The sequence below is a fragment of the Artibeus jamaicensis genome, unplaced genomic scaffold (assembly GCF_021234435.1).
Source record: "Artibeus jamaicensis isolate MK-2021 breed Jamaican fruit bat unplaced genomic scaffold, CSHL_Jam_final contig_252, whole genome shotgun sequence".
Lineage (NCBI taxonomy): Eukaryota > Metazoa > Chordata > Mammalia > Chiroptera > Phyllostomidae > Artibeus > Artibeus jamaicensis.
Window position 1 is genome coordinate 421,226 of NW_026521538.1, and position 72,089 is coordinate 493,314.

Below are 72,089 nucleotides of genomic sequence, written 5' to 3' on the forward strand. Positions count from 1 at the left end.
TGATTATTTAACCACTGCTATCCACCTGAAACTAATATAAAATAATGAAAATAAACTGTAATTGAAAAGCATTCTTTAAAAAGACAGGCTCTGAATGTTAAATACATCAGTAAAAAAGGGAAGTTACTTATAAATAAAGAACATTCTTACGTAACAATAAACAGGGAGGTTCTTGCTGGAGAGCAATTATTTTTCTTCAAAACATAGTTGTATTTTCTGATTATAAAATTCAGAAATTTATTATTTTTTTAAGCCCTAATTTTGACATGTTAGCCTTTCGGGCTTTTTGTTTACCTAGGTGCACCTGTATAAATAGTTTTTGCTTCACAAAAATAGGACTGCCAAGTATATGCATTATTTTGTAGTCTGTTTTATTCACAAAAACAGAGATTACGAATGCTTTCCAATGGCAATAAAGGCAGGTCTACTCAATTTCAGTGGTTGTACAACGTTCCAATCTATGCATATAATTTAATTCATCTCCTATTGTTGGACAGTTTTTCCTCTTGGATGATGTTTAATTAAAGTCAACTTGTTGGGTCGAAGTTCATAAACATTTTAAAGGCTTTGATACGTATTATTAAATAGCTACTTGCCCTTCTTTCAGTCTGATGAAAAGTGTTTGAGAATACCGGTTTCTCCACATCTGCAATGAGCTGGCTGAGATTTCATTTTCATTCTCTCCAAATTGTTGTACATACCCCCTTATAGTAAAACTTGCTCCTTAAATACATGATTACAATAGAGACCTTCTGTGTAGTAAGTCAAATAACTGGTAACTCATTTGTATAGGTAAAGGGAGGGAACTAAGAGGACTGCGTTGTATAGATTCTTTAAAAAATGTTTTAGCCCTGGCTGGTGTAGCTCACCCCTCCTTCTCTCATTCCCTTCCTCTCTAAAGATAAATAAATAAAATAAAATATTAAAAAAAATGTTTTAAAGGTCTGTTACAAGGGGAGTGATGGAAGTAAGATGACCCAGTGTGTTTGAATCAGTCTTCTTTCTACATAGTTGGGAACTAGGCTTAAAGCTCATCAAACTACTAGAGGGGTAGAGAGGAAAAGAACACTTGAGGTATTTCTGCCTTGGAAGAGCAGATGTGCGGATTTCTGGTGGAAGATCTCATATACTACAGTTTAGAAAGGTGTGGTAACTTACCTCATCCCTAGCTCAGTATCTTCTATATACATTTTCCTTCTCTGTCTCTTAATCTCTCATGCATGTGGGGTCTCTGACCCTCCCATGTATGAAGGGCTTCCATACATATGCATACCTTAAATTTAGTTATTCTCTCCTGCTAGTCCATCCCATGTCTACTTGATTAGATTAGCCAAAAGAACCTTGAGAGTAGAGGAAACTTTCTTCCTCCCCTAGTTGGTGCTGAGCAGGACAGACTCGCTGGCTGGAACCCTGCACTTCCCACGTGGCTGCTGCAGATGAGATCTTGGAGCAGTCAACACACACTGGCACAAGGTCAGTGTTCTTACCATGTCAGCACACCCCCCGATCTCTGTCTTCAGCATCATGGGTTTTTTTTGTAGGGCGATGAAAATGTTCCAGAATTAGTGGTGATGGCTGCATAATACACTAAAAACCACTAAAAGGGTGAATTTTATGGCATGTGAATTACAGTTGTGCTTTTTTTTTTTGTAAAGGCATAGAATGGGTTTCATAGCACTTGGGCATAGAAATAAACAATTGAATAAAGGAGTTGAGGGACCAGATATTGAAAAGGACGCTAAGCTGTTGGGAGTGGATTGGATGTGGACTAGATGTCCTTCACAACCTAGGGTGACTTGTCACATAAGTGTATTTCCCTTTAAGAAGCCCAAATTGGAGAACTATAGCTTTAATAGTTTTCTGGTCTAGTCTAGTCATCTCCTTGGAGGCAGGGTTGCTGAATTAAATAACACACATGCGTAATGAACTCTGGTGGGACCCATGCCATCAGCTTCCCAGATCCCCTTGTGTAGAATCTGCTTGGTACAGAAGCACTTCCTCCTAGGTTAGTATTAACCGTACAAGAACTTTGCCACCTTCTTCCAGGAAAGTAATTTACTTTCAAGGTACTTTGGAATAATGCTTACAGTTAGCTTTTTTCTGAAGTAGGATGTATGAACTAATGTATGTCTTATTGAACGGCAATTTTAGAGTCAGACCATTAACATGCTGTGGAAAAAAAGTAGACTGTCTCCAAATTTCTCTGCCTGGCTTTTAAGTGCCCATATGAGTACCCACCTTATATACCCCATCTTAGTGCCTATTTTTGCCAATCATTTCAGCTCCCCAACCCTCTGATCCACAGGAGGCATCACTCAGGTTGGCCTTGGCTCCAGGGATCACCTCGTCTCCCAGTCCTTCCACCTCCTCAAAGCTTGTCCCTCACTAGTCTAGCTCACATTGATCATTTCTCAGAACAAACGCATCTCCTGTGTCACATGTCAGTTTCCCCCTACTACATTGTCAGCTCACTGAGGGGCTGGGCTGTATCTTACAGTTCTATTTCAGAGTAGGCACTCAATACTATTTTCACTATCACGTCCTGTTATTTACACTCTATGTTTTATAAAAGGGATTTAAAAGTTTAAGACAAGTAGGTAAAATGACGTCTTCCATCAAAATTTTATCTTAATTACAAGGATAAAATAATTATGCTCTAGTCCCAAACATTTTAATGCTTCCTACTTTCCAAGTTTTCTTTTTCTCCACTCAGAAATTATAATAGGAAATTACCTTTTTAAGTAGTTTTCTCTACAACCCAGAATCTCTGAGTTGATCATGCAGGTATGGCCCAACCACGCGCACATGCACTGCCCTTTGTAAGCTGCGGTTGTCTTACGTTAAAGAAAAATTGATGTCGTGTGGAATTCACTACTAATGGCAGGGCCCCACAACTGGGGTCTTTGGAGAGTGTATTTCCCAGGAAAAGAACCCAAGTTCCTTGATTTAAATGATATGCAATCCAAGATAGCAGAGGATTAGGTAGAAGCTACACTAACCTCCTGTAATTGAAACCATAGTTTGGCAGCGTGCTTCAGCAAAAGCCAAACGAAAGCCAGAGACAGATGCTGGTGTAAAAAGGAAAGGTTTTATTCACATGCAAGCAACCTGGAAGAAGGGGGACTCTCATCTCAAAGCCCATCTTAACATTTCAGTGCAGGCAGGGGTTTTTATAAAGAGGGAAAGGGACAAGGAGAACAAAGAGATCAGGGGAGAGGCTGCGGACATGTGTCTTTGGTGGTCTTGATATGAATCTTTAATGTCAACGTCCTGGAAGTGGTCAGTGCCACCCAAATTCCTGCAGTTCGGCAATCTGTGTCACCCAAAGTTGTGATCCAGGACATTTCTTGTACAAGTAGAAACTGGAACTGCTGGCATGTGCAATATGCTTACAAAGAAACTGTCAGTATGTGAGTTATTTTATCAGCCTATTAGTACACCCTATTCTATTTCATGGTAAGTCAGAGTGGTATAAAGTTTTCATTCCATGTTACAATTCCCCACTGTCAATTCTGCCTCCATATCTTTGGAGCTATTGATGTCCTCAGAATCTTCTGGGGGAATAAACAACCTAAGCCTGTTATAAAGCAAAATCTTGTGAGTTAAAAGCCAGTATATTCCTTTAGAGGTGCCTGTTGAGCAGATACAATTTTTCTGGTGTGGGAAAAACTAGTCGTAAGGAAGTTTAAAACAATAAAAACAAGCATTATAAAGAAAAGAATGGTTAAACTTAAATTCCTCGTAATATGGACCTGAGTCCCTGTGGTGTCCATGAAAATAGCTAAAGGCTGGAGGAAGTCTTTGTTGTTATTTGTCCTGTTATCCCTGTGACCAAGACTGCTGTGGAGTTTTTAGTCAATTTGATGTCAGTACAGAATACATGGCTTCGGTGTCTATTAAAAAGTGAATGAGCTTGTTTGCCACTGTCAATTGTACCAGGGCTCCTGTGGGAAAATAATAATAATGGACTGGGAGGTGTCCAGAGGAGCCCCTGGGCCTCTTCACTTATTGTTTAAATAATCATTTTGTTTTACCATCTGCCTATGTGTCTTTTTAAAAATTTGTTTTCTTCTTCCTATGCCCATTGCTAGGCACCCAAGGCTTTCTGCCTTAGTGTCCTTCTGTACCTGGCCTATCGTAGTTGCTCTGATTTTGTCTAACTGCCTACTGTATTTCCCCCTCAAGGATCCTGGTTCTGAATCCTTTCAGGGAAAAGGAGTGCAGGATCCTTTCTGTAACTTCTTCCTGCTGAAAGGGGCCATCATTTTCCTTCAGAGCCAAGAGATCCTTGCACTGTCAGAAGGGTGATGAGGCCTGGGCACAGAAGGTGGTAATGGTGCCTAGAGGTAGTATTCCCTGAGTAGGAGCAGAGCTTGGAATCTGGTGGAGACAAATTATTTTACAGTTCTCAATATTATTGGGGCAAAAGCTAGAAAAATTCAGGACCTAGTTCTGTTCATAAGTGAAAAATAAAACTTTGAAGACAATGAACTGAGCCAGAGTTTAATGTCCATAACTCTGTATTATAGAGTCTATTAAAACACAATTTCCCCTCTTAAAATCACCATTATTTTTATCAAAGAGCTGGTGAAATGACAACCACTTCATTTATTGCATTAGGTCCAATTTCAAATTCAGCCTGATTATTTGCATAAACATAACAGGAATCACAGAGGACTATATAGGCTTTCTTTAAAATGCTTTGCTGGAATCTTATAAGATTCCACATTGAGCTTTAATTAGCCCCAGAGGGCAGAGAAGGCAAGCCACTCAGTTGCCATCAAGCTTTACCTGCAATCCTATAACTTTGGGTGAGTCCCACAAGTTCTTGACAGTCTTCTTGCCATTTCCCAGGAAAGCAGCATTCACTCTCTACTTGAAAAGACCACCATGAACCTTATGAATAAGCAATGTACCAGGCCATCTCTCCAAGGGGCCTGAATTGGCTTCAAAGTCAGTCTTCATTCTTTAAAGCTTTTGCTGACATCCAAAGCCTAGGCATGTCTCTCTAATACATGATATTCCAGTCAAAGTCTTGGTTAATAAAATAATTGGAAACTGGCTACGTTTCCTCTTAGGAAGAAATCAGATTCCTATTGAATCTATGCAAACAAATATATTGTTATGGAAATAATACTACCCACTCATTAAGAGTTGCCAAATTCCAGAGGGATCAGGTAGGGAAAAAATATAAATGCCTCAGTATTGCTCATGAAAGTAAAATTTACAAAATTGCTTTAAGAAAAAATAAGTTCCTTTATGTCTGAAAAACAAAAGGATTAAAAATTAGCAATGTTTTTAACAAAAAGTTACAAAGACTACAATCATCTTCAGTTTACTATCTCATAATCAATTTTCGTTTATGCTGATTATTTGCCAATAATTCTATAAATCCAGTTATTCCACAGAATTCTAGTAATCTTCATCCAGTTAAAAAATATGACCTGAAAATTTTCATTAATACGTAATTTAGAGTAAGTCGGAGACCTTTCCATGGATCTTTCTGAAGATGTAACATACTTGTAAATGCATTGGGGTAAAACAATGACTGTCTTTAAATGCCAGAAAATTTTCAAATGACATGGTTACAGAAATGATTATAATACAGTTGACAAAGGAATTTGCTTTCCTGTAACAACATTTTAAGATAACAATTAGAATTACAAATTAAAGTATATCAGCCCTGGCTGGTGTAGCTCAGTGGATTGAGCGTGGGCCTGTGAACCAAACAACCACAGTTTGATTCCCAGTCAGGGCACATGCCTGGGTTGCAGGCCAGTTCCCAGCAGGGGACTCATGAGGGGCAACCATATATTGATATTTCTCTCCTTCTTTCCTTCCCTTCCCCTCTAAAGATAAATTAATAAAATATTTTTTAAAAAAGTATATCAGAACCTTGTAGACTTGTTACTGAACCCAACCAGTGGTTGGGGTTTGGGGTTCTACCACTTGTCACCTACCAGGCAAATCTCCAAAGACTGAGATAGGTGGAAAAGAAAGGAATATTTTATTTAACAGCAAATTTCTGCTTAAAATATCTGGGTAACAAAAGGGGAAAGAAAGTCAGAGTATAACATCAAAAAATAGTCTTATTACAACTACTACTTAGGTTTGAGAAATGAAAATTTAACACAAGGACAAAAATCTGTTCACAGTGCTGACTATTATCACCAAGGTCTTTGGAAATAATGGCAAGCTTCTGCTTAACGACTGTTCTTTCTTGAGACACTCAACGAAAAATCACCCTGTCACTCTGCCAGCTCAGTTCAAGGTTACACTTGGAACCTCCTCTCCCACCCAAATGTATCATAAACAGGTGGCTTAGCTGGTCTCCAGTCGCTGTCCAGTGTCAGGAATCTTTCAGAGTCTGTGCCCCTAGGCTTCTGCTCACAGGCCCCCACTGGCCACTGTTGGCAGGCCTGCTGGTGACCACAGACATGTTGTTGAGATCTGGGAAATTGAGAACATAGCCTGACCACAGCAAAACAGGAACAAGGAACAGCATGCAAACAAAGGCTGAGCAGACATCCTGCAGTACGTGAGTGCCCTACTTAGAGCAAGATAGGCAGATTGTAATCTGTTTAGTTTTGAATTTTGAAACCCCACCCTGTTCCCGCGCGCAGTCTCTGTCAGCAAATAGCTAACTGCCATGTCTGCTTCTGTTCAACGCTTGCTTGCTTGTCCCTATATAAGGACTTAGCTGTAAGCGCTCGGCGCGGCTCTCGTCTGCAGCCCTCGTCTGCAGCCCTCTGGGCACCGTGTCTCAGGACACTCCGAGAGTTCGCCCCTGCGCAGGTTCCAATAAAGTAAGATCAAAACCCTGAAAGGTCTTGGAAAATTATTCTCGAGTCCGGTGGATATAACAATGTCCCCTGCCCAGGGGAGGGGGAAGAACCAACTGAGTTTTTGCTTCCTGGCACACCCCATTTCAAATGTCCTCTCCCAGAATTTCATGCACACTGAAAGCCAGTGGGAGTGTTAGCCTTCCAACCAATGCGGGACAGTGCCAGCCATGTTTGCCTTTGCCCCTCTTCTGGCCACTATGTTTAGCAAGAGGGCAAAGTCTCCAGTCACACATGATCAGCTCAAACCTCTTCCCAATTTCTAGGGGTGTGTGTCCCCCATTACAGACTCTTGGAGATTTTTATATAGTTTCTAGAACTTCCACTTTAAAAATTAAAATATGTGCATACAAATAGAACATAGTTACTATTTCTTTATTTGTCAAAGCTTTTTATGTACTTTCAGCATATCAAATAGGTTTAATTAGTTCAAAATTTCTTCCTCATAAAGAGAAAAAAACAAATCCTCAAGGCATTCCAGGGACCCACAGGAATGACCTAAAGCCAATACTAAATCAAGAAAAAGTCTCTTAGAACTTAAGCCCTGGGAAGGTTGTCAAACATAATTAACCAAAAGATTATATATCATTATGAAACAATATTAAATTATTTATTTACTCAAAGTGACAATAAACATCAAACATAAATTCAGGCTAGCAAAACTTTAGTTCTTATGATAAAGTTCTTATGGGTTTTAAGGTAATCAAGTACCTGATTAACACAATATAACACATAACTATTTTTAAAGATATAGAATCTTTGCTTTCTAGGCAGATGCAGGAACAATTTTTTCCCTTTTAACAGACTAAAAAAGAACCAAACAAATTCTTTAATAGTTTATTTTTGATATTTAGGTTCATTTACCTAATTAAATTCATTATTCAGCTAAACTATATAATTTCCTCTCGATATCCTCTTTATAAACCTTCTTCGACTTGCACAAGACTTTGTGTGAAATACACAATCTTTCTGCAATTTATAGTTCCTTTTAGTTCGCTGCTTCTTAACTCATTCAGAAATAACCAGCTTTAGAACAAATGATTTTTTTCCTTGAAAAAGTGTTTTCATACTTTACACTTTCTATTACCAAACCATAGTTTCATTCTAACTAAATTAGAATTCTTAATTCTTAGAAACTTTGATTTTTAGTGATAACTAAAAGTAAGTAATTAGCATTGTTAGAATGATACTTTTAAGAATACATTTCATAACTTTCAGAAATAGCCTCCCATTGGCAAATACACTCACATTTTCAACAGACATACTTCAAATGAAGTATAATACATATTCATTAACAGATCCAAATTCATTTTCTAGCTTCCCTACAATAAAAAGCCAAAGTAGGCTAGCTCAGATCAATGAATAGTTCAGTATTCTGTTATTTCAGAATATCTAGGTATTTGATGATTTTTACCATTTAACCCAGAAAAACTCTAAAGTTCCAAGTCACCAAAGACTTTCAAAAATTATGTTTACATTTATTTGTAATGATTACTGAAAAGCCTTATAAAAACTTTGCATTTTAATTACATCTATTTACTCTTTACAACTTTATAAGATTTTAAAGTCAGTTATTACTCAAGTCATTTTCTTGACAAATTCTGTAAGAGATAACATGAACTTATTGCTGCAAACACAGGCAAAACATTTTATGCTAATAACTTTTAAAGATATCAATTAAATTAAAACCAGCCTTAACATCAAATATTTTTCTATATGATCCTGAGAAAATATTTGAGATATAGTTTTTATTTTTTTCCATACACATAACAGAAGACAAGATTTTCTTTTTTTATTTTTGTATATGTCCTTGACAACTTTAAGGAACCTGGAGATATCAGGCTTGGCTTGCTTTAGCCACTTGAATTATTTTTAAAAGTTCCCATTTTTTTTTCACATTGAGGTGGCATAGTTGCCCCTACTCCGGCAGCCTGCTCTGGGTTTGGCATTAATTTCCCTATTGTTTCCAGGACTGCAGCAAATCCGGGACCTCCAGGAGGAGGATTTAGAGTGTGTATAAAACTTATCTCCTCATTTTTTTCTACTTTCTGAGTTTTACAGTCTGAGAGGGGAATGAGATCTTTTCCCCTCTTTGTACTATCAATTTAAATTCTGAGTAGAATCCTTGTAGCATAACAATATGAAAGTCTGCACATAAGAAATTCTATTTACCAAAACTTTGGCAAACGATTCTAATTAGTCATTGACATAGCATAAGTTGACCAGTCAGCTTAATGGACCTAATGGATTCTCTGATGGCATCGAGACTGAGCTGCCCATTTCAAAACAGAAACAAAAACATCTAAAGCAAAGATCTCAAAGGAATGAGTATTCTCCAACTAAAGCTTCTAAAACACAGGTGGCAAATATAAGGCCCACTGGCCAAATCCGGTCTCCACCTGATTTTATCTGGCCCAGCACCTTGTTTGTACCCAGCGCTGAGCTCCTTGCCCCTAGTTAAGGAGTAATTAGATTTATACAGTCCTAAAATTACATTCGGCCCTTTGAAGGCAACCACGAGGCTGATGTGGCCCCTGGTGAAAATGAGTTTGACACCCATGTTCTAAAAGGAAGGACTGGGACACTATTGCAAATGACTTTCACAAGGTCAAAATGGCAAAGTCCAAATGGTAGGGACAGAGGATTCACTGTATGCACAAAACAGCAAAGAGCAAGCCAAGTCCTTACAGGATAAGAAAGCAAGCAAAGAACAACTGAAACCAAAGTTTCATTGCAGACAGACAAGAGTTCTCAGAGAGCCCCTAAACAGAACAGATGAGAGCTCTCAGAAAAAAATATTCAAAACTGAGAAATCCATAAATCAAAACACCAAGTGTGCTCCGAATCCCACACTGGGAGAACTGAAGTTTTCTTAGTCACTGAGCCGTACCTACCACCGAAGAGCACCTAGTGATTTCTACAGAATCCCGGACAGTCGGGCACCCTGCCTCACCCGAAGTCGTGGTAAAGGCCGTTTCTTGTATAGCCAGGAATTGGAACTGTTGGTGCTTGCAATATGCTTATAAACTGTCAGTATGTGAGTTCTTTTTATCAGTTTATTAGTATACCTTATTCTAACTCCATTTCATGGTAAGTGAGAGGGGTACAAATTATTTATTCCTTGTTACATTCCCAGGATCAAACTGGATTTACAATTAAATTATAGAAACATAATCCTGAGTGATGAACTGAAGACTAGCTGGAGAGAAGCCTCATAACCAAGGACTTACAGAAGAAGCCACATTGAGACTGAGACATGGGAATAACACAAGTGTCAAAACAGTTGAGAGCATCCTCATGATGACTCTTGCACTAGAAAAGCTGTCGTCTACTTTTTTTGGAAGCAGTATGGCCAAAGAGAAGAATGTCTCTCAAATTCCAGCTTTGAGGAGGAGTTCAGATTGCCAGAACTGGACTAGAACTTCTGAATTTCTGGGGGTGTGAGGCCCTGTGGCTTCCTTGGGAAGCTGTGCACCAACCCTCAAGCCTCACCTTCATTAGCACCGCCCCCCCAATCCCACCAACTCTGGGCTGCTGGAGTCTGGGGCCACTCAGGTGTGCAGCTTAAATCCTGCCTCACTGTGAGGAGGGAGAGGAGCACCAGCAAGAGGTAGTTGTCCGCTCTGCAGGGGAAAAGGACTGCTTGGTCCCTGGTGATGCTGGGAAAAAGGCTTGCTCTTCTGTAGTTACTCTCAACCGAAGACTAATAAATGTTGCCTAAATAAAGGTTGGAACCTAAGGTGGGGGAGGGGTGCTTTGTTGCTAAGGTGTGCATGCATGACACAGCTGCCAATTGTGACACATCTGCCAATTGTTGGCTCTCACTCAGCATGTGGGGCCAGCATCCCACTTGCTTGGGTCACTTGCTGTGCCTTGGACCTCTGCCTGTCACGTCCAGGCTGCACCTCTGGGCCCCATGGCTCCTTTTCACATGGCAGCTGTTGTGGCTGCTGGTCCAGACACCTCAGTCTCCAGTCTCCGGAGTTAGCCCTAGACCCTGTCCTGGTGACCTCCGTTTCCCTGTGGGCTCACCAAGCCCTGGTCTGGATTAGCAAAACCTCGCATTTGAGCCTTCATATATCTCTGGAAATGCTGAACCCTTATCATTCCAACAGGAAGCCTCAGTTCTGCCTACAGAGTCCTCTGGGGAAATAGAACCTTCTTCAACCCATCAGAAGGCCCCAGCTCACCAACCAGAAACCCCTAATTCAGGAGAATCATCTTCAGTCCAGGAGAAGACGTAGCTCAGCCTGCTGTGTCCCCTGAGTTGTTGAAATCTTCGTTAGTTTATCAAGAAGTTTTAGATCAGCATCGAACCCCCCACCACTCTAAAGACATTGAAGCTTTAATTCAGCCAAAGTGCTCAACTCTCTCAGTTGCCAGTACAACCTTCTCCAGTCCAGCAGAAGGATTCAGTTCAACCTCCAAAATCCTCTACACATGGTGTAGCTCAACATTCAATGCATCATGAGATGATAGTCTAAACTCTAGGTATGGGTGAAGCTCAGCATTCAGTGTTGCCTAGTCAAATGTTATTAAGTGTGGATCCTGGGGTTTTGAAAACATCAGAGCACCCTAAAGGGATTAAGCCATCTGTAATTGAAAAGAGGTCTCAGCTCACCCTGCAAAATCAACTAAAGTGGGAAAACCTCCAACCAAGCAGGGTGTCCCTCCAAAGAACATTGAAGAGATAAAAAACATCTCTATCACAGGAAAAGACATCAGCTCAGCCTATATTGGAAGCTGAAACTATAACCCTGCAGGAGACTACAGACCCAACAAAACACTTTGAAGTGGTATTTCCACATCCAGAGCCTTTTCAGACTCACCTGAATGAAGGCTCCACCGCAACCTTGCCTGAATTCGCAGTTCAATCTTTGGAAAGGAAGCAACCCATAACACCATAATCTGTGGGGGAGGAGGAACATCTAACAGTGTTGTAGCAGAGTACCGCTCCACCAAAACCCTGAGGTACACTTCTACCTCCAGAAGTGTACCTCAGAAGTGTATGTCAGGTTCAGCAGCCTACCTTGCCTGAAATCACAGTTCAATCTTTGGACCTGGAGTTCACCGTAATACCAGAACCATCTGTGGAAGCAGAACATCCTATAACCATGCAGGAGACCACAGCTTCTTCAAAACACTGTGAGTTGACACTTCCACATGCACACACTGGGCAGACTAAGTAGCAAACCCTGTCTGATCACAGGTCAAGCATAGGACCTGGTGCTCATCATAACACCATTACCTGTTGTGGTGGCTGAACATCCTACAGTCCTTCAGCAGACTACAGCCCCTCAAAGCACTCTGTAGTGACATTCCCACATGCAGAACCTGTTCAAGCTCAGCAGCTTAACTTGTGTGAAGTCACAGTTCATCCTTCAGACATGGATCTCACCATAACGGCAGAATCCACAGTGGAGGTTGAACATCCCACAAGCCTGCAACAGACTACAGCTCCTCCAAAGCATCCTGAGGTGATACTTCCACATACCCAGACTGTTCAGGCTCAACAGCTTGTGTGTGTGAAATCACAGTTCAGCCTTTGCACTGGAAACTCCCTATAAACCCCAAACGTACTGTGGAGGCTGAATACAGTGCTGCAGCAGACTACAGGTTCTTTAAAACACCATGAGTGATACTCCCACACTGACAGGCTGTCAGGCTCAGCAGCCTACCTCATCTAAAGCCACAGTTCAACCTTTGGACCTGGAGTTCATAGCACCAGAACGTACTGAGAAGGCTGAAATCCTATAACCTTTCAATAGACTACAGCTTCTCAAAACACTGAGGTGACACTTTCACATGCACAGGCTCTACTGGCTCATCGGCCAGCCTTGTCTGAATCACAGTGAAACATTCGTACTTGGAGCTCACCATAAACATAACCTACTTGGATGCTGGACATTCTATAACCCTTGAGCAGACCACAATTACTTCAAAACACTGAGAGGTAATACTTCCACATTGAAAGTCTGTTAAGACTAAGCAGCAAACCTTGTCTGAAGTCCCAGTTCAGCCTCAGGACCTGGAGCTCACCGTAACACCAGTACCTATTGTGGAGGCTGCACAAGCCCTGGGACCCATGCAGGCGTGCAGGTTCTCCAAAGTGTCACCCTGAAGTGACACTTCCACATCCACACACTGTTCAGTCTCAGCAGCCAACCTGGTATAAAATCACGGGTCAACTTTTAGACTTGGAGCCACCATAAACCCAGAACCTACTGTGGAGACTGAATGTCCTACAGTCCTGCAGCAGAGTACGGCTTCTCCAAAACCTGGGGGGGGGGACACTTTCAGATTTGGAGCCTATTCAGGCTCACTAGCTAACAATGAATTCATAGTTCAACCTTGGACATGGAGCTCACTATGACACCGGAACCTACAGGGGAGGTTCAACATCTTACAGCCCAGTGGCAGAATACAATGCTCCAAAGAACCCTGAGGTGACACTTTGACATTTAGAGCCTGTCTTGCTCAGTAGCTAAACATGTGTGAAGTCATAGTTCATTCCTTGGACCTGGAACTCACCATAACACCAGAGTCTCCTATGGTGGCTGAACATCCTACAGTCCTGCAGCACAGTACATCTTCAAAACCCGGAGGTGACACTTTCACATTTAGAGCCTGTTCAGGCTCAGAACTTAACATTGTGTGAATTCATAGTTCAGTTTGGACCTGCAGTTCACCATGACATGACACCAGCACCTACTGTGGATGCCCAACATCCTACAGCCTTAAAGCAGAGTGCAGTTCCTCCATAGCAGGAGGTGACACTTTTCATATCCCAAGTTGTTCAGGCTCAGCAGCAAATCCTGTGTCAAGTCACAGTTCAACATTTGGATCTGGAGCTCACCATGACACCAGAGCCTGCTTTGGAGGCTGAACATCCCTGCATTGGAGTACAGCTTCTTTAAAGCACTCTTAGGTGACACTTCCACATCCACAGCCTGCTCAGGCTCGGCAGCCGACCTTGTGTAAAATCACAGTTCAACTCTGGACTTCAAGCTCAACATACACCCAGAACCTACTGTGGAGGCTGTACATACTACCACCCAGCAACAGACTAGAGACCCTTCAAAGCACTCTGAGGTGATGCTTTCACATACACCAACCTTCAGGCTCAGGAGCCAACCCTGTCTCAAGTCACAGTTCTACCTTTGGACCTGAAGCTCACCATGACACCAGAGCCCAAGTGCAGGCTAAACTTCCTATAGCCCTGCAACGGAGTACAGATCCTTCAAAGCACGCAGCGGTGACACTTCTACCTCAAGAACATGTTTTGGCTCAGCAGCCAACATATCTGAAGTCACAGTTCAACCTGAGGGCCTAGTGTTCATCAGAACACCAATACCTATTGTGAACGTTGAATATCCTACAGCCCTGCAGCAGAATATAGCTTCCCCAAAAGACTCTGAGGTGACGCTTGCACATTAGAGCCTGTTCAGCCTTAGTAGCCAACCCTTTGTGGTTTCCCAGTTCATCCTTTGGACGTGGAGCTCAGCATAACACCAGAACCTACTGGTGGTGGCTGAACACCCCATAGCCTTGCAGCAGAGTACACCTTCTTCAACAAACCCTGAGGTGAAACGTTCATGATTAGAGCCTGTTCAGGCTTAGCAGCCAATCTTGTCTGAAATCAGTTCAGACATTTGGACCTGGAGGTCACCGTAACACCAGAATCTATTGTGGAAGCTGAAATACCCTATATCCCCACAGCAGACTACATGAAAGTTCCTCATCCAGAGCCTGTTCATGTTCAGCGGTCATCCTTGTCTGAATTCAGTTAAACCTTTGGACCTGGAATTTATCAGAACTCAGCAGCCAGAGTCATCGAGCAGGTCCTCCAACAACTGAACAGAATGCCAACATGAACATATGTGAGCTCTGTACCAGCGATAGTGAGACTCTGTCATGTTTTGGTCTTGACCCAAAGCAGAAGCTCCACAAAGTGTCTGTACCAGAGTCCAACTCCTACAATGGCACCTTCATTATCTTAAATGCAAGGAAACTCTATTTGTTACAGTAATAAAGATACTTGGAAGTCATACTGTTGGGCTGGAAACTAATCCTCGGTGAAAATAATTTGAGAGAATTACGTAAGAATTCAACTGAAGGCCTGTATCTCTCAAGTATTTAATTTTCAATTGTAATTCTGATGACTCTTGAAGATTTGTATCTTTTTAAGTTGCCAGCATTAAAATATTGAGACATAGGAACAACACAAGTATCACAACAGTTGAGAGAATCTTCACAATGAGCCTTGAACTGGAAAAACTGATTCTACCTCGCCACTTGGCTTGCTGTCTAGGCTAATTTAAAAATGAGGCAAGATAGTCAGACTGCATTGTGATAATGAATGTCTGACACCCATTGTGATGAACAACTATACTTAGAAAATACAGAAAGCTCTTTCATGGAAATATTACGAGGCTGAAAGAAGAAGAACAGCACTGAGCTAATGGCTGAGCCAGTGAGGGCATCCTCAGGCAAAAGAAGGCGACAGCTTGTCAGTCTTTATGATGAAGCTTCTCAGTGAGCAACGAGAAGTAAGGTTTCTAAGCCACAGTGGGATACAGAGCAATGGAAAAATAAGAGGACAGAAGCCCAGGGAGAACAGGAAGAGCAGGAGTCACGTGAGCTCACCAGAGTGCCAGGGTATGGGTATAAGCAGTCTGGTCGGGGCGGTGCCTCTGACTGTAGCAGCAATGATTTTTATTGTAACTGCCTGTCTCACTGTAATCTGTGATGGAACAGCATCAAAGGAAGGTAAAGAAGGAAGCTTTTTCTTAGTTCTCCAGCACAAGATGCTCATCAAAACATAAGATGGAGGGTGTTTTCTGGAAAAGGTTTAGGATATGTATGGACCTCACAACACCATATGCAAGAAAAATGTGGCCCAGAAGCTACATGACAAGGATTCATCTGATGAGGATGAGCTTTTTGTCAAAATGGTGAAGGCTGAAGCATCCACCTTAACAGCCTGAAGGAGCACTGCTAAGAGACAGGTGAAGAAAGTGAAACACGACACCATCACCCAGTGAACCCCATCCTCGGGCCACCTGCAAATTATATCTGGAAATGTTGGCTCAGCATTGCTGACAAAATACATATTTTCCTATTAAAACGTATAAATTCATAACCAACTTAGAAAATCTGGAATTTGTTATAAATTGTATTCTCATGTTTAAACTTCAGTCATCTTTCAAAGTACTCTCCACCTGATACAACACTCTTATCCAGGCGTTTCTTTCCACTGCACAAAAGGTCTTTGAACTCAATTGATTCTGATGCCTTTCAGTGCATCTGTAGTTTTTTTTGTTTCTCCTCTTCCACATTAGCAAAACATTTCCCTCTGAGGACATTTGTCATTCAGGGAAACAAACAAACAAAAAATTTGCTCAGGGCAAGACCAGAAGAATAGAGGGGGGCACAGGTTTTTGTCGAAAACTGCTCAATAGTCAGCATGGTGTGGGTTGGTGCACTGGTAGATCACCCATTGTGAAATGGGCAACTGTGTTGAAAGTTAAAAAAAAATTCACTGAAGTCGAACGCACCCCACACCAGCTGGTGCACTGATACAGAAGAGTTCCTAGAACATTCACCTAGCAGGGGAAGCCTGTACTGTACTACAAGGGCCTGCACTCCAGAAGATAATTCTGTTTTTTTTTGGATTCCCCTGATAATAATAAATGCTATTATTCTATAAAGATTTTTCTTTTTTTTTTTTTAAAAAAAGAACCCCTCATATATATAGAAAAATAATCATGAGGCAAACTACCTATCAGTTAACTTCTGTGTGCTGCTAGAATTAGTATAACTGAGCTCTCAATCTGGTTTATTTCTCTACCACCATGGAGGGAAAGGAGAAAAATGAATGGTAAAATCATTTGTTCGTAGGAAAGAAGGCTGGGATTCCACATTCATTTTGAAAACTTTTCATGGAAAGAATTGCCATCCTCACTCAGGCATGGGAGGATTGTGACCCAGTGGAGTAGGAAAGAGTCAGATAAAATATATAGTTAGTAGTTTTCTATTCTGAACAGTCAGCCCCTTTCAAGCCCATGGGGCAGCACTTTCCAAGTTCATGTGGGGAACAGTAGGAAAGTTGCCCAAATGTGCCTGTGAGCAGATGGATGAAGACCTTGCAAACCTTTCATCAGGCATAACACTCTTCTGGAGGAACAGCTCTTTGTGTTCTTTCCTGCTTGAGAAGTATAGAGCTTAAGGTGTATCTGATGTTCTGTAGGTTATATATTGAGTTTTTTGGAGCAACTCATTTGCAATTGACATTACTGAAGCATGTTCTAAGTTCTAAGCAGAGAGCTAGGATGAATAAATTGTCTTTATTACTTTCCACATGTACAAAGATTCCTTCAGTTAGGTCCTCTATTATCCTAAATGCCTTCTGGTCATTAGCCAACATAAGTAGGCTGCCGTAGGACTTCCCATAGGGAAAATTAAAACGTGATTTTCTCCTTTTGTTATTTAGTCTCTAGGCTGAGAACTCTGAGTAGTAAGAAACACAGGATAAGGATGGGACAGACTGAGCCTTTGTGAGAGTGCACTCCTTTGCTGAATGCCACTTTGAATGGAAAGAAGAAATCAAATGGCAATTTCCAGTCGATTCTGGGTTGGCCCCGTGGAGGCTCTGGCTTCTGGGTTATGTCCACAAAGGTCACAATAGTTGTCAAAGACATTTCTGTTACTTTGGAATCCTGCAGGAAAGAAGTCCATGACAGGTCAGCACTTGGTACCAGTTCAAATAGCCCTCCACTTGACAACCTATTACTTCCCCCAAAAAGACCAAAACCAAATTGCTGTTAAGCAAGATATTACCTTTTTCTCATATTGATCCTACCGAGTTTTCTATGAGATACAGAAAGTGAATTTCTTAGCAGCAGTCCTTGACACCAGCACTGGGAACAGTTAACAGCTACCTAAAGACTGACTCTAGCTTCCCCCAACTGGGAGCTGCCTGGTATCAGAGAGGCCAGATGGCAGAACTATCTATGACATGCTTAGCTGCTCCACCTTCCAGGTCCAAGAAGCTTCCAAGCTCTGACACAGTACACATGTACTAGCGGAAGTAGGAGTGGCAATTCCACTCTTTACTCAGTTGTAGGAAGAAACTAGAAACTTCCAGTTTCTAGTGGAAGAAGCAAAGAACACAGAAATGGAGATTAAAAAAAATTAGGTTCACAGCATCTCAGGATTAGAAAGGATCCTCCCAACCACCCGCCAGTTCAAGTCAAACAAAACAGATGCTCCCAGGAGAAGCGGCCTTGCCAAGCCGACGGAGGGTCTCGTCTAACAGCCGCTTTCGGTAGATGTGGCTGCAGCCTGATGGAACTGCCAGATACAGACACGTGGGAGAAACTTCTCACATTAAAGAAAAAACTACCGAGTGAGCACGATAAGTAAGCTCAGAGGAAACAGACAAGGAAAGATGAAGATAAAATGTTAATAACTTAAAAGATATATAAGGATATAACAAAGCAGAGAAAAATGAAGGAACTCTTCGATATTAAAAATATAATGCCAAAATAAAAAATTCGGTAAGAAGGTTAACAGACAAAGTTGAAGAACTCTTCTAGAAAAAACAAAAAGTTAAAGAGATAGATAATATGAGAGACAAGAAGAGTAGAAAATCAATTAGTGACCCTGTAACAGATTAACAGGAGTTCCAAAAAGAGAGAACAAAGAAAATAGTAAGGAAGAAATTAAACGTGTAATACTAGTAATTTTTCAGAATTGAGTTTTCAGAGTAAAAAAACTCCACAGATTGTTCGATATGATAAATGAAGAAAAAAACCTACTTGAGGCATAATATGTTAGAAGCTTCAGACTACTAGGAGTAAACTGGAAATCTTAAAATCAAGCACCAATCTTAAAATGGTGCTTGAACAGCAGTATTAAAAACTAAAAGACAATGGAAGGATGCCTTCAAAATTGTGAGTGAAAATCATTTTCAATCTAGAATTGTTACCTACCCAAATGATCAATTATGAATCATGATAATGATGATGATGGTGGTTGAATGAAGTTGTCTTCAGACATGTGAACTAAAGGAAAAAATGTAGTTTACATGTGCCTGTTTTCAAAGATGTTATTAGAATTTGAAGTCCACCAAAATGAGAGTAAATTGAGAAAAAGAAAAAAATAGTGTTCAGTAAACAATGAATCTAACACAAATATGAAGCAAGAGGAATTCCCAGGATGACAGTAAAGAAAAGTTGACTAACAACTGCTGGGCAGTAAACAGTCCACATTACATCAGGTTATGCAGGTCTCCATAAAGAAAATACAAAGGTCCAAAAGAACCTATGCACCTCAATGTTCATAGCAGCACAATTTACAATAGCCAAGAGTTGGAAGCAGCCTAGGTGCCCATCAGTAAATGAATGGATCAAAAACTATAGTACATTTACACAATGGAATTCTCTGCAGCAGAAAGAAAGAAGGAGCTCCTAGCCTTTGCAACAGCATGGATGGAACTGGAAAGCATTATGCTGAGTGAAATAAGCCAGGTGGTGAAAGATAAATACCATATGATCTCACCTTCAACAGGAACCTAAACAACAAAATAAATAAGCAAGCAAAATATAACCAAAGACACTGAAATAGAGAACAGGGGGACAGCGACTAGAGGGGAGAGGGGAGGGAATTTCAGGGGAAAAGGGGAAAGGTTTACAGGAATGAGTATAAAGGACACATGGACAATAACAAGGAGGGGTATAGAAATGGGAGGGAGGTGGGGAGGGCTAGGGGGTAGGCTGGGATGGGGGAAAAAGGCAGAAAACTGTACCTGAACAACAATTAAAATTAAAAAAATATGTAGGAAAGGTAGAGCTGATAACATTACATGGAGAGTTTAAGTGTTTGAAAAACTGCAGTGAGAAGTTTTACAGAGCTGTTGGATAGTGTGAGAAGTCTTAGCCATCAGCTAAAAGAAAACTAAAGAAATGAAATATGAGGTAATTACTAATTTCAGGAAGAATGAAAGATCTCACAAAAATTTAATTTCTTGACTCAACATATTTATATAATCATAATATTGAAACACTCTATTTATTTAATAAAACATTTTGAGGTAACTACCTTGGGACAGTAATGGAAGGGTAAGAGAGACTAACAGATCTCAACTCACCTGCCAAAATGGGAAGTCAATAGATTATCTATAAACTCCTGATTCAAGAGATAACTGAATAAAATATTGTCTAGAAATTGAGGTAAATACCAGAAGAAAAGAGTAAAAGAGTCTAACAGATAATTTTTGAAGATCAGGATGGTAAGGAGGATTATGAGACTTTTTTTTATAAGAGATCCTCTTCTGGCATTTTTTGCCTTTAAAAATATATATATGCTATTTTGATAAATTATACAACTATTAATTTGAGAAATTATACCATTACTTAGCATTAGCCTCATCTGCGAGGGAACTCGGAAATACAAGGTAGGCTTCACAGCCCCAGCACCTTGTGTTGTCCCCACCCAAGGAAAGGGAGTGGGGCTTTCTATGCCTTTGCCCGTAAGTCACAGGTTAAGGGCCGTCTAGGAAATGTGTATTTCCAGGCCCTCCACATGGGTTCCGGTAGTTGGAGGACATCTTTGCAAAACAAACGAAACACAAGAGGGGGAAAACATCAGGAGAAAAAAGTGGGGGAGGGAAGCCAGGGGTGCAAAATACAAGGGTTACTGCAGAAAGAAAAATTATACTTGGTAATCAACAGGGTATCATATATAAGACATAAAAGAACTCAATGAAATGCCCCAACTAAAAATGTATCCACCATCTTTGACTCATTCTTCCTCAATCTCCACATCCAAGCAGTCATGTTCTATCTGTGACACCCCCGAATCTTCTGAACTCTGTCTGCTTTCTGCAGCCCTCACAGCCCCCACCTGGGCCCAGGCGTCCTCAACATCTCCTGGTGAATTTTGGCAACAGTGCTCTAAACTTCCCCTCGGTGTTGCCCCTCACCTTCTGAAACAGCAAGGGCAATGTCTACTTTGCTTATCATGCTATACCTAGCACCAAGCCTGGTACTTGGCACAGAGTAAGCACTCAATGAAGATTTCATTTTTGACAAATGAGCAGAGGTATTTTTGGAGACACAGAATAGAAATTAACAAGAAATAAATCACAGGGTAGAAAGTATGCTATAGCTTAAGAGTCAATAATTACAGATCACTTTGTAACCTTAACCTTACCTCCAACACTGTAATTACGATTCCTGAAGGCTGTGCTTCATTTATTCATGTATTTACTTATTAACTAACATTTCAAATGAAATGCTTATTCTTCATATATTAAACAAAATTGCCTCTGCTCTGGCCACATGGCTTAGTTGTTGGGAGTGTCTTCCGTATGCCAAAAGGTTGTAGGTTTGGTCCATGGTTGGGCACACGAGGCAACTGATCAATGTTTCTCTCTCTGTCTCCATCCCTCCCACTTCCTCTCTCTCTAAAATTAATAATTAAAAAAATATATCAAGTGAGAAGAAAAAGTATATATGTGTGTGTTCTTTCATGCCTCTTTCAAGTCTATTTCCTGTCCCTTTCACAGGCAACCACCTTCTGACTTTTGTCACTAATGATCAATTTTGTCTATTCTTGTATTTCATAAAAATGGAATCTTACAGTGTACTTTTAAATGTGTTTGGCTTTTTTCACTTCAAATGTTCTTATGATTTATTGCTGTTGTTTTGCATACCAGTAATTCATTGTTTTATTACTGAGTAGTATGGGAATATACAACAATTTGCTCAGTCTCTTGATGATGACTATTTGAGATGTTTCTAGTATTGTGCTGTCATTGATAAGGCTGCTATGAACATTCTGGTACACGTTTTGTTTTGGACATGTGTATTCATTTCTTTTGGTTAAATATGCAGGAGTAAAATTGCTGGGTCATAGGGAAGACAAATTTGTAAAGATCAAGAGGTTGTACCATTTTCATTCCTCCCAGCGGTCTATGAGAATTGTAGTTATTCCACGTTCCCGCACTGTTTCGTGTTAGCACTCTATTTTAGCTATTCTTGTGAATATGCTGGTGATATTCTAGTGAGTGGTGTCTTGTGGCTTTAATTTTGTATGTCCCTAAGGACTAATGATACTCAACACCTTTCATGCTTATTGGTCATTTGTGTATCATTCAAATCTTTTGTCCATTAAGATTTTTCTGTCTTCACATTACTCATTTGTAGATATTTTAAATTCTGACATGGATTTTGTTGCCAGATAATGTGTTAATGAATATTTTTCCAAAATTATAGCCTGCCTTTTCCTTTTCATGATGGTATCTTTTCATGAGCAGAGATTGAACGATATTTGTTTCCTGTCCAAGAAATATATGCCTGCTTCAAATCTGCAATGATACTGTCCTGTGTTTCTTTTAGAAGTTTTGTGACTATGGATTTAGGGTCTATATATAGGTCTACAACCCAGACACACGTACTTTTTGCATATGGAACTAATTAATTTTCCCCACTATGTTTATCCAGTAGTTCCAGTTTTATCCAGTTGTTCCAAAACCAATTATTTTTTAAAAAAATGTCTCCTTCCCATTGAATCGATTTGTGGATCTATTTTTAGACTCTATTCTGTATCGTTGGTCTATTTGTCTAGCCTATGCCACTACTGCACTGAGAGTTACAGTAAATCTTGAAATCAGTAGAGAAAGTCCTCCAAATTTGTTGTTCTTTTTCAAAATTGTTTTGGGTTTTTAAGTCCTTTATATTTTTATGTAAATTTTTGAATCAGCTCACCTATTTCCACAAAAATGCCAGGTAGGAATTTTCTGTGGGGTTTGCATTGAATCCACAGATCCATTTGGGGATATCTTAATTTTGACTCTTCTACGTCATGGTATATTTCTCAATAATTTATTTAGGTCCCCTATGATGTCTCTCAGAAATGCTTTATAGTGAAGAAGTCTACCCCTTTTGCTAAATTGGTTCCTAAGTATTTCACGTTTTTTAATGCTAGTGTAAATGAAATGGAATAAATTCACTTTTATAACATCTAGTTATTTTTAGATGTGTTCCTAGTGACGTTTTCCCCTAGTGACTTTTTTTTCCCTATTGACTTTAAGAAAGTTTATTACAAAAGTGGTAAATTATATTGTGAAGAGTTAAAGAATTTAGATAAGTGAAAATAAGAAAAACACTCTATTTCCATCACTAAGAATACCACTATTAACATCTAGCTCTTTATACACAAAAACATCCATATATGCATTGTTCACCAAAAGGTATCATAGCAGATAGGCTGTTTCATAATTTGCTTTAAAAAAAAGTTAACCTCTACCTTTTCATGTTAGTAATATTTCTATCTAAAATATAGTCTGTACTCAAAGTTTTCCCAACTATCCCAAAATGTGCTTTATGATTGTTGAAATCAGAATCCCAGTCCAAAAACATGAACTGTATCTGTCTGTTATGATAATTTAAAAGAAATTAACCTATACTATACTCTGGGTTCAGGATATAAAAGAAAAAAACTGAGGAAAAAGGATATAGATGTATCCATCATGACAGCATGCTATTTCAGTAAGCAGGCAGGGAGGATCAAGATGAAAGTTAACTGTGTCTGCTCACTCTAACCAAACATTGGCTGGTAGCATTAATTGGCTCTCAGAAGTCAAAAATTATATGGTCATGAAATGGTTGATGAGACAATGTAGGCTTTGCAAGGATTAGTGAACCTTTATGAGTCATGACTTACCTTTACGGACTGACACTGGTACAAGAAGCGTGCTCCTGATATATGAGCTTGTGGGTTGGACTGGAGGCCTATATATGCCCACAATACCTGGATCTCCAGGGAAACTGGCAGGACACAGCAGGATGCACAATGTATAGCCTGCAGAAGAGTAAAGAAGCGTCTGCTTGAATTGCAGATGGTTGCCTATAATCAGTCACCATGCATTAAGTACCCTCGTTTCTTTCTTTTTTTTTAATTTTATTTTTTAATTAAAATTTTTTTATTTATTTATCTTTAGAGGGGAAGGGAAGGAGAGAGGGAGAGAAATATCAATGTATGGTTGCCTCTCATGTGTCCCCTGCTGGGAACTGATCTGCAACCCAGGCATGTGCCCTGACTGGGAATCGAACCATGATACTCTGGTTCACAGGCCCGCGCTCAATCCACTGAGCTACACCAGCCAGGTCGTTTCTTAAACACTGTACAATAACAGAGAAGGCAGTGCGGCTTAGAGAACGCAAAAGTTCACCATAAGTCATGTTATGTCCTTGATTTTAGGAAGATTAATATTCTGAAATGGAAACTACTAATACAGAGATTATAAAATGTGAGCCCATTTACACTGTTTATGAGAAGTGCTCAGTGAGTGGTGCACAGTCAGTATTGTGGAACACCAGAGGACAGAACTGAGATGAGTAATCTGTGACTGGAGAAAGTGGCAATTAAAGGAAAATTCAGGTGGAGAGATGGCATATAAAAAAGTACACAACTAGAAAAGCACATTATGCCACGGAGGGACATTCACTGATTAATGTGAATAGTAGTTACTGAGTACCTCCTCTGTGCTTGGCGTGTACCAGACAATGGCCTTGAGCAGACACTTGACTGGAGCAAAGGACTTGAACACAGGAGCAGTGAAGGTTAAGAAAGAAGACATATCAGGGACTTCCGCCAAGATGGAGGCATAGGTGGAGATGCCATGCTTTCTCACACAACCAAGTTTAGAGACAACAAAATATTAGCAACAGAAAACACAGTCAGAACACAGAAAATTGAACTTTTCGGAAGTCTGATAACAACAAATGCTTCAGCCTGACAGGTAAGAGGGGTGAAACCAGCAGCTGGCGGAGCGGGATAGCACAGGAAAACTCGGTCAGACAGACTCAGGCGCGTGGATCCCAGGTATGGGGTTGCAAAGGGCAGATCCAGTGAACAACCCAGTGAGTGACCCACGGACCCTGCGAGGGCACAGGGCGGCACAGGTTGACTGTAGTGGCGCATTCCTGCGCAGATAGACCAGCAAGGGAGTGGGCAGTGAGACGGGACCCAGCAATCCTGCCCTGGAGGCCCTGCCCCGCCCCTAAGGCTCCACTCCTCATACTTAATGGGCGTGAACAGACCAAAAATGGCTCAGGAAGATCTCAAAGCCCCAGAGCCCATAACTCTAAGCGACGAAGAAATAGCAAAACTTTCAGATGCACAGTTCAAAACACTGGTGATCAGGATGCTCACAGAACTGGTTGATTTTAGTCACAAATTAGAGGAACATATGAAGGCTAAACTAATTGAAATGAAGGGAATTGCACAGGAAACCAATAGTGATGAAAAGGAAACTGGGACTCAAATCAAGGGAGTGAAGCAGAAGGAAGAAAAAAATGACCAAACAGGAAAATATGAAGAAACAAGAATTCAAAAAAATGAGGAGAGACTTAGGAACCTCCAGGACATCTTTAAACGCTCCAACATCCGAATTATAGGGATACCAGAAGGGGGAAAGGAACAGCCACCAGTAGAAAACTTATTTGAACAAATAATAAAGGAGAATTTCCCCAATCTGGCAAAGGCAATAGACTTCCAGGAAATCCAGGAAGCTCAGAGAGTCCCAAAGAAGTTGGACCCAAGAAGGAACACACCAAGGCACATCATAATTATATTAGCCAAGATTAAAATGAAAGAGAATCCTAGAAGCAGCAAGAGCTAAGGGGACAGTCACCTACAAAGGAGTCCCCATCAGACTGTCAGCGGATTTCTCAAAAGAGACCTTACAGGCAAGAAGGGGCTGGAAAGAGGTATTCCAAGTCATGAAATCCAAAGACCTACAACCAAGATTGCTCTATCCAGCAAAACTTTCATTTAGAATGGAAGGACAGATAAAGTGCTTCTCAGATAAGATCAAATTCAAGGAGTTCATCATCACCAAGCCCTTATTATATGAAATGTTAAAGGGACTTATGTAAGAAAAAGAAGATAAAAAAGATGAACAGTGAAAGGACAGCAAACTCACAGTTATCAACAACCACACCTAAAACAAAAACAAACTAAAAGGACAGCTAGATCAGGAGTGGAAACACAGAAATGAAGATCTCATGGAGGGTTAGCAACAGGGGAGTGGGAGGAGGAGAAGGGGGGAGAAGGTACAGAAAATAAGTAGCATAGACGGTAGGTAGAAAATAGATAGGGGGAGGGCAAGAATAGTATGGGAAATATAGAATCCAAAGAACTTGAGACACATGATCATAAACTAAAGGGGGGGAATGGTAGGGGTGGGGGAGTGCAAGGTGGAGGGGAATGAAGGAGGGGGAACAGAACAACTGTAATGGCATAATCAATAAAATTAAAATTTAAAAAAAAAGAAGATATATCAGTATTACATTTTGAAGTCCAACCAAGCAGTCTGACCGTGGGAGGATTAATTCCATAATGTGGGAAGGACTGATGGAAGTGAGGACTTTAATCAGAAGGTTACTGTAACTTAGCACATACAAACTATCCTCAGATATGCTCTGTGCTTCTCTAGCTTCATACATTTTTATAGTAAGGCTCAGATACAGGCAGAAATGTGTATAAACTAGGAACAGGAGAAGACACACGATGTTTATGTTTTTACCAAGGAAACTGTTTTCCAAGTGGCTCACCATTTTGCTGTCCCACAACAGTGTCTGAGGGTTCCGGTGTCACCACCTCCTTGCCAACACATGCTATCCAACTTTTTAATTATAGCCAACCCCGTGGATGTGAAGTGGTGTTGCATTGTGGTTTTGCAGTTCTTTAATGGCTAACAATGTTGAACGTCTTTTCTTGAGTTTGTTCTCAGTACTTTTAAACAGTTTTCTTTTCTTCTAAAGATTTTTTTATTTTTTATTTATTTATCTTTAGAGGGTAAGGGAAGGGGAGAAGGAGAGAAATATCAATGTATGGTTGCCCCTCATGAGTCCCCTGCTGGGAACTGGCCTGGAACCCAGGCATGGGCCCTGTCTGGGAATCGAACTGCAATCATGTGGTTCGCAGACCCACGCTCAATCCACTGAGCTACACCAGCCAGGGCTAAACAGTTTTCTTTTCATTTAATCTACATTTGTAGATTTAGATTTATAATATAAAATGTAGATTTTTCCATGTTGTCAAATGTCCTTGAAAATGTCATTTAAAAATGTAAAGTGAGAATAACAAAGAGATTATAGTTCCACTATAATCTCAATACAGCTCCTTCCGATATTCAGCCATGTAGCGCCCAAAATCCACAGTCCCTCGGATGGCTTTGAAGTTTAAGCAACTCCATTTGACTTCAGTTGTCTAAAGGCTGGATCAAGAACATGTGTTTACTTATCCCCCAAATCTCTTTAAAAGGAAAGAAGTCATAATAGTGCCAAGAAAGGGAAAATGGCGCTTTAAAAATTATCTCTAAGGGGAAAGGTATTTCAAAGTCTGAACTAAAATTCCAAGGTAAAAAAAAAGTTGATAAATTTCACAATATAAAAATCAACTTCTGCATGACAAAAAAACACCATAAACAAAGTCCAAAGACAAACTGGGAAAAATACCTGCAAATTATACCACTGAAAAGAGTTGATTTCTCAAATGCACAAAGATTTCCTATATGTCATAAGACCAGTGATTCAATAAAAATGGGCAAGGGATATAAACAGATTATAATGAAGAAAGTACAAATTGTTCAACCATACGTCAAGATAGTCCACCTTATTCAAAGAGAAAAATGAAACTACACTAGGATGCTATTTTTCACTTCTCTGATGACCAAAGAGAAAAAATCTGAAAGCACAGCACTGACGAAGGTGCGGGGCAACAAGCAGTCTCTTCGATGGATGGCAGGACTGCAACTTGGTACAGCCTGCGTAGACAATGAATTGGCAACACTTAGTAAAATTTTAAGTGTATATACCCTTTGATCTCGAAATTCTACTTCTAGGATTTACCGAATAGGTTTATCCTCCCATGTATGAAACGGTACCTGAATGGAGGTTATAAAATGCCACACTGTGTATAACAGGAAAAGACCGAAAACAACCTGAGTGTCCACAAATAAAATGGGTGAAATTTATGGTTCATCTGTATAATAATGGAATATTATACAACCATACAATGCAAAGAATGGGGGGGCTTACTATGTAACAAGTTAAAAAAGGCGACGTACAGAACAGTGTTCATGATGTACCATTTGGATAAAAAAAAGAATGCGAGCATTCACCTACGTGAGCATGCATTATCTATAGAAGGAAAGAAATGAGTGACTTTGAGTGTCTCTAAGGAAGGGAAGAGCTGCCTGGGCGAGAGATTTTTACTTTGCACTTTTTGAATTTCAGACCAAGTATATCTATTTGTGTAGAGAAAAATAAATCATTTAATTTTTTAAATAAAAACAAGTAAAGTTAAAGGTACAGCTGATTAAGGTGAGGAGGTGGAGGGCGGGCACCAGGGAAAGCAGCACAGCTGACCTCACTTCCGCTGCAGGTGAGAGGCCGGCCTGCTGCGCGTGGGCCTGCCGGGCATCCGCAAAGAGCAGGGACAGAAGCGGCTGGATGAGGCTGCTTACGGGGCAGCGGGTGCTGAGGTTTTCACTTTCTCTCTAATACCCTTCTACATGGTTTGAATTTTTGACCCGGTAATGTATTGTCATTAAACATAAATGTAAAAACATAAATTTTTATAACAACAGAAAGAACACAATTTCAACCTCAAAGAATCTGGGCTGACTAAACATTCAAGATTATAAGAGAATATTTGAAATATAGATGAAATATATTTAATTTAGTTTTCTCTTACTATGAGTAAGGTTGATTTCGAACTGCAGAGTAATCTCTACATTTTCTACATTCAAATTGTTCTCCTCCTAAGGAAAATAAGTTAGGTATAAACCTAACCTCAAATAATGACATCAAATGGACATGACTTCTTATATTCTTATGACAACCACATTATCCTCCTTCTACAAGAACCACATTATCTATGGAAATAGGGCTGGTTTTGATTTCAGTATTCACAACAAAAGGGGAAGGGAGTGTTGGTCAGGATGGGTTTTCTCTCCTCACCGACACACTGCAGTTCCTGCGGAGGATCCTGGCCCACTGTCCCTTCTGGGCTGGGTCGGCATTGCCAAAGACGGCAACGTGCTCTGGTCTGGGCCCTCCGTGAAGAGTCTGGTACATCTCTTGCTGCAAGTGGCTGCAGCCCATCTTTTCCAGCCTGAAATTAAACACCATGCAGTCTGGAGTCCAATGCTAAGATAATAATGTGACCATATTAGTGTATTAATCTAAATATTAGAAATAATAGTATCAAATAAAGTGGACAGTAAAATAATCCTCAGGAGGTTTAGAGGAGTGTCAGAAAACTCTTAGCAACATTACTATTATTTAGATTATAAGACAATTTCTAATTAGCAATCTCTGAACTCTCAAAATATAAAAGTTGCCATATCAACATAATCTTTAGATAGAGACAAAATTGTGGGAAATGATGTAGAAGCAATGAATTACCTGAGCTTGCATCCAGACATTGCATTCACTCCAAACTGTACTTCATGTCTCCTAACAGAGCAAGTTCCATCACCCTGGCTTTGCAAAAGGGTCATCTGAGGTGAAAAGTGATGGTCAAGGAGATCATAACAGAAAAAGAGGCAGATTGGAAAATTTATGCTTTCATTGTTTCTTTAACACTGTATTTTATTAATACCATGGTACAGTTCGAGTCACAATTTGGTTCCTTCATCTAATAATTAAAAAACACAGAGATGGCCCTGGCTGGTGGGGCTCAGCGGAATGAGTGCCGGCCTGTGAACCACAGGGTCACCGGATCCATTTCCAGTCAGGGCACAAGCTTGGATTGCAGGTCAGGTCCCCAGTAGGGGGCGCGCAAGAGGCAATCACACATTCCTCTTTCTCTTGCTCTCTCCTTCCCTTCCCCTCTCTAAAAATAAATAAAATCTTAAAAAAAAAACACAAAAACCCACACACAGAGTTCTGTTTTTCCAAAAGTGGTTAACTACACACTAGCATATAAATACCTCATTAAAGCAAAAATCAGTTACAATCTTCACTTTTGGCCAGTCTAACATAAGTTTTAGAGCCTTTGGTCACATCAACATTTGAGAACATAGTCTATGAATGGCCTGGTTAAGGAAGTCCTGGATACCTAAAAAACAGGGGAACCGCAGAACAGGATAATCCAGATCAGCAGCTGCAGCTTTTCTCATTAGGCTGCAACAGGCCAGTCAGCTCTGAAAAGGATACTGATTGACTTACGTCACCAGTTAGAGCCAGGAGTGGCTTCCCAACAATATAGCCAGGATTCCCACTTCTAGGAGCAGGAAGAGAAGCAGCTGTGCTCTGAGAAGCCTGCAGAAAGAATAAAAGAACGTCAAGTATGGAGAGAAGCATGCTCCCCCACCTTCCTCCCTTCCTTAAGGCACCGCAGTAAGTTGGCTACTCTGGACCATCTGGCTTCCTTTGCAAAAATTTCTAGTCCAATGACTTTTCCTCCCCCCCCCCCCCGCAAAGTAAATCCTGAATGATCTACATACTGAAATTCACTATATGCTACTCTACCAAGAGTTACAAATAAGGATCTATCAGCCATTTCTCAAAAACTGCTATAAATTTAGGGCTATGTTCACCATGGATGAAATGAGAGGAATTTATGTGTAATTTATAAATATATTTTAATTAACTATAGATGTTCCAGAAATGAACTCTGAGAGACATGAGACTTGGTTGGTCACTGGAAGGCAGAGTTGGGAAGAAATCCGATTCAACAAGATTTTAAAATGCAGCAGCAGCAGAAGCCAAAGGCGTTGATGGAGACCGGAAGTGTGGGCCCAATGGGGTGAACACTACACTGAGTGCCACCACCCTGTGTTTTTGCCAATATTCAGAGGTGTGTACAGGCAGAAATTCATGCTCATTGTAGGCACACAAGCTCAAATAATATGCTAAATGTCCAGAAATATGAGAAAAGCCAAAGAACTTCTGTGGGGTGATGGCTGAGTTTATGATTCAAAGTGATTATTGAAAAAGGGAGTTTGGGTCTGAGATTGAAATCCTGCTATGCTGGGGACCAGACAGAGAATCAGAGAAAATGTTACTAAGTAAACACTGTTGAATCCGGAACCTTAAATGCCCAGGCCTCTTGCACAGTGAACATCCAAGTGTGCTGTAGAGTTCCCTTGGCTCTGACTTCGTGCTAGAGCAATGTCTGTTCTTTTCCTCTGCAGTGAAAGGGCTATTTATCTTTTTAAATGAATTCAGAAAGTCAGCACATTACTTAAAAAACATGTTGGGCCTCAACTGATGGACTGAACTAGGCCTTCATAGCTCCTTCTGTGTCCCAGCTGTCACAGAGGAAGTGTCCCCACCCCAGTATCTCTTCCCTCCGTCACCCCCACAGAAGAAGGGCCCTAACCCTGAAGCGAATGATGAAGTGTTGCTGTAGGGAAGCACCTGGCTCCACGGTCAGGTTGGCTTGTCCGAAACTGACAGAGACTTTCTGGATCCCAAACGTTCCATTGGTCTCTATCTCATAGGTGACCTGAAATGCAAAAGTACAGTCAACTTACAACAATAACTTAGTGGGCCACTTATGTTTAATTTAAATTTTCTGTCTTTGAGGATTTTATTATAAGTAAATGAGGGTACAGTTAACAATACTATATATTTGAAAATGATAAAAGAGTAGGTCTTCAAAGTTTGCACTGCAAGAAAAACCTTGTGACTGTGTGGTAATGGTGGTTAAAGAAACTAACTGTGGTGATCATTCTGCAGTATATACAGGGGTGGTCAAAACTCGGGTTACAGCCCTGGCTGGGCGGCTAAGTTGGTTGGAGTGTCATCCCACACGCTAAAAGGTTGCAGGTTTGATTCCCAGCCAGAGTATATACCTAGGCTGAGGGTTCAATCCCCAATCAGAGCATATACAGGAGGCAACCGATGGATGTTTCTCTCCAACATTGATGTTTTTCTCTGTCTCTCTCCCATCCACCCCCACTTCCTCTCTCTCTAAGGTCCATGAACATATCCTTGGGTGAGGATTTAAAAAAAAATAAGTTTTACAGTTGTGAATATGCTAAACAGTTTATTATTACATTATTTATTATTATTTATTTGTATTATAACTGTAAACCTACTTTTGCTCACCTTGTACACATATCAAATCATATTGTACATCTAAAACTAATACAATGTTATATATCAATTGTATCTTAATTAAAGATATAGCTGAATGAGGGAGAATAAACAAGCAGTCTTAAAAATGCCAAATACAAGTATCATGAAAAGATAAAATTGATTTCATCTTATACATACAAACGAAAAAAAGAGACTGGATGGGGCTCTTTGAAAAGATTCGTGGGAGAGGTGAGTTTAGAGTAAGAATCGGAAAGGAGGAAAAATAGCTTTTGACTGTGTGCAGGGGAAGGCAGAAGCACAGGCAGGTGAGCTGGCGTGGAGACCGTGCAGACTCGGCTCTCCCCATGTCCGAGGGTGAGTGAGGAGAGTAGCTGGTGATGAAGTTATCAACGGAAGGTGTCCTTCGATTTCTGAAAAATTACGCTTTAAGATAATTCTTACTTCTGTAGGTTGATTAGAGGAGACAGAATAGAGGGAAAGTTGATGAATCTGTTTCAGATTTTCAGACTTTCAGATGATACTGACTTCAACAGAAGAAAATGTGGTCAGTAAGAACCCTAACAGATGCATGTAAGCAAAGAAAAGAGGAGTCAGAAATACTCTTTAATGTTCTTAAATGCAATACTGGAGGACAATAGCATTGCAAACAAGTGAAACATGGTAGGGAGGAAGGGGCAGGGCTCACTTCTTGACGTGCTTTCAGGTAATGCACAAAAATTCACATGGGTTGGTGTGGCACTTGACAGAAGCAGGGGCACCTCTGGGAATGGTGATCGACATACTTCAATCTAGAACCTGAGGTCGGCATCCCTACCTGGGAAACAACATTCTGACAAGCGTTTCCAGCCAACAAAGGAGAGCCAGCCTGTGAGACAGGTGTTACAGGAACCTGCAACTAGCAAGGGGAAGAGGCAAATCAACGGAAATTGAAAGCAGCGTTGTCTCTTCTAGCTACAGCTCATGCTGAAATGAGTGTTTTTCATTCCGAGTACCAACTCTCTCTCTCCTTCCATCGCCAGCCTACAGCTTAGTCATTCCAGGTCTGCGTACCTCAACACTTATTTCTCAGATCATTAATTCTATTACATATAAAATTAAGGTTCCATGCTCAAATAGGTTTTAGAAATACTATATTTGACACCTACCTCTTAGAGATTAACAAGGCCCTCAAGCATATCAAAGATTCCAAAAAGTCTGCCCTAAATATAGTGTTTAACCTTCACTCAATATTTCCTAAACTTACCTAACATCTTTTGAACTTTTAAAATCCACATGATGCTTATTAATCACATAGAACACACACAGAAAACATTGTTTTAGATCCACATTTAACATTTAGATACATCACAAATACATTTTCTTTCACCATTACAATCTAGACTAAAATTGCCTCAGGTGCAAAGAGACCGAATAGTCTCTTTACTTTTTCCAGATAAAGAGCATCATACCTTCATATTCTGCAGGTCAGTCATATCTCCTGGAACCTAAGGAAGAGAAAAGCAAGAAAATGCATATGCATATACCTTAGTGAAAATCTCCAGAAGCTTGTGGTTTCACGTACAGGGGTAGGAAGAATCGACGCATTAGAATAATTTGCTTCCTGTCTTCTACCTGACTCTCCTTCAAACTAAAACGCCAGGAGTAAAGCTGAGGGGAGGTTAAGTGAGTCCAACTGCAATGCCCACCTACTCTGAACAAGGCTCTACTGAATAGCAAAAGCAAGAAGCTTTAGTGAAATATTGAGATGTCAGCCCTCCCACCCTCCCAAGCCAATCCCATTAGCCGGGAGGTTGAAAACCTCTTAGCATGACCACATAGCCCTAATGTTTAACCTTTCTTCAGACCACAGCGTTTCTAAGCCCTCTGCCTTTTACACAGCTCTTGGGCATTCGGACTTCCAGTTCAGTGCTTTTCCCACAACCCAGCAGTGGGAAGCGTGCTGACTTCAAACCCACAGTGGTGCCAGTGGGGAGAGAAGGGACACCCACCTTCAAGACTGTGAAGTTGTAGTAAGAGGCAGCATTGAGGGCTGGATCCAAGGTGCAGCTCTTTGCCGGGTTCTTGAAAAAACGAGTGCAGGTGATACTTTTACTTTCCAAGAAACCTTAGAACACAAAGAATTAAGAAGGTGGTCAGTGAGAAAGCCTATTTTAACTTGAACCAAAAGGCTGGCACTTGTGCTCTAGACTCACTTGCAGGATTGTTCTCGGTACAGAGTCCTCCAGCTCCGAGCCCTGCAGGCTGCTTCAGTAAGCTTACTAGAGACCACTCGGAGAAGTAAGTCAGAATGGGGTCCCCAGCCTGAACAAAGTATAGCAGGAATATGTTCACAACAAGATTGGAATGAGCCCACCAGAAAATGAAAAAAAAAGAAACAAAAATTTACTGAACAGCTTATTAATGTGGACAACACTGGCCTCCAAAAGAACTGACAATGGTTTGCCTGACGGCAGCCAGACACCTCAGAGATACCCACTCAGTCAACTGTCAGTTATGAGGGAAAAATCAAGCCAAACAATCCCATCCCCCTCTCCAGGCTCACCCTGTAAAAAGGTGGTGGTGACTCGGTTTGGAATGTCGAAGTGAATGATTTGCCTCCAAACTCTGTGGCCAGCGCCTGGAAGTTGGATGCATTGACTTTTTGGAGCTCTTGGAAATAGTTTAATTTTGCTAAAATGTTTTTAAAAAGGAAAGGGGATTAGATAAAAGAAAAACATTTATTTCTAAATTTAGTGCATGCCAAGAAGTAATATTTTTATTGAGGCATAGTAAATACACAGTAAGGCTAAGTATACAAATGCAAAATGCACTCATCTTAAGCATAAACTCAAAAGAATTTTTACAAATTTACATTATTTTATTGCTACTACTCAGATTAAGTTATAGGACATTTTCCCAGAAAGTTTCCAATCAATATTCCACATTCAGAGATAACAATTCTGATTTCTATCACATTCTAATTCATTTGTAATCTGTTAAATGAATTATTGCTTTAGCATCAAGATCTGAGATAAGAATCTGGCCAATACTATGGAAAACAGTACAGCGGTTCCTCAAAAAAAATTAAGAATTCAGCTAGTGCATGGGCCAGCAACCCTTCTTCCAGGTTTCTGTGCAAAAATGTTGAAACCATGTATTTGTAGAGACACATGCATCCACATGTTCATCGAAGCATTATTCACAGTGGCCGAGACATGGGAACAACCAAAGTTCTGTCAGCGGAAGGTTGGATAAGGCTGTGGTATACAGACACACAATGGAACACTACTCAGACATAAGGAAAGGGGAAATACCTTTTCATTTCATGGGTCCATCATGCTGCCATTTGTGACAACATGGATGGACCCTGAGAATTTTGTGCTAAGCAAAGTCAGTCAGAAAAAGTCAAGAACCACATGATTTCACTCATACGTGGGATATAAAACTGAAAGCAACGAATGAACAAACAAGACAAAAAAACCAAAAACGTATAGACACGGACAACAGTGTGTGGTTACCAGAGGGAAAAGGAGGCAGCGGGGTAATGAATGTAAAGGGTCAAATACATGGGGCCAGGAGATCTGACTGAGTGGTGAACGCACAGTGCACTACACAGATGGTTATCTTTCGAATTGTACACTCGAAACCTATATGATTTTATTAATCGGTGTACATTTGAAACCTATAATAATTTTATTAAACCCCAGTTAAGTACGTTTTTTAAATGATGTAAATATTCACCTAGCTATTGTATCTACATAATTAAAAATCTTGAAAACAAGAAAAAAAAGAATATGGCCAATGAATTCCAGTTAGTTCCATGTCTCTGATGCCAGGAATGTGTATGATCAGCAATTTGTGATGAAAACAAGAGGCTCAATAAAGTGAACATTTAGCCCGCAGTAGATGAGTCTCTAGTACAACAAAATGGTACTGTTTCCATAGGAACATGGCAAAGTTGGAGACAATATCTGATTCGTCCTCAAATCTTCCTGTTCCCTCTAAACTTTAACTGGCCTGATAGGACCTTCAACAGTCCTAATAAGAATGTTTTCATCTCTCGAGTATATGGATTTGTCATGTTTTATTCTTTTCACCTTGTAATTTCTACATTCAAAATTTCAGACACTCTGAAGGGGTGCTTTCTCTAACAATTCTAAAATCTATATCACAGCAATGCACACATCTGCCCAAACTCCTGCAGCCGTCTCCTTACTCAGAGAACAGGAGAGAGATGTAGGAAGAGGCCTCTGGCATTGTCTCCCGCCCAGAGGTTGGCTGGTAATGAATAAATTTCTGTTTTACCACCCAAGTCTTCTGTTAACTTGAAAAAGAAACATGGCGGAAACTTGCCCCATGATAAATCCTTTAATTCTTCATGTAATTATGGTCATTTGGACAGATTCAAAAAGGTATCAAGACCTTCATCACTGAAAGCTAATGAGGAATCCACATACAAAAGCTTGACCTTTATCCTCTACAATCAGTCTTAATTATTTGACTTTTCAGCTTTCTGATACAGCAACAAACAAGCACAATTCTCAATTCGGAGGACTTCCAGACTATTCACCCTCTCTTTACCTCCCAGATCCTTGCTACTCAAAGTGCGGTGCACAGACTAGCAGCCCCAGCATCACCTGGAAGTTTGCCAGAAACTCAGAATCTTAAGCCACTCCCCAGACATGGTCAGAATCTGCATGTGAACAAGCTCTCCAACTGATGCTGATGCTGATGGTTTGCAGACCACCTCCTCGACCCCTGACCTGAATCTTCAAACTTTAAAATTTCCAGGAGCTGTTTAACATTTCTCTCAGAACTCACACCCCAGAAACCACATGGAAGAAATACCTCATAAAATGCAGTTATTTCTGCCCTTATAAATGAAAGAAAAGTTAAGGTTAAGCTAAGAAAGAAGATAAGCTGAGATTAAATATCTACCTGGCTATTTTTTCATGGCTTAAAAGAATAAGAGAAAGTTAACATTTTACATCTCCCGTTAGTGCAGGGATACTGGTGGCAAGAAGGGACGATGTAGGTAAGAAACACAGGCTAAAGATAGTAAGTAGAGATTTTGTCTAAAACTCTAAAACGTTTGCCTAAAAATGTCTCCCATCATACATGGTATGCATTACACTGAACAGAGCTTAAAGGTATTTAGATTGCTACAATTCCAGATGTGGAAGAAAGCCTAGAAATGCCTGGCCCTATCCCATAAGGAAATTTGGATCCTGAGGTAAATGAGTTGCAGAAGGCCGCAAAGACATCTGGCAGAGGCGGGACTGAAGCACAGGTCTCCTGATACCTGGTCTCCTTTCTCCCACTCCATCGTGCTGCACAGACGTTGACTAAGAACATCCATTCCTAATGATCACTGTCAGCAAATATAAAGTCTTTTGAGCAAACAGAGACCTGATCTATCCTTTCTGGGTACAGATAATTTACCTTGGGAGACACAATGTTTATATACATTGAGCAATTCAAAGTGCCCTATAGTTTCCAAGGGAATGAACTTCATGTGTTGTAGGAGAAAGAAAGTTCAAAACCACTGCTCCAGAAGCAGTGGCAGGATGGTACAGGAGGCAGGAGGGGAGATTAAAAGCAAGGAGAACCAGTTGGATGCTACTGCAATAGCTCTGGAGCTCAATCATAAGGCTGGAACTAGAAGTCAGTGGGAGATTTGGAAAGGATGGGGCAGCCGCAGACTTATAGTGGTCCCAGCCCTGGCAGGGCAGCTTGTTTTGTTAGAGCATCGTCTGTCCCAATACACCAAGGCTGCAGATTCGATCCCAGTTGGGGTACGTACAAGAAACAACCAATGAATGCATCCATAAGAACGACAAATCAATCTTTCTCTCTCAAATCAATAAATTTAAAAAAATAGTAAGTTCCCCCAAACCAAATACTGGTTATTTTCTAAAACAAATCTAGTTTTTCCTATTTCTTTTTAAACTGAAATCAGGATCAGTTAACTTTCAGGTGTAAGGAACATTTAACTCTGTTTTGTATGAGATCAGTAAACGGCAAGGCTGAGATCCGACCCTAATGCTCTTTCCCTTACACTGTTGCTTCATGAAACAAAAACAAGGTTGGTATATACTCATTTTTCAAAGACATTCATTCAAGTATTTCCGGTGCCTCCTGTGTATCACTTATGGCAGAGTCCGTGAGTGCCTTCATGGAGAGTGTATCAAGTGGGGAAATAGACTCTATCTGTAATTATCTGGGCTAACAGGAATGATTACAATTAAAATTCTGGCCTAGGCTGGTTAAGTGTCATCCTGCAAAGCTAAAGGTCACCAGTTCAATTCTGGGTCAGGGCACATGCCTAGGTTTTGGGTTCGGTCCCCAGTTGAGATGCACGTGAGGGGCAACCAATCAATCAGTATTTCTCTCTCTCTTCCCCTCCTCATCCTCTCTCTAAAAATAAATACACAAAAATATTAAACAAAATTAAAGTTCTGTATGGGAGAAGAAATTGCAAATATTCACTAATAAAAGAGAGGGGGCGGGTGGAGAGGCAGGATAACAGGAATTCAAAGGACAAAAAATAATAATTTTTTAAAAAGGACAGAGACAAAGCCAGCTTTTTGTAAATATTAGGCAATAAAAACACCCAAAATATTTCTACTCACAGTTGTTCACATGGACACAAAACTGCCTAATTCCATTTAAATCCACAAAAACCCTTGAAGGAAATGGGGAATTACTCCTGAAGATAAGAGAGTTGTCCACACACGCCCAACTTGAAGACCTATGAGGAAACAGGATAAATAATAGATATATTTAGAAGTGCAGAGTTGGGTCCAAAGAAGGTTGCCCCATGGATGTCAGTCAGATGCCAAAGAGAAAGCTCCCTGGGCAGCCACGGGACAGGACAGCACGAAGTGCTCGTCTACTGGGCAGCCCTGCCGTCCAATAAAGAATCTGAAGAGGAACATCACTCCTGGGAAAAACCAAGGTAACTCCACTTACAGAATTGGAAATGGGGGAGGAAGGCAGATAGAGTAACTCTTCCAACTTCCAAATATTACCTATTCTAGGGCCCCAATTCCCTTTAGGACTCAACCTGCGCAACACGGCTCACCTCACGCTGCCTGGAAGGCAGAAGGAGAAAACTGTTCTGGGATGGATTAGATAGCAGTCTCTGTCGCAGCAGCAATTTATATCGCAGGTACCAGGAGTCAAGTCGCAGATACAGATCGGTAAGGCTATGAAGGTACGACATAAAGTAGAGAGAAAGGGATGAGGATCTCTAAATCCTTCCAAGTGAGAATTCCCCGCTTCTGACAGCCCGGTCTCCACTGCAGCAATTCACTTTGTTCACAGAATTTTAGATCTAAGTCTGTAGCTTCCATCCCCGCACCTCCTTCCCTCACCTGGGAAGAGGTCCATGGTCCTATTTTCAGGCGTTGAAGGGGTCACGACAGTAGGGCCCACCGCAGAGATCCCAGGCACGGCCCTAGGTGTTCCAGTCCCCTCCGAAGAGTATTCAAGGGTCCCGCCCTGTACTCCTGGGCCCAAGTCCGAAGAGGTGGACGATGCCCCTGACGGGGAGGAAGACGGCTGAGGACGGACGCCCTCGGGGACCATCAGGAAGAACACCTGCAGTAGCATGAGCGAGGAGGGGCACATGAGGCAGTCGAGACCCCCAAGAGTTTAAAATGGGATTTCGGCGGTCGCCAGACGCGTCGCTAGAAAATTGAGGTTAGGGGGAGGAGTCGCATAGAGTCAACGTCACCGTTTGCATTGGTTCATTGGTTCATGGAGAGGGCTGAGAACTCTTCTGCCAATAGAAAGTGGCGTTATTACAGCACTTTCAGCAAGGTTTAGTCTGCGCCCTCCTCATTAATTCGGGACACTGCCTCCGTCGCTTGGCAACCGCCAAACTGGCGAGGAAGCCCGTGCCCCCCCTTTCCGCTAGGTGGCAGTACAAGTTCAGCCGGAGGCGGCGCAGACTTCTCTAGGCCTGGTGGACTGAGCCCATCTTTTTTGATGGAGGGAAACCCCAGTCTGGAACTAGAATCGCATTATCCTTTCCATCCGGATTCTAAACAAAGATAATCCCAGGGGAAAAAATACACCAAAGATTACATACCTAAAAAAAAGTTTCAGCTAAATATTGTATGCGGGGGGAGAGAATATTAGAAAGATTCAGTTCCTTAAATTTCAACTTTGAGAAATTACAAAAATATTTTAACCTCAGTAAACTTATGAAATCTCTAAATATGGACCACATATCTGTTACTACAGAAAATAGTGAGAGGAGGGGGGTGAGAAATGGAGTAGGGAAAATGTGAAAAGATAGAAAACTTTGGAAAAGACAGATATTTTCTAGAAGATGAAGAGAAAATAAGATTCAGGGATGGAAATAGCCAAGAGAAGAAAAATTATTATTATTTTTTTTGCTATGATAAACCACCACTTTTTGTAGCCCTCTTTGGGAAAGTTTGGGTTTTCCCAGGAGCGGCGTGTCTCTTCCGATTTTCTAGAGCAGCACTGTCCAGGGGGACTTCCTGCAGGGTGGGAAATGTTCTATAACTGCACTTCCAGTACAGCAGCCACAGGCCATGGGTGGCTTCTGCACACTTGCAATGTGGCTAAGCTAAGAAGCTGAATTAAAAAATTTTAATTCGAAGTTAAATAACTACTCGTGACTAGTAGCCACCATATTGGATTATTTTTATTGCTTGGTTTGGGGATATAGATTAAGCTCTGGTAAGAGTTATCTTAAATCTGGTACACTTACAGCCATCGCTGAGGAGGAGGTCTAAGTACGACATGTCCCCGCCAACCAATGAGGCAGAGCGGCCTGTGGTGCTGTTTCTCCGAGTCCAGGCGGCCGGCTGCGAAGGAGGGTTGGCGGAGGTTGCCCTCGCTTTGGTGGCCGCCAAGCTGGGGCCCCGGGTGGTTGAGGGAGCCGCTGTGGCGCTTCTGTCACATCTGCTGCTGTTGCCACCCCCGTTCTGCGCCCCCGGGGCGCTGTGCGTTTGGCTTGGTAGGAGCCGAGCTGCCGGAGACCATTCTTTGGGCGCCAACGCCGGTGGCAAAGCGCAAGTGGACGTGCGCAGGATCCGCTTCCGCAAGGGCCCCTGGGAAGGCCGGTTGGCAGAGCCTCTGACTGTGGCCTGAAACTGCCAATCCTTTCCAACCCCGAGGACCAGATCCTGTATCAAAACAGAGCGGTACAATGACGAGGCCTTTGACTACCAAGTGCCCAGTAAGGAGGAGAGGGACTATGTGCTGGTGTTGAAATTTGCTGAGATCTACTTTGCAAAGTCCCAGCCGAAGGTATTCGATGTGCGATTGAATGACCATGTCGTGAAGAAGGACTTGGGTATCTTTGATCGTGTTGGGCATAGCACAGTCCATGATGAAATCATCCTATGAGCATCAGAAAAGGGAAGCTGAATGTCCAGGGAGAGGTGTCCACCTTCGCAGGGAAACTGGACATCGAATTTGTCAAGGGGTACTGTGACAATCCCAAAGCCTGTGCACTCTACATCATATCTGGGACAGTAGATGATGTCCTGAAGCTGCATCCTAATCCAGGATTGGAGAAGAAAGAAGAGTAAGAAGAAGAAAACAATGAAGGATCTAATTGGAAAAGACATTCCAATAAGAACCAGGCCCAACCCCATACCTCGGACAATAGCAGCCTCTTGTTTCCCTCCTGGCACCCGTCAGAGTCTTCATTCCAACCCGCTTCTGCCTCTGCCGGTTGTGAGAACAAATTTACCATCCTATATAGGACGAAGGAGTATAGGAAAGGAACTTCAGAAGTATTAGTTTGGTTTTTCATTTTTCCATGATGATTAAAACAAAGAAGATACAAAGAGGCAGAGTGAGCGGAGAGCAGCCCTCCTTCACCACCTGGTCCCAAACCTGCTTCAGTCCTGGTCCTCTCTTTGCGGCTGGCCCCCAGCCATCCCCCTTCTCTCTAGGGGATCTGTGGTCAACTGGGTCCTACCTGTCCCAGGATCCTCATCTGTGGACCTAGTGGAAAGGACTCTGAACTTGGAGCAGACCCCCTTTTTTAGGTTTGAAACTAACAGCAGGGAAAAGGGCATCTTATTACCTGAGAGACCAGTGCTGGGAGTTGGGTATGTCCTGAAGTTATGTCCAGATGCATTTCCAGATGTCCTGGGATTGAGAGTATGTGGTGTGTGTGTGTGCGTGTGTGTCCATGGACGAAGATATATAATTTGTATAAAGATGAAAACAGGAGGGGGTTTTTTAACAAGAGAAAGAAGATACTTTCTTACTTGGAAGCCTTTCAGGCTTTAGCCCACTGGTGGTACCACCTTGCTATTTGAGCTTTATTGTCACCTATCTCCCTGACGTGGGCCAGTTAGAGGACTGTCTGGCATCCAAGACGGTTAGTTTATGTCGGGTCCTCAAATTGCTTCTGACTTATTACCACAACAAGTCATTTTGATTTCGGTTCCTATTGGGAACTTGATTTCTTCTCTCTCTTTTTATTTCTTCATCTGGCTCATCTGAGTGCTCTCTCAATCATCTCACTAAATTATTCCCAAGAAGGAAAGACGATATGAGGACTTGGGATTCCCTTTGCCTGAATGTCTTATCATCTACCACTTCACCTTGATGGTACCTCCCTCTCCGAATCTCTGAGTCAGCCACCTGGGAGCACCCGGTTCAGCAGTTCTTTTACTGGCCCCTTTGCGGGGTCTTGCTGCCAGGTGACAAAGATGCTTTCCAGCCTGCAGCAACAGAACACTTGACCTTAAGAGTCTCTTCTGCTCTTATGGATTAGAAAAGGCTTACGTTAGCATCATGTAGGAGCAACCTCAGAGACTTGAGCCCTACTAAGTGACTGACCACTGTTTAGAGTGTCTAGTATCTGATGTTCATTTATTCCCATGTCCTTTTATGTCACAGGTCAACCAGTTTAGAGTTATGTCTAGAGATGCCCCAAGGAACTGGACTGATGGTCTCTACCTGGCCCAGGGACACTGCTCACCGATCATAATAGTATGTTCCACTGTCCTTTCATTTTCTTATCCAAGTAGCAGTCAGGTTCTTGGTGTGACAGGGCTGAAAGATTTCCAATCAGCCATAGTCCTGGCAGCTCTGAAGCCAACCTTAGCATCTAAGTGTCTGTCTTGAATTCCCTGGAATAATTTCTGCAGGAAATAAAGCTTCCCTGTTTCCTTCCGTTGGTCACTGTCATCTTTTTCCAGCTACAAGTAGTTTTGTGGATGGAAGGCAGCAGGATTGACTTCTGCTTGGGCTGCCGCAGCAAAGAATCTCAGGCCAGGGCAATTTTTAAAAGAGCATGTTTAATTTTGAGTTTGTCTTTTTTAGGTATGTTTTTAAAGAGCTGCATCTATTTGACCACTTATTATGTGACAAAGTAAGTAGCCCTTGGGCTCATGTCCTGGGTTTTGGCTTTAAAAAAAAGATATTATTTATTTATTTTTAGAGAAGGGAAGAGAAAGAGAAAGAGGGGGAGAGAAACATCAATGTGTGGTTGCCTCTGGCGCTTCCCCTACTGGGGACCTGGCCTGCAAACCAGGCATGTGCCCTGACTGGGAATCAAACTGGCATCCATTTGGTTCTCAGGCTGGCACTCAATCTACTGAGCCACAGCATCCAGGGTGGTTTTGGGTTTTAATGAGTGACTCCAGGCCAGCATTTCATCCTTTTACGGTTGTAGCCCTTTATTGTACCTGTGACTTCGGCCTCACTATTAGGGCATTGAGTCGAGCAGCTGGGTGGTTGTGTCCTAAGGCTGCAGTTGGGAATTTGTAGTGCTTCACAAAGCTCCCTGCTTTAAAGGATGACATTCTGTAGCCTTGATCCTGGGACCACTTGCCTGGGGCAGTGGACACCCTGACTATTATTAATTGGGCTTCTGACAGCGGCTTTGGTTACCATTCCATCACAACTCCTCAAAGCTGTAGACAAGAGCCAGTAGAGCTGATAAGAGGAGGAAGACTTGTTGCCTTTATTCTGCCTTGTCAGTTTGCCTGGGTCACACTGAGGAAGGAGAGGTCTCTGCCTCTTCGCCTCAACACATCCCTTCAGTGACTCAGAGTCTCAGAAGGAAACCCTGGCTCCTGGGGCCACTTCCTCGTGGCACTGTAAGCCAGGCAGCTCTGCTCTGCCTGTTTCCAAGCCCACCCTTTCCCCCTGAACTTGGGGATAGGGACGGGCACTTTTTAGTTGTGTCTGAAAGGAAGGAACGTCTTCCTATGGCTGACAAAAACAAAGGGGAAATGAGGTAATAGGAAGAAATGGTGAGGGCTGGACTGGAGTCCCCTGGGCCAAGGGCTGATCACACCTGACTGATGCCGAACTTGAAAGCTTTCTTTTTTTCTCCTCCAAGATGATATAGGTACATGAAGTTTAGGTTAAAGGGATGGATGGGATAGGGCACTCTTCATTTTTGTTTTTGTATTGTACGGGTCCAAAATTACTTTGAAGTAATTTTGCTTTTTTAAAAATTTTCCTTTTTGTGCTGTTTGTTCCCATGCCCATATTTTGAGCTAGGAGTGAGACCTGCACTGCAGGGATCTGACTGGGGTTGCCGGGGGATGAGTGATGCCAGATGGGGGTGGGGAACGGGAGGCCTGGGCTCTTCTACGGGATCCACACTCCGTCCTAAGCTTTTTAGGAGAAGCTTTTTAGGGGTCTCCCCCTGGAGACCGGCTTGCTAGAGCTAAGAGCAGACAGCCCAGGTAGAACTCCTTTTGCCAGAGTGTGGTTTCCATTGCTTTGGGCGGCCCAGGCAGAGAGGTCTGCTGAAGATGGCCTAGAGGCGGCTGTGTCGCTCTGATTTGGGCCAGGGGCCTGCCCGCCTCTGTGAGGCTGTTCTGGGCTTCACTCACGCTGGAACACTGTGCTGGGAAGCAACCTGTGGGACCCATGTCCCCTAAACTAGATCCATTTTTGGAAAGATTTTCACTATTAAAAGATACCTTGAGTTCTGGTGACTTGAAAGATGGTCATTTTCAAGTGTCAGTGATGTTAGACTCCCAGGAGGACCACAGGGCCTGCAGGGCCACCTGTTGGTTTGAGAGTGTGATTTTACTCTCTTGCTCTGATTGTTTGCCTTAAAGATAGTGGCCTGAAATTGGGGATCACATAAGAAGTCGTTTAGGCTTAAGAGATGGTATGAAGTTTGAGTTAAGTTTACCTGGGAACTGTAAAATCCAGCTTCAGAATTGTGATTTGACTTCTTTATCTTTTTTGGAGAAACTTCCATTTTAAGGAATTTTTCTTCTTATCCTGCCTCTACCCTGGCCTGGGAAGACCTGGCCATGGCTTCTAGAATCTCAGTTGAAAGTAGGAAAACAGCAGCAGTATATATTCTCTCTTGTAGCACTTATGTACCTTTCCCTAGAAAATGACTCACTTTGAGAAGCACAGAGAAAGAAGCCACAGGCTCTCTACCCTCCCTTGGGGCGGGGGAAGGACCCACCCGGCTCAGCATCAGGCCTTGTCCTCTGCTGCTCTGAGCCAGGGTGGGCATCTCCTCTAGATTCAGGTCTGGGCAGGGGTCTTTCAGTCCCTGCCATGGGGCCGCTTCCCCATCCCTGTTCTCCCCTCCCCTTTGTTGGCCAGCTCTGACCTAATTCAAGTGTCTTCTTGCCCTGAGGAGCCTTAATGGCATCAAGTGGTAACATGTAATATTGTCCTCTGTGCCTCTCTAAAAGGACCAAGGAGAGCAGGTGAGCTTTCCAGAGTGAGAGACTTACAGATGCTTCTTTTTAAAACAGGGCAGGGGATATGCTTTGGTCTTTCTTCTGCTATGACTCGAGGGGCAGAAGCCTGGGCTATGGCTTAGTGATATGACAGTGCAGAAGCAGAGAACCAATAATATCTAGGATCTTTTCAGAAATCTTTGAAGAAATCTGCTTCTCTTCTATGGAAAGATATAATGAGGGATCCAAGAGCTCTAAGAAAATTGCAAAGAAGCCTTAATATTCAAGCTTCAGAGAGCTTGGAGTAAAGCTTCCCGTTCGGTCTGAGCTGGCACTCTCTCTGTATTAAGACCTCTCCTGGAGCAAAAGGGCTAGACATTCTCATTTTGTTACAAGACTAGATGGGCACCAACAGGTCAGCTGTCTAGTGAGGGTGGGTTTCTTCTCTGCACTTGGGTGGCTTGCTGCCAATCTCCTTTGTCCTTTCCCAGCTGCCTTTTGTCTACCCTACTTTAGGTTGCTAAATTTTTTTGATAAGAGCAGATAATCTGGGGGCCGGCTGGGTGGGCAGGAAAAGAGCAGGATAGATCTCTTGGGATTGGCTCCCCCCGGGGAGTATACAATCAAGGAGCTAGGACTGTGCCCGCAGCCAGGGAGGCAGTGGTGCCCGGCAGACTGGGCAGAGAGGGCCTCAGCACCTCTCGTATCCATGCCGTCCTGCAAGGCGGGGGCACGTACCACCAGGCCAAGAAGAACTCCATTCTCCCCTCTGTTTTGAGCTTCAGTGCTGTACTTCGGTATGAGAAAAAAACAATAACAAACTGAAGTGCACTTTCCATCTTTTCAAAAAGACAACTATTGGGAAAGGAGGGCTGAGTTTCCAGCAGGGTGGGGGAATTGGCAGGGAGAGACAGTCTGATCAAACCAGGAATGAGACATTCTTGTCCTCTTCCCCGATGTGTCACGGTCCAGGGAATGAAAAGAAATTTGACCCTGGAATAGTTTCCTCCTTGGGTTTTTCCTCCACCAAGTTCTCCCAGGCCGGGACCAGCTGCCTGTTGTGAGCCCAGGGCAGCCTCTTCAGCCATTAACCTGGCTGGTCTGGAAGCCCGCCCTGCCCCTCCGGATTGGTCCTGGCTGCTCTGTTCTGCACCAAGTACTGGAGAATAGTGTCAGGTTCACTTCAGTAGGCCTTTGTAGTTCCTACTCTAGATTCCCATCCTCTCTCTGTGGAGGCAAAACCAACTTTGTCTGTAGCCTCAAAGCACGTCTATAGCAGCACAGTGGGATGTGACTGAGGGGCTTTGGCCTGGCTGGCCCCGGAAAGCAGTAGAGGTGGATGGGACAGTCTTCCCTTCTGGGCTGTCTCCACCCGTCCCTACCCCTTTCCATACCCGACCCGACTCCCACCAAAAAGAAAAAAAACAAGATGTTTTTCACTGTCCATTGCTTTGTGTTTTCATGAACAATTTGTGGTGAAAAGAAAAAAAATCTAGTACGCTGACCTAAAATGTAGCCAATATCTCCTTTTCCAAGTTAATCACTTTAGGCACATAAATTATAAAACACTTGACCTCGTTTACATTTTCTGACAAGATATTGATATTCTAATGTATTGAAGTCAGTACCTAAATGTATCTCTGTTATGAATGTTCTCAAACATATTCTCATACGATTGTGTAATGCTGAGGAGATATCTGTATTTGTGTTTGGGCACAACACATTTATCTACTTTGTTAGTGTTTTCAGTAGGAAAAGGCCAAGTTCAGATTATTCAAATTATGTGTATTTACTAGAATATGAGCCCCACAAAACAGGGGGTTTTATCTGTTTTGTTCACTGATGTATTAGATGCCTAGAACAATGCCCAGGGCATGTTATATGTGTACTAAATATTTTGTAAAAGACTGTTTTGTTGAACTCTCAGATTTAACTCTTATGAGTATTTGTATAATGGTTTATATTATTTCAGGATTGCATTTCTTTATGTAAAATTTCCATTGTACAACCAACTAGACACTATTTTAGATTTCAAAGTTTGGAATTTACATCATAATTTTCAACCAATGGTAAGTCAATGATAAATTATTCCTGAATATATTAACATTGGCAAAAGAATCTGTTGATTGAAGTAATTTCAGAGTTGAGTATAGGGAAATTACACTTCAGGATCTGAGTTGCATTTTCTAATTTTTGAATTTTAGCACTTTACAATTTTTTTTTAGAATAGTTGCTTTTTTCTCTTTTTGTTATAGTTGGACAAAAATATTTGTACCGTTGCCATTATATGCATGTAGGAATATTTGTAATACAGAACTTGCCATTCTTTTGAAATATAATATTGAAATCTGAAAGACAGTTTTGAGGAAGGAGACTTAAATTTGTTCACATGTGTCATGCAGATGCTAGTTTCAACATGGGGACCAAATCTTCAACTGAAATAGCTTCATATGACATCACCTTGTAAACAGAGGTTTCCAAATTAAATCATGTGATACTAGCAGCTGTCTGTGTTTGGTATTGAAAAGTTCAATGTGTGCTCAGAAATTTAGCCAAGATATTGAATCAACATGGCTATAGTGAACAAGTTCTGTCCTCTCATGACTCTTCCTCTTTTTTCAAAACCTCTAAAAGTTACCGAAAAGTTACATGGAAATGCATAGCCATATTCATCCATGCACATACCTTGATACTGAGAAACATGAAGGGGTGCTCTCATTGGACCAGCTATTATGAGAACCCTTGAAATATAGAAGGCAGATGGGATTCGATTGAAGGTGGACAAATAAAAGTTGCATAACAGAGGCTTAATACAGAAGTGGAATGGCTCTTGGGAATGTTCTGGGCATACGGTAATAAGCTATGGGTATCTATCAGTAAGGCCCTTGGACAATGTGTGAGTTATTGATTGAAGTACCACTGTAGGAAGAGTTAGGCAGGGCAGCCTCTTAACCTTATTATTACTTGTGCATGCAGTGGGTAGCAGAAGAACCTGCTCCTAAAGAGCGCAGGGGCAGTCTATGTAGGCACTTTTGCTGAAAAGACAGGATGGTGCCTTGGATCGCTTTTGACATCTGGGAGGAAGAGAGAAATCTCACATCTTGAAGACTGGTACTAGCTCACGCTATCAAGCTGCACATCCAACATTCCCTCCTCCACAAATCCTAAAAGCAGATTTCAAAGAGAAAAGCTACACAAGAAAGGTTTAAAAGACACTATTTTCAAAAGATCGATAATAAGACTGACTCTTGACCTTTTAACAGAAGTAACAGAAACCATAAGAAGTGGAATAATGTCTTAAAGGAGCTAACCTAGAATTCTATATCCAGCAAAATATCCTTCAAAAATGAAGATAAGAGAAAAATGTGCTTAGAAAACAAACAAACAAAATCACCACCAACAGACCCACACAAAGAATTGCTAAAGGAAGTTATTCAGGCTAAAGGGAAAATGATTCCAGACAGAAGCACAGAAATACAGGAATAAATTAAGAGCAATAGAAAGAATACATACCAGGTCAAAATGTAAAATTCAATTGTATTCCTACGTTATCGCAATAATAAATGAGAAAATAAAAATCTTAGGTGATAAAGTTTATGATAACATAAAAAGTAAATACCTAGGAATAAGTCTAAAATAATGCAAGATGTCTACAAATCAAACTATATATTAGTTTTGAGAAATTTTAGAAAACCTAACTAAGTGGGCAGCTATACCAAATTTCTGGCTAGGAACACTTATTAATAAAAACACAACAGTTCTTCCCAAATAGATATATAGGTTCAAGGCAGTTTCAGTAATACTTCTAGCATTTTTGGTAAAAACTGACAAGCTGATTTTAAATTTATTTGTATGTAATAGCAAAATGCTAAGGTTAGCCTAGAAGATCTTGAAGAACAAAGTTAGAAAGACTATATCTACTATATACCATAAGTATTTATTTATTTTTAGAGAGAGGGGAAGAGAGAGAGAGAAAGGGAGGGTGAGAAACATTGGTGTAAGAGAGAAACATCGACCGGCGGCCTCTTGGCCTGAACCCCAATCGGGGTCCGTGCCCACACCCTGGGCATGCGCCCTGAATGGGAATCCAACTGGTAACATTTTGCTTTGTGGGATGAAGCCCAACCAACTGAGTCACACAGTCAGAGCACCACCTCTTACTCTTAAGATAAAATAATTATTAGGATATAATTTATGGCTTCGGCTTCAAGGTAGACAAATAGATAAATAGAAAAGAGTAGAGTCCAGAAACAGACCTACGCATATGTAGTCACTTGATATATGATAAAAGTGATACTGCAATGCCATGAGGAAAGTATAATCTTGTCTATATATTGTGCTGGGCCGACTGGATAGTCATGATATTCAAATGGACAACAGTGTATCTCGACTCCTAGCTACACACACCCAAACATCAGTTTTATATAGATGTAGGCTGGGATAAAGCAATAAAGCTACTGAAGGTAACATGAGAGAGTATCCTCAGGATCTTGGGGCAGGCAAATGTTTCTTAAATTGGACAGAAAGGTCATTGATCATGACAAAAAAGATTGATAAATTGTATCTCATTAAAATCCAGAACTTCTCTTAAGAAAAAGATACCATGAAAGACTAAAAAGGCAAAATTGTCATTTTATTTTTTAAAGTAAAATATGAATATATGTTGAATCATTTTCTTCAACTGATACTTTTTAAATTAAAATTTTAATTTTGTGATATGTAGATTTATTATAGAAAATAATAAATTGTAGAAAATAATAGAGATCCTGTGCATCAGTTTAAAGGTAACACTTTGCAAAACTATGGTACACACAACCAGAATATTGGCATTGATATAATCTACCCATCTTCTTCTGATTTTCCCAGTTTTATTCTTTTTTGGGGGAGGGATTTTTAAAAAGATTTTATTCATTTATCTTTAGAGGGGAGGGGAAGGAGAGAGGGAGAGAAACATCAATGTATGGTTGCCTCTCATGCGTCCCCTACTGGGAACTGGCCTGCGACCCAGGCATGTGCCCTGACTGGGAATCGAACTGACATCCCTTAGTTCACAGGCCCACGCTCAGTCCACTGAGCCACAGCAGCCAGGGCCCAGTTTTATTCTTGCATGTGTATGCACACATGTGTGAATGCATTTAGTTCTATGCAATTTTATCATGTACATGGTTTCATGTATCCACCTCCACAATAAAGATAGAGAAGTTCTATTATCAAAAAGATCTCTCCTATTGTCCTTTCGTAACCATTTCCACCTCCCTCCTCTTCCTCCTTTTCTCCAGGATGCATCATTAATTTTTGTAATAACCATGATTAAGATAACTATGTGATTTAAATGGTGGCTCACAAGCATTTATCCAGGTAAGTCAAATAAATGCTGTCTACATGTTTAACAGAAAAATGAAAGTTTAGTGGCTCTGAAAGAATTAATTCCCTTGCTTATTAAGAGATTAATAAACAATGAATACATTATAGAGGGACAATGTGTTTTCACTTGGGAATCTGTTTAAATTTTTTCTTTAGCTGTTAGTTCTTTCTAGCCATTAATATGAAGAACTATATTAACAACACACCATCTACCATTCTTAAATTAAAATCCATTTATGATATTTTCTTTTCCCTCAGTGTAAGAGGGGGGTATCTGCTTCTTCTCTTTTCCTTTCTTTTTTGCTTTACTTTATTTCATCCTTTGGAAAGTGTCCATGGTTCCATTTCTTTCTCCAGTCTGAATGTGGGTAAATTTCACTCTGTGGTAGAGACTGCTAGTCACTGACCACATTCACATTCTCCCTTCTTTCTCATATAAACAGAACCCCAATTTTTTACTGAGCACAGTGTAACCACAAGATGACATTTTCCAGCCTCCTTGGCAGCTAGTTAGGGCTATGCATGTAGCTTTGACCAGTGAGTTATATGTTAAATATTAATGGGGCTTTGGGGAAATCACTTGAGAAATTAAAGCTGTTTTCCCTTTTCACTTCCTTCTCTATTATGCTTCTTAAATTTTGAGTGAGCCGGCTGGAGCTTGAGTAGTCATTTTGGAAAGTGGAAAGACATGCTAAGCAAAGGTAAGCAGTAAATGGAAGAAACCTGGATCCCTGGAAACCATGGAAAATTCACGCCTGCCCGAGACTTCCTACCCCTGGGCTTCTTGTGTATACGAGAGAAATAAATTTACAAAAGACACCAGCTATTAAGTCATAAAATATTTTAGTGGCTTACCCATACTTACGTAATAATTAGAACTCTCAAAGACCAATTCATATGATTACTTTAAATATATTTACATATTCAAGCTAGAGTTTCTTTTAGAAAGTAAACTAAAATTTAAACTAGAATCTCTGTGTGGACATTCATTGTCCTTTTTCAGATTGGGGTTGTGAACTTTTGGGCACAAACCTGTACATTTGGGGTACTATATTATGAGAGTGTACCTTATGTAAAGATACTGCTCTGGCAGGGGAAGGGGGACGCTGCCCCATAGCGTCCAGGTGGCAGTAGAAGTCCACTCCCTCGCCTGGCCTCTGTTGACCCCAGAGGGAGTGGCACTGCTTGTTGCTGCTGCTGGTAGGAGTGGCAGCCAGCTTTCTCCCAGTCTACTGTGCTCTACTGGCAAATATTTCACTATTCAAAAATTTGTTCCAGTCATGGTATTTGAGAGAAAAGGTATGATGAGCTATTTTTTCTTGCCTAATTATTTCTCCAGTTTGAATCCTCCTCTTAGTGTGAAACCATGTCCCTTCCTCCTATCGGCAGTGCCATAGACCTCAATGCTTCACTGGACACAGTCCTGTTTTCTGTCATGGACATGGCAAAGCGTTGTCCATGTCCATGTGGCCGAGATGTTTCTCTGGGGCTTGAATGGTGTGAATCACAGTAGCAGATGTGTGGGGTTTGTGAGTTGCCCAGTGTGATTGTTACCAAATTCATCTTTGGTGGGTTTCTGGTTTATGGGTCCCTCTAGCAAGACTAGGGCAGGGGTCCCCTGCCTGGGTTTGAAGGCGGTGCCACTTCTCTGGACCATAAACTTCCCAACTTGGTCCAGACTTCTCTGGTTATGCTCATTGCTCTAGTACAGAATTTTTAATCCAGGGAGCTCCCAAGGAAATGAAGTTCCTCCAACAGAGGTTCCACAGAAAATTACACCCTTACTCAAGTTCAGAAGTTGATTGGCTACCAGTTTTGTCCCCTACAGTGCTTAGTCCAAGGAGTCCAGTCAAATTAGGGCACTTGTTTGGGCAAAGCATGGAGCTCTAATATCTGGAAAAGGGATCACACTTGGTACTCACAGTATTTCCTGACCTTTTGATTTGAGTCATGGTTTTGGTACATTGAAATTTTTTATTTATTTGAGGGGAAAATAAGACTCATTTAATCAAGAGAAACTCATATCACAAAAGCCTAGACAACCTCCAAAGCATTAGGGCTCCATTTGTATTTATTTTCTAGAAATTTCTCTTCTGTATCTAAGAATGGTGATTAGCATTCAGTCTAGAGATGACATCAATGTCTCTACCTCCTGTTTTCAAGTTGTCTAGGAATTTCTTCCTGATAACTCGTATGTAATTTATACTTCATAATCATAAAGGTTTATTTTAATTAATATACATTTCTTGGTGGAAAGACTGTCTCACTACTCAATCAGCCATAAGAAGAACTCAAAATACATTCTGGGAAAGACCACAATCTCTCTACCCATTCTCTCACTACTTTTTGGTCAGATTAATATTTATAATTACAGTAATGTTTATAATTCATGTAATGCAGGCATTTAAAAATATGTTATTGATTATGCTATTACAGTTGTTCCATTACCCCCCCTTATTCTCCTCTGCCCTGCACACCCCCTCCCACCTACATTCCCCCACTTTAGTTCATGTCCATGTGTCATACATATAAGTTCTTTGGCCCCTATATTTCCCATACTGTTCTTAATCTCCACCTGTCTACTTTCTACATACATTTTATGCTACTTATTCTCTGTACCTTTCACCCTCCTCTCTCCCCATATCACTCCCCTGTAATAAGTCTCCATGGGATTTCCATTTCTGTGGTTCTACTCCTGTTCTAGTTGTTTGCTTAGTTTGCTTTTGCTTTTGTTTTATTATTTTATTTTATTTTTTAATTTTTTTTATTGATTATGCTGTTACAGTTGTTCCATTCCCCCCTTCATTCCCCTCCACCCTACCCCCCCATCCCCACCATTACCCCCCTTTAGTTTATGACCATGTGTCTCAAGTTCTTTAGATTCTATATTTCCCATACTATTCTTGCCCCCCATCTATTTTCTATCTACTGTCTATGCTACTTATTTTCTGTACCTTCTCCCCCCTTCTCCTCCTCCCACTCCCCTGTTGCTAACCCTCCTTGAGATCTTCATTTCTATGTTTCCACTCCTGATCTAGCTGTCCTTTTAGTTTGCTTTTGTTTTAGGTGTGGTTGTTGATAACTGTGAGTTTGTTGTCCTTTCACTGTTCATGTTTCTTTAACTTCTTTTTCTTAAATAAGTCCCTTTAACATTTCATATAATAAGGGCTTGGTGATGATGAACTCCTTGAATTCGATCTTATCTGAGAAGCACTTTATCTGTCCTTTCATTCTAAATGAAAGTTTTGCTGGATAGAGCAATCTTAGTTGTAGGTCTTTGGATTTCATGACTTGGAATACCTCTTTCCAGCCCCTTCTTGCCTGTAAGGTCTCTTTTGAGAAATCCGCTGACAGTCTGATGGGAACTCCTTTGTAGGTGACTGTCCCCTTAGCTCTTGCTGCTTCTAGGATTCTCTCCTTCATTTTCATCTTGGCTAATGTAATGATGATGTGCCTTGGTGTGTTCCTTCTTGGGTCCAACTTCTTTGGGACTCTCTGAGCTTCCTGGATTTCCTGGAAGTCTATTTCCTTTGCCAGATTGGGGAAGTTCTCCTTTATTATTTGTTCAAATAAGTTTTCCATTGGTTGCTGTTCCTTTTCCCCTTCTGGTACCCCTATAATTCGGATGTTGGAGCATTTAAAGATGTCCTGGAGGTTCCTAAGACTCTCCTCATTTCTTTGAATTCTTGCTTCTTCACTCTTTTCTGTTTGGCCATTATTTGCTTTCTTCTGGTCCACTCCATCGATTTGAGTCCCAGTTTCCTTTTCATCACTATTGGTTTCCTGTGCAATTCCATTCATTTCAATTAGTTTCGCCTTCATATGTTTGTCTAATTTGTGGCTATAATCAACCAGTTCTGTGAGGATCCTGATCACCAGTGTTTTAAACTGTGCATCTGAGAGTTTTGCTATTTCTTCATCGCTTAGATTTATAGGCTCTGGGGCTTTGAGATCTTCTTGAGCCATTTTTGGTCTGTTCGTGCCCTTTAAGTGTGAGGAACAGAGCCTTGGACTCCCAGGTCGCTGGGTTGTGACGCTGTATGTGGAGGTGGGGTCAGAGCAGGGAAATGGCGGCGCCCTCCCTGCCGCTAGCCACGGGGACCTGCTGGGTCCCGGTCCAATCGCCCACTCCCTCGCTTGTCTATCCACGCACAAATGCGCAACCACAGTCAACATGCAGCACCGCTCCCTCGCTGTTTCCCCCGCAGTCGCTCGCTTGGTCGCTCGCTCAGTTGCTCACTAGGTCCAACCCTGTGCCTGGATTCCACGCGCCTGAGTCTGTCTGACCGAGTTTTCCTGTGCAACCCCGCTCCACCAGCTGCTGGCTTCGCACCTTACCGGTCAGACTGAAGAATTTGTTGTTAACAGACTTCTGAAATGTTCAATTTTCTGTGTTCTGGCTGTGTTTTCTGTTACTAATATTTAGTTGTCTCTAAACTTGGTTGTGTGAGAAGGCACGGATATCCACCTATGCCTCCATCTTGGCGGAGTTCCTGCTTTTGTTTTAGGTGTGGTTGTTAATAATTGTGAGTTTGCTGCCATTTTACTGTTCATATTTTTTATGTTCTTTTTCTTAGATAAGTTCCTTTAACATTTCGTATAATAAGGGTTTAGTAATAATGAACTCCTTTAACTCAACCTTATCTGGGAAGCACTTTATCTGCCCTTCCATTCTAAATGAAAGCTTTGCTGGATAGAGCAATCTTGGATGTAGGTCCTTGCCTTTCGTAACTTCAAATACTGCTTTCCAGGCCCTTCTTGCCTGTAAGGTCTCTTTTGAGAAATGAGCTGACAGTCTTATGGGACCCCTTTTAGGTAATTGTCTTTTTTTTCTCTTGCTGCTTTTAAGATTCTCTCCTTATCTTTAATTTTGGGTAATGTAATTATTATGTGCCTTGGTTTGTTCCTCCTTGGGTCCAACTTTTTTGGGACTCTCTGAGCTCCCTGGACATCCTGGAAATTTATTTCCTTTGCCAGATTGGGGAAGTTCTTTATTATTTGTTGAAATAAGTTTTCAATTTCTTGCTCTTCCTCTTCTCCTTCTTGTACCTCTATAATTCGGATGTTGGAACATTTAAAGGTATCCTGGAGGTTCCTAAGCCTCTCCTCATTTTTTTGAATTCCTATTTCTTCATTCTTTTCTGGCTCATTGTTTCTTTCTTCCTTCTGTTCCACACAGTTGATTTGAGTCCCAGTTTCCTTCCCATCACTATTGGTTCCCTGTACATTTTCCTTTATTTCACTTAGCATAGCCTTCATTTTTTCATCTATTTTGCATCCAAATTCAACCAATTCTGTGAGCATCCTGATTACCAGTGTCTTGAACATCTGATAGGTTGGCAATCTCTTCATTGCTTAGTTGTATTTTTTCTGGAGCTTTGATCTGTTCTTTCATTTGGGCCATTTTTTTTCTCTTGGTGTGCCTGTTATGTTGTAAGGGGTGGAGCCTTAGGTGTTCACCAGGACCAGGTAACCCACATCGCTGGGTTGTGAGGCTGCATGTGGGGAAGTGCAAACAATGGTGCTTGCTCTGCTCTTTGCCAAATTTCAGTCACTTCTCCCACTACCCACGAGCAAAGTGGGCCTTTCTGGTACTGATTCCTTGGTGGGTGGGCTTGTGTATGTTCTAACACCCTGTGGGGCTCTCCAATGAACTCTCCTGTGAAGCTGAGAGTTTCTCCCGCTGCCGCCTCAACCTCCACAGATGTTTTCAATCAGAGGTTTGAGAGGCTTTATTTCCCTGCACTGGGACCCTGGGTTGCAAGATCTGTTTTGCTCCCCAGCTGTTCCTCCTGGTTTATCTGTCCATGAATGTGGGACCGCCTAAGTGCAGGCATTTTTTAAATCTAAATATGGTATCCATTATTGTTACTTTTATCATGGCTATTGACAACTAATTGGGGAGTAAAATAATTTGTCCACAGCTAAAGAAACCTAAAATATTAGTAGGCAAGTGGTAGAAGTATTTTAATTTTGACTGGGGTTCTTTTAGCACCCTGAAACTAACACCAAAATAATATTATTTATTTATTTGATTACTTATATCAGTCTAATGCAAAAACCCAAACTAATCAAGAATTTTTATATTTGTAGTGGCAGTGGTGTAAACATCAGAGTATACACATAAGCACTCTTTTTTATTTTTTAATATTTTGTTTATTTATTTTCAGAGAGAGTGGGAGTGTGAAAGAGAGGGAGAGAAACGTTAATGTGTGAGAGAAACATCAATCAGTTGTCTCTCACACACTGCAGCTGGGGACCCAGCCTGCAACCCAAGCATGTGCCCTGACTGGGAATCGCATTGGTGACTTTTTGCTCTGTGGGACAATACTCAACCAACTGAGTATGCCCATCGGGGCTTCACATAAGCATTCTGTAAAAGTTAAATTGAACATACCTTCCATTACAATTTTTTTAAGGCTTCTGGTCTAGAAGGCAGCACAGGTAAATGAAGTATGTGCATCTTCCCACAATCACATCAAAATTGAACTAAACTACAGAGCAATCATCATTTAGCACCACCTAATATCTAGCTAAACAGAAATCCTACAACTAGGTACTTAAAGAAGAAGGTATATCAAGAACGGTAGGAAAGGCAGAAATGTGGAAGGGCTGGTCTGATACCCAAGTGTGGTAGATAACTGGGGGGAATATCTTGGCTGTGGAGTTCCCCCCTGGGGAGTGAGGGGTCCCAGCTCCATATCAGGCCCCCCAGCCCAGGGTTCCAATGCCAGGAAGAGAAGTCCCCATTACTTCTGGCTGTAAAAACCTACAGGAATTGTGGCTGAGTGAGACAAAGAACTTCTGTAGTCCCAGGCAGTTTATCTTAGAGAGTCCATGCATAGACTTACTTGGGTCAGTCCCTCTCAGCTCTAGCCATGGGGCAGCAGCTTGAAAGTCACCAGGGACATACAGGTGGAACTGAAGTGTCTGGCATCAGGGCAAGTGCTGGGGTGGGGCAGCTTTCTGCCAGACAAAAAGGCATAGGCCATTGTTCCTTTTCTGAGAACCCCCTCCACAGATCCAGCAGGCAGGTACCATATCTGAGTCTCCATCAACCTGCATTGCACTGTTTGCTCCCCTGCTGGTGATTCTCTGACACCCTGCACCACCCAACTTGTAGGCCCGACCCAAGGCATTTCCAGTGGCTTTTCTGTGTTAATGACCTGTCTTGGCTCATGCTTCAGGCTTTCCTAAAATCTCTCAAACAAGCATAATCTGGCCAAAGTGTGCCCTATACCTCTCACTAAGTGGCCCCAGGCTTGGCACTAACTATAGCTAGCTTTGGTTTGCAGGTCGGCCTCACCTAGGCACCTCCAAACCTAGCACAAGCAGTAGCCATCTGCGCATTGTTTTGTAGCTCAGGCTGGGTGGCTCCTGGCAGAACACAGTTGGTGGCTGACCTTGTACTATACCTCACAAAAGGCCCCAGGACCAGCAAGCCTGTTAGATAGCCTCAGACCACATAGAAGCACCACCCAACCACCTCCACAAGTGACAAACTCAAGGAGCAGACTCACCGGGCACCAGAGCCCTACTGAAGTAAGTCCTACTCTGTGGGGTAGACCACACACTTTTGAAGTCCACTCCCCTCACTGGTCTAATTGGCTACCAGATCTTGGATCCCCATGCCAATGAGAGACCACGTAGTGCAGGGATGTCTGGAACCCCCTCCCCCAGTGCTCTAGGGTCTGCCTGGAGCTCAGTGGGCACTAGGAAGAGAGAAGGGAAGAGTCCTGGGCTGTTGGGCCCTGTATGCCACTCAGCTAGGTGGTAAGCCCCATTCCCCTTCCCCACATGGTAAGCTGTAGTGCCAGCCACCCACCTGCCACCAACGTGTACTCCCCCAGCATGGGCCTTGAGCAACAGAGCTGCTGCTGCCACTCTACCCACTCCAGCATGGGCAGGGCCTCAGACTCACCATACAGATGTGCGAGATACTCCACAGTGGTTCATGGTCATAGCCAGTCCTTGCAGCTGATCAGCCTTTGGTATAAATTTCTCCCATTTATATGCCAACAGCAATCAAGGCTCTACTACATTAAAAGGATGTACACAGCCCACATGGGGCAGGGGGCTGCACCTGGAATACCCAGTTTGGGTGATCACACAGGCTGTGCCACTGGACCCTACAGAACACCTACTACATTAGGCCACTCTACCAAGCCCAGGAGACATAGCAGCTCTACCTAATACATAGAAACAAACATAGGGAGGCTGCCAAATGAGACTAAAAGAACATGTACCAAATGAAAAAACAGAACAAAACTCCAGAAAAAGAACTAAACAAAATGGAGACAAGCAATCTCCTAAATGCTGAGTTCAAAACACGGGTTATAGGATGCTCAGTGAATTTAATGAGAACTTTCGCAACACAAAAAAGAATATATAAACCATAAAAAAGAACCAGTCAGAAATGAAGTATATACTAACTGAAATAAAGAATAATTTATATGGATCAACAGTAGAGTAGATGAAGCTGAGCATCAGATCAGCAATTTGGAATATAAGGAAGATAAAAACATCCAATCAGAACAGCAAAAATAAAAAAGAATCTAAAAAATAAATGAGGAGTGTGTAAGGGTCCTCTGGGGCAACTTCAAGGATACCAGCATTCATATTATAGGGGTGTTGGAAGGAGAAAAGAGAAAGCAAAAAATTGAAAATATATTTGAAAAGATAATGACAGAAAACTCTCATAGCCTGATGAAGGAAATAGACACACAAGTCCAGAAAGCACAGAGAGTCCCAAACAAGAGGAACCAAAAAAAGTTTACACCAAGACACATGATAATTAAAATGCAAAATGTTAAAGACAAAGAAAGAATCTTAAAAGCTGCAAGAGATAAGCAGTTAGTTACCTACAGGGGAGTTCCCATAGGACAGATGATTTCAGTCAGCTGGTTTCTAAACAGAAACTTTGCTGGCCAGAAGAGACTGGCAAGAAATATTCAAAGTGATGAAAAGTATGGACCTACACAACCAAGATTACTCTACCCAGCAAAGCTCTCATTTAGAATCAAAGGGCAGATAAAGAGCTTCCCAGACAATAAAAAGCTAAAGGAGTTCATCACCACCAAACCAATGTTAGGTGAAATGTTAAAAGGTCTTCTTTAAGAATTAGAAGAAAAGATAAAAATATATAAATAAGAAAATAGCAATACATACGTATCTATCAATAATTGGATCTAAAAAACAAAATAAATGATCAAGCAGAAGAGAAACAGATTGTTAGACAGTTGCCAGATGTGGGGGGCATGAGTGAAAAAAATGAAGAGACTAAGAAGTACAAATTGGTTGTTACAATATAGTCATGGAGATATAAAATACAACATAGGGATTGTAGTCACTAATGTCCTAATAACTATGGATGGTAACAGATCAGTATGAGATTTATCCAGATGATCACTTAGTAAGTCATATAATGTCGAATAACTGGGGTGTACACCCAAAACTAATACAATATTTTATGTTAACTGTAATTGAGAATAAAAAATGATTTAAATAAATTTTTTTAATCCTAGTATAAATTTATTTTTGTTTTAGGTATTACAAATTGAAAGAATCTTGAGCAAGTTTAGATATACAAAAAATAAAATAAAGACCGTCTAACCACTGAATATACTTCATTTTACTTGAATACTCAGCTCTCCAATATTAATTTTGTTTCTCTCAAGACATATTAGATAGTCTAACATTTTAAATGGCATTCCTACAATTATATTCAGAGAAACAAAAGTATGGACGATGAAAACTATCTATGTGGAAAATGACATCAATTTTAAAGATTATGAAAAAGTAGTTTTCTTTAGTTTTCCTGGGAAGAGAGGCTATGCAAAAGCTTTCTTTACTGAAGTGGTTAGTCCCAAGCTGCAGTATCCGATGTGCAACTTACCAAAGTTCAGGAGGCCAATATCTGTTTCCTCAAGATGGTATAATAATGGAGTGTGGAAGCTTTCCTGATGTCAATCAGCTAATTAAAATAAACTAGACTTGCTTTAAGGAAAAGGGCAAAGCCTTTTCCTTCCTTACACTTATAAATCTCCCTGCTCCCACCCACTGCAGACTTGTAACAATAGAGTCAACAATAAGAATGACATCCTTATACTCACTCTTGTAAAATGCTTGATTTTGTTTCCTTAATGACTTTGTCTCCACCTTCCTCCACCTTGTGGGTGAGAACTGACAAATACTTCTTTCCCTAGTCGTGGTACATTTAAAAGCAAACAATCTCCCTTCCCAAAAAGTTTTTGAAAACATTATCCCAGCTCTGACTAGTGTAGATCAATGGGTTGGGCATCAGTCACCCTGCAAACCCAAAAGTTGCTGACTGGATTTTCCTGGTCCAGGCATGTACCTGGGTTGCTGGCCAGGTCCCTGTTTGGGGGCCTGCAAGAGGCAATTGATTGATGTTTATCTCAAACATTGATGTTTCTCTCCCTCTTTTTCCCTCCCTTCCCCTCTCTCTATAAATAACTACTTAAAAAAATAAAAAGAAAAGAAAACATTAGGCCAGCCCAGTGAGGGACTATACTGGTTGAGATCTTAAGGCAGTAACAATGTGAGAGCCAGCATGTCAGCTGTGAAGGAAATATTGCCTTTGTTCTACGCATTTCTCTGTGTTGGTGATATCCTGATTTCTTACTTGTAGCAAGGCAGAAACTCTGAAATCTCCATTTAGGAACAATAATTATAACTTTATTATTTCCTCGGACTTGGTGAATGCACACAGATGTTCTGCCCAGTCTTTCTTACTATAATCTAATGGTGCCTCCATCATAAGGCTCATTTTATTGACATTAAAAGGGAAGTAAAAAGAAAACTAATTGTGATGTTGGGCATAATTACGAGATCATCATAAATGTTGAGGTAAGTAAGGATAAAAGAGGAAGTAGGTGAAAGGATAAAGCACAATGTCCAAAATAAAAGGCGTAACTAGTGTACAACTCGTGGGGAAGGAGTGGAGAGAGCAAAGTGGAATCAGTCCAGCGAAGCTGACTTAAAATGGAGCTTGTATAGTCAAGCCAACAAAACCGGTTCAGACCAAATTGGTTGAAGCGTGAGGAATAGATTTTACTTTACTTTAGCCCAAGGACTCAAACGTTTGAACTTTAGCGTGTGCGTCAATGCCTGGAGGTACAAATGTGAATCCCGTAGATAACGCTCTGAAAAGCTGAGGAGAGACTGTTCACAGGTTCAGACCTTCTGACATCCATTTTCCAGACCACTGACATCTGGAAGATTACTATCTTGCGCCAGTCCAGAGGCTTAAGAATGCAGGAGTGAGTTTCTCCAGAATGAACTTTTTATTGTAAGAACTCTTAGCTTTTCTTTCGTCTTCAGAACACCCTGGGCATTGTCTAGTTGTATTTCCAGTTTGCAAACCCTAAGACACCTGAATAAATCTGCCATTTATCTCTAGTCAAAGCCTCCTAAGTCTTTGTGCTCAGTTGACACTAGAGAAAAGAATGACTGTGGCTGTTTATTAGAAACTGATGTGTAATTAATTGAATATAGATCTTTTGGGTGGGGCATCAATGGTGAGAAAATAATTGTATATAAAGACATATTATTTACTTATACTCTGTCTCATTTAATAAAAAATTTGTGGTGGTAGATATTTTATGTAAACGTCTTCCTAAATGAAAAAAAAAACATTATGAAACAAAACAGTGACACTTCTTTCCTTAATGTGGTTAAACGAGGCATTGCTTCTCATCTGTCTGAAACGGTGAGGGTATATTAACACCTCACATTGGTAATTAGGAAAACCTTTTTCACAATAGTTTTGTTAGGTCGGTAGGACCTTGTCCTACCATAAGGATGAAGAAACAGCATGAAATGCTAAGTGACTCCCCAAATTAGCATCATTCCTAATTATTAGAACCAGATCTAGAACTTAAGTTTCCTCTCACTTAAGTAGTGTTCTTTGTACTGCTGGACCAAGGTTTTTTTCTAGTGACAAGTTTCTTTGGTTTTAGTGAGTATGCAAATGTATCACAAAACTCTTACAGTCAAACAGTGCTGTCCAAGATTTTAAATGGAGAAATTTGGACACAGTGGAAGGCAGATGTACTGGGCATTCTGGTCCACAGACCCACTGTTTATCTCCTCCGCCCTGCTCTGTGCCTGGGGAGGTCATCCAGAGCGAACTGCATTAAAGGGTTTCTGGTTAGGTTCGGCAGGAGACTGGAGTGTGTGAAGAGTAAGGTTGGGTGTTAGTTCTCAGTTCCTTTCCTGATGGCAGTAGCTGTACACCTTAACTGAAAGTGTAACAGACTCTGTGGTCCCCACCATTTACCATCGGTGCTCGCTGCTTCTTATAAACAGTGGTGGCTCCTTTCTGCCACTCTCTGCCTGAGGCCTTTTTCTGGACGGGGTGGGGACAGCACGCCCAGCCCATGTGCAGGGCAGGCCCGAAGTGCTGGACAGTTGATATTGCCAGGGGGCAGCCCTTAAGCAATGGCACATGGAAATTGGTGGATAAACAAGCCCACTGCCTCTCCCCTAGGCTGGGACAACTCTGAGCTGTGTTCTCTACCATCTCCCACAGGTCCCTGTTAAGAGGGAGCCCACTTGCACTCAGTGGTGATCTGCTGGTCTGAAAATCCTGCCCTGGCCTCCTTCCTTGCCACCTCATTTTCCTACCCTCTCCCAGCACCTCCTGGGATACCACTGGTGCTGAAATCTTAGCTTCAAGGTCTGCTTCTGACAGACCCCAACCTGTCACAGAAGACACAGTTCTTATCAGGCAGCTGTCTCCTGCGGCCACGGCTTACTCTGTGGAGTCCAGGAGCCACTTCCTTCCTCTCCTTGCCCCTGCAGGCCAAGCGTAGTCCTGGATACCCATTGTTGCTAGTTCCAGAGTGATGCATCATCCCATCTACCCACGGCTGCAAGACAGGCTGGGCAGTGTAGTTTGTATGCCGGGTGGCTAAACAATGCGTATTCTTTTAGTTAGGAAGAACATGAGAATAAGAGTGAACATCTAGCAGTCTCTGCCACAGGGGCACACTTCACATTCCAAAATTTTTTGGAGGCATGTCGTGACATAATTAAATGATTGAAAGCAACACTGATGCAGTCAGTAAGGATTACAAGGCAATGGCCACCATCATATGAATAAAAGCATCACGGTTACCTACAGGGTGCTGTTCAGAGTGGCTGCTGTCTGGGAAAAGCTGGTTCTGCCCTGGCTGCACTCTTCTTGGAGGCAGGGTTCTTGCAGTTTCTCTGTAGCGCCGATTTGTTGACATGCGAACCTCATGCTTCTTAGTTACAGCAAAACTGCTCCACACCCAGTGTCTGATATGCTTGGTTTTATATCTCAGGCATTGCTGTAACAATATTTATACTCATTTGTAGCAAAAATAAATTTTCTTTTTACAAGTCAATAAAAATTTGGAGAGACTGCTGGGTGGGACTTGATTTCATTGGGTGCAGTGTTTGACCACCCCTGTGTTAGGTATTTTAGGGGATAAAAAATGAGTAATAGTCCCTTCTTTCCAGAACTCTGAGTCTAGTAGTGATGAAGGGTGCGGTGAGGATTGACTGGAAAGTTGGGGTGGGAAGGAAAACACCAGGGTAATTGTCTGGATCCTTTGTTAAGATGTTAATTATTAGGAGTCCTGAATCCTACCCTGGTTTATTGTTGAAATTACAGAAGGTGCCCTGAAGCCGTAGGGAAGAAATAAAGGCCGATAGCTCTGAGGGCCAGGAGGGAGAGCAGAAATTCCGAAGCAGTGAGGAGGGGCTAGATGTCGGTGGGTCATGGGTAGTGGGGACTCTCTCGTGTTCTGTGGTCCTGTCCGGGGCGGTAACATCTCAGAAAAGATGGCCGTATGGTGCCATTGACTTAGCTTGTCCTTACTTAGCACTGGAACACAAAACCTGTCACGTCTCAAGGTTGGGCAGTGAGACTATCAAAAAGGATCAAGGTAGGTGAGAGCTTAGACATCCTCCCCCCATTTTCTGACCCTTGCACATCTCCCAGATTCTGGCGTAAATCAGGGAGATGAAGGGATTCCAGTAATGACCGTGATGGACTTTCTTGCCAGCTCAGAGGAGTTGAGAGGGAGTTAAGCTGATATAAAGAAAACAAAGATAACAACACTTGGACACCTACATGTGGTGGTTTAAGAATGAATGTGCCCTGTGCATAAATAACTGAGACAAAAAGCAGAATATGGCTCTATGGGAGGCTAAGTGACAAGACATAGCTTATAATATATCATGGCCCATTATTTGCTGTGTGGAAATACTATAGTTTATTTTCTTTTTTTCCACAAAGCTTTTTCTATCTAGGCAGAGGAAGCAACTAGAGAGCAGTTAAACAGAGCATGTGGAAAGAATTCTTTTCCTCACTGGTTCTCTTCTAGCTTGCTCCTATTTTATAACACAAAGCACAGTAACAAATAATTGCCCATGTGGTAAATATTTATGTTAGTCGAGTATTGATTAAATATTTTCTGATGATTCCTTCTACTTTCCCCCAGTCTGATGGCACGCTTGAGCGCTTCCTGTCAAATGCATGTCGCTCATCCTCTGGGCTATGGAGGCAGAGCAAACAGTGTGGCGTCTGCAAGGCATGATGGCACACAGTGCGGGTCCCTCTGCTCCCCCTGCTCTCCCTCCCACAGACACCCTTCTCTGCCTGCAGCTCACTCTTTGTCATTCCAGAGGCTTCAGAGCAGAGACCTCTATGCAATTTCTATTTTTCCTGGAAGAAATTATGGCGAACAGGCGTGTGGGTAGGCTTAGAGACATTTTCTATATATAGTCTGTATGTTCTTGATTCTAAAACACTTGGTAGAGACAGGTTTTTAATGGTTTGAGATTTAGCGTGTATCTTGCAGTCATTGTCAAAAGAAATCTGTGTGTTTCCCAGCAGAACTGTAAGTTGTGCTGTGTTTGTCACTGTGCACGGGCATGCTTAGTGTTGCATGGAAGGGGATCTCTTTATCTGACTGCCAACTCGGAAGGCTTGTTTGTCAGGGTTCTTAATGCAAGTGAGTTTTAATTTAATTCTATATACCTAGTTGGCTTTTAAAATCTTTTAAATACTATAATTCAGTAAACCTGAACTTTTTAAGTAAAGATTACCTGTTATATGATTAATTACTTTGAAAACAATAGGGATTATCACATTCTTTGAATTGGGTCAGAAAAATCTCAGAGGTGGCAGAGATTTGTTTGACCAATTCACATTCTGAGAAAGAAGTTTACTTGGGAGTGATCCATCTAATGAAAGGTTCTAGCTAAATTTTCCCCCTAAAAATGTTTTTAAACTTATTTATTAATTTGAGAGAGATCAATTTGTTGTTCCATTTATTTATGCATTCATTGGTTGATTCATGTATGTGCCCTGACTAGGGATGGAACCCACAACTTTGGCATATTGAGAAGATGCTCTAATCAACTGAGCTACCCAGTCAGGGCATTGTCTAAAATTCTTATGAAAATGTTTAATATTTAGTAGAAATAATAGAAAAAGTGTATGAAGAGAAAAGTCAGTAAACACCTTTGCTCCCCTCCATCCATTTCAAGCCTCCATTCCTCACCCAGAAGACGGTCCTTCCATGTCTTTTTGATGCTCAAGCATGAGGTGCATCAGTAGGTTTTTGTTGAAAAATTGCCATGGTTGATTTGTACAAAGCCCAAGACAAGCTACAGCAGGTTTGTCAGGGCTGCCTCAATGCCCTCAGACCTCTTTGGTATTTCTGTGCATGCCAGCTCCTGGTGTAGTAGCCCACCCGATAGCCTGTCCCTGTGTCCCTCTGTGAGCAGGCCCTAGGGTTGCTGGAACATGCTTTGCCTGTGTCAAGAGGGCTTAGAGGCACCTAGGCATTCATGTCCCACCCTTTATCCCAGGTCCAGTGACTGATTAGCACAAATATATCAACTCTGGCGCTCTTGCCTTCCTTGTCACTATAACAGTCAGTCATTCCAGGGGACTTCCTGACTTTGATTTTTGACACTAAAAACAATGCTATAATACACAACTTTGTACAGATGGTCCCCAACTTATGATGGTGCAAAGACGATACACATTTAGTAGAAACTGTGCTTCCAGTTTTGATCTTTTCCCGGGCTGGCAATATACAATAAGATACGCTCTCTGCAATACTAGACAGTGGTGGTGAGATGATTTTGCCCAACTGTATGCTAATATAAGTGTTCTGAGCACATTTAAGGTGGACTAGGTTAAGCTATTGGTAGGTTAGGTGTATTAAATGCATTTTTGACTTCCAATAGACTGGACTTCTGATGGTTTGTCAGGAGGTAACCCCATTGCAAATTGAAGAGCATCTGTACATACAAAGATATCCTTAAGTATTTACTTAAAGTGGAGTTTCTGGGTAAAAGGCATCCTCTATTTGAGCCTGCTGAGGTTGAACTGCGCTGCTACTTGCTACAAGGTTGAGATGAGGTGGTGGACCTGGAAGGCTGTCGTGGGGTCTAAGTGAAAGAACTGGGCAAAAGAACTTTGGTTCTTTCTTTCAACAAATATTTACTAATCTCCTATCATGTGCAGATTTTGTGTAGGGTGTATGTATTCAGTGGAGAACAAAACAGACATGGTTCCTGCCCTCTTGGAGTGTATCAAGTGGGGGCAGAGGGGAAGACATTAAGCTATAATCTTATAAGTAAATCTTTGCAAACTGAGTAAGTGCTAGAAAGAGCAAACAGAGGGTGATCTGCAAGAATATAACTGGGGGGCAGCTAATTTAGAATGGCAGATCAGGAACAACTTCTCTGGGGAAGTTACAGTTATTAGAAAATTAAAAAATTAAAATTTTTTCAATATTTAGATTATTTACATATCCTACAATTCATTCTAAAACATTTTATTTTATTTTGTATTTATTAGAATCAAATAGAGTTGAATTTGAGTTTTGCTCCAACAGAAATGACGGCATCTTTTTACTACATTCCTCAGAAACTCCCTTCTCTACCTTATCCTCTCCAACACCCACTCCTGTCATGGTTATCTTATTTTTAAAAATTGTCATAATATTTGCAAGGTGGAATTTTCTGACCTTCCAGCCTCACCTTTTTCCTGGCTCACTTCAGGCTAGATGCTAGAAGGAGGTCTTTAACGGGGTGGAGAAAAGTGAGAAGGACCCTGCAGTGGAGTATCAGGAAACCTATAAGCATGAGAAGTGGCCGTATTAGCAGGAGAAATGTTTGTCTCATAAATGTATCAGGCTGAGAAATCTAGAGGGTCTGAATCCTACCACGGCTCCCACCTTGTAAAAAATACCTGATGGAACTCATTAACTAAGGACGGAGGCCTCCAGGATGGGGTGCAAGGGAAGGCAGTGAAGCTAAGGAGACCAGAAAGGACAGAAGAACCCAGAGGCCCAGAATAGTCTCTGAAACATGGTAGATGTTCAATAAATATTTGCATAAGTGAATGTGTAAATGATGCTCATCACGGGTAGATTGTACACAGACTGATCAGCAGCCCCGTGGGAAAGAGCAAGGCACTGTTTTGCATTGTGTGAACATGATAGCTTAATGATTGGAACATTTTTAGTGATATCCTATGCCTGCCTGGATTTTTAAATTCTAAGGGCTCAGGTAAGAACATATCCCATCCTCTCTTGAAATGGGGGAAGTATTATCTGTGAACAAACTAGGAGTTAGGCAAACCTTGGCCCCAGGCGGGGCTGCGTGTTGAGGCCGTGCATTGAGGGCTGAGTTCACTTTGCCTGACCAGACCACCAGTTACTGTCCAGAGGCTTGGGTACCATCCACTTCCGGCCTCCAAACAGGATGCAGTGGTCAGTCAGTTGGGAACAAGAAGTCCTGTGTGACTAGGGTCCTGAATGGCAAATTTTGTCAGAGAAATGCATAACCCTGTTGGTGACAGGGAGAAGACCTCTTCTCACCTTAAACCAAGTCTTGTCATAAGTAGACTGGGCATAATTATGACGACCTCCTATGTTGAACAGCTAGCTAGAAGGGTAAGATGTGAAAAAGTCCCGATTTACATTTAATTTTCTTATGGAAATTTGAGAGAGATTGGAATAGCTAATTAAGTTCAGCTATTTATTAAGCACTTAGGCAAAACACTGGACTAAGTGCTCTTGGATATGGGAGGATGTGGATGGGGAGGAAGGAGAAAGGATTTGTAGTCAGATTGAAGAATATGAAGTCAGACTCTGGATTGTATACATGAAACACTGTAAATGTGTGTGTGTGTGCGTGGGGGGAAGCTAGCGAGGCATAGAATTAAACAAAGCACTAATTTTGCTCTCAGAACTTGGAGGAGGAAGGGTTGGCTGGGAGACTAAAGGTTTAAGGTTTGAACTAGACCTTGTTGGATGAGCCAGGAGAACCACCTAGGCTAAGTAATGATCTCAAAAGTCTGAAGATCGCTATTATCTTTGCCTGCTCTCCCATTTCTTCAGGCTCTGCTGGCCCCAGTGGATGGAGGGCCTAATGTAAAGGAGAGCAGGGTGCCTGACCTGAGCGTTGCCCCCAGGGTTTGTCACCCCTGTTGACCTCTGCAGAGGCAGAGGCATTAACAGTAACGCCGGAGCTTTCTGCTGTTGACTGGCCTGGTATTGTGGGCTATTGTCCTCAAAAACTGGCTGCCTGCCACCCTGCTGTTATGGTCTTGAACCTCAGATTCTGGAGGCTATGTGTTCTTTACAAGTTTCCCCTGCTTCTAGGACCAGCAGTGTCTGGAATTAGAAGATGGAAATTTATGCCCTTGGGAATCTTGATTGCTTAGCAAATATAATCCTGGACATTGTGAGTCAGTTAAATGTGGTAAATTTTTCTTAACTGCAACTTTGCACCTTCTCAGAGCTACTTTAAGTTCTCTGGCAATGTTCCCATGTAAGGGTGGCCCTTTGGAGAAGCGTAGGCACTTTCCTTCCTTTAATTATTTTGTTCAAGTTCAGGAACCAGCAGTCAGTAACTCCTTCCTGCCCAACCCTGGCCACAGAGTTTCTGACTTCTCCCTAGAGATGGTTATTTGGAAACTTTTTGAGCCAGTGGAGAATCAACTCAGAGGCTTCTTTTTCTTTTAGACCAATGGGGATATCATGTGTCATGGATAGAAAGATTTGAATACTACCATTATCACATTGAGTCTATATAACCAAGCTATTTCCATGTCTTGGCATACAGCCAGAGTTAACTTGGCTTTGCTGGATGTAGCTACAATGAATTCTGTTTGAACAAGAAATCATGTGTAACAAATGCTTTTGCAAAACCATGTCCATTTAGCAGTGACTTTAATAAAGATACGCTTCAGCAAGAGGTTTTGGTACAACAACGAAATTTAAACATCTATATGATGCTTAACATTTTAAAAATAAATTTTTTATTTTAGAATAAATTTTGATTTACAGAAAAGTTACGAAGTAGTACAAAAAGTTTCTATATACTCCATACCCTGTTTCTCTTATTACTAGCAACTTCGATTAGAGTGATACATTTGTTCTAATTAATAATGAGACATTATTATTAACTAAAGTCCATACTTTATTCCACTTTTTCAACTTTTTTTATGCAATGTCCTTTTCTGTTCCAAGATACCATCCAGGAATGCACATTACATTTAATCCTCATGTCCTCTTGGCTGTGACATTTTCTCAGACTTTCTGTGGTTTGGATGACTTTGACTGGCCAGGTATTTGTAGAATGACAGTCAGTTGGTGTTTGTCTGATGTCGTCCTCATGATTAGACTGGCCTCACATGTCTTTTGGAGGAGGGCCACAGAGGTGAAGTGCCATTTCCATTACCTCCTACCAGGGGCGTGCGTGATCGACATGACTTATCGCCGTCAGTGTTGACCCTGGCCACCTGGCCGTGGTCGTGTTTGCTGGGTTTCTCCACTGTGAAACCACCGTGTCTCCCTCCCTCCCCACACTCCAGTCTTTGGAGGTAACCATTACGTGCGGCTGGCACTTGAGGAGTGTTACTGGCTACCTTCTAGGCAGCGGAGTATCTACATAATGTATTCATAATTCTTCTGAACAGCAGATTTATTTATTCTCTCTCATTTATTTACTTATTCAATAATTTGCATCAGCATAGATTCATTTGATTTTAGATTTTGGGTTATAATTGAACACTGCTTCATTGTTCAAAGTGTTCTAGTTTCGGCTATTGGGAGCTTGTGCAGTTGGCTCCTGTGTCAGTTTAATACGCCTCAACTGTGATGTTTTCTGATTACTTCCTTATTTTCTGGTCCTACAAGATGCTCCAAGCTCACCTTGTATATTTCCTGCCCCAGTCCTAGAATCAGCCATTTCTCTGGAGGACACAGAGATCTCGGGCTAGGTATGCTCATTGCTACTTGGGTATCACTGTTTCTAATCCTTCGAGCAAAGAAATAAACAAACATTCTAAACTTTGTATACTCACGACTATAAATATTGCGGTATTTATCCATGTGCAGTCTAAACTAGAGTTCATACTGATGCCTCCAACTCGAATCCGCCACCACACGGATTGTTTCGGCCACCTGCCCTTCCTCGTCTGAACCCTCTCACTCTGACATGAGAACCCCAATTCCTACTGTCGCCCGTTTGCTTAGTTGTCCCATTCCAATCGACATGGATAGTGCTCTCAGAATGACGAACCACTATCCCCATGGGAAACAGTTTTAGCAAGTAGAGTAATGTGGTTTTGTGCAATTCCTTTCGCCTTAAGTCTTACATCCTTCCCCTTAGGTCAGCACTTTTCCCCCACCAGCCTCAGTGAAGTTTCATGCATTTGTAACACAGTTACATTATTTTTTCATAATCTACACTCCATTCTGGGATCCCTTAACTTCCTGAACGATTTTTTAAAAAATTTGTGTACATTAAAGTTTATTCTTTGTCCTCTAGAGTTCTGTAGATTTGACAAATGCACGGTTATGCACCCACCATTACTGGATCATACTGAAGAGTGTCCCCTAAAATCCGCTGTGCTTCGCAGATTCCCAGCGAATCTCTTCCCTTACCCCAGTGAAGCTCTGGCAACCACTGGTCTGTATACTCCATTTAAATTCATCTTTTAAAAATTAGTTTTATAAAGTTTTGGAGCTTTTATACATTGATTGGGCTTCTCTAGATGATGAGTAGTTTCTTTGGAAATGAATGTCTTT

At 41.5% G+C, this 72,089-nt stretch overlaps 1 protein-coding gene, 1 non-coding gene and 1 pseudogene across 3 annotated transcripts; 2 read left to right on the forward strand and 1 right to left on the reverse strand.

Annotated features, from left to right (window-relative positions):
* Positions 1-5,274: 5,274 nt before the first annotated feature.
* Positions 5,275-39,662, reverse strand: TCTN3 (tectonic family member 3). Of its 2 annotated transcripts, XM_053662447.1 has the most exons (14): positions 39,322-39,662; positions 39,030-39,153; positions 38,578-38,696; positions 34,509-34,636; positions 34,159-34,267; positions 33,955-34,070; positions 33,415-33,450; positions 32,781-32,861; positions 31,245-31,370; positions 30,077-30,181; positions 29,324-29,418; positions 28,877-29,030; positions 23,571-23,708; positions 5,275-17,560 (listed from the first exon to the last, which is right to left on the reverse strand). In XM_053662447.1, the coding sequence occupies exons 1-14, from the start codon at positions 39,575-39,577 to the stop codon at positions 17,327-17,329; spliced, it is 1,821 nt and encodes a 606-aa protein (XP_053518422.1). In that variant the 5' UTR covers positions 39,578-39,662; the 3' UTR covers positions 5,275-17,326. The 2 variants fall into 2 exon arrangements, with proteins under 2 accessions (XP_053518422.1, XP_053518423.1); XM_053662448.1 differs by lacking the exons at positions 31,245-31,370; positions 32,781-32,861; positions 34,159-34,267; positions 34,509-34,636.
* On the forward strand, positions 30,972-31,105 carry LOC119044562 (small nucleolar RNA SNORA22). Its single transcript, XR_005081638.2, has one exon. It is a non-coding gene; the product is annotated as a small nucleolar RNA SNORA22 (small nucleolar RNA).
* Positions 39,663-40,723: 1,061 nt separating the features above from the next.
* LOC119044497 (malectin-like) lies at positions 40,724-41,669 on the forward strand (annotated as a pseudogene).
* The last annotated feature ends 30,420 nt before the right edge of the window (positions 41,670-72,089 follow it).

Excerpts from the sequence above, each read along its gene's own strand:
- TCTN3 (XM_053662447.1), bottom strand. The coding sequence starts at position 39,577 with ATGTGCCCCTCCTCGCTCATGCTACTGCAGGTGTTCTTCCTGATGGTC. Across the intron at positions 33,451-33,954 it reads ACAACTTCACAGTCTTGAAG|GTTCCAGGAGATATGACTGA; the intron begins GTGGGTGTCCCT and ends TCTCTTCCTTAG. Across the intron at positions 32,862-33,414 it reads CTGACCTGCAGAATATGAAG|TTGCAGGTTCCTGTAACACC; the intron begins GTATGATGCTCT and ends TCCCCTTGCTAG.